This window comes from Dermacentor andersoni, chromosome 1 (genome assembly GCF_023375885.2).
Source record: "Dermacentor andersoni chromosome 1, qqDerAnde1_hic_scaffold, whole genome shotgun sequence".
Taxonomy (NCBI): domain Eukaryota; kingdom Metazoa; phylum Arthropoda; class Arachnida; order Ixodida; family Ixodidae; genus Dermacentor; species Dermacentor andersoni.
Window position 1 is genome coordinate 220,747,447 of NC_092814.1, and position 72,089 is coordinate 220,819,535.

The 72,089-nt window shown below is 43.5% G+C and overlaps 1 protein-coding gene across 1 annotated transcript; it reads left to right on the plus strand.

The window, feature by feature from the left end:
* The first annotated feature begins 388 nt into the window (after positions 1 to 388).
* On the plus strand, positions 389 to 43,547 carry LOC126547866 (ATP-binding cassette sub-family F member 1). The gene is made up of 18 exons (XM_050195892.2): positions 389 to 802; positions 4,670 to 4,725; positions 4,797 to 4,928; positions 6,327 to 6,427; positions 6,507 to 6,592; positions 9,535 to 9,674; positions 12,088 to 12,236; positions 14,999 to 15,082; positions 17,154 to 17,278; positions 23,301 to 23,413; positions 26,910 to 27,084; positions 27,472 to 27,546; positions 29,644 to 29,714; positions 29,824 to 29,856; positions 32,110 to 32,181; positions 40,596 to 40,757; positions 43,181 to 43,253; positions 43,339 to 43,547. Exons 1-18 carry the CDS (start codon positions 559 to 561, stop codon positions 43,521 to 43,523), a joined length of 2,076 nt encoding a protein of 691 aa, XP_050051849.1. The 5' UTR covers positions 389 to 558; the 3' UTR covers positions 43,524 to 43,547.
* Positions 43,548 to 72,089: the final 28,542 nt, after the last annotated feature.

Here is a 72,089-nt window from a genome sequence, read left to right on the forward strand (position 1 = left end):
CCCATACAACACACAGAACAGCATACGTTTCAATAAAGAACAAGCTTAAAACAAGCATCCGAACCATCAATGCTATAAAAAAGCATTGCATACCTCCCTCAGCAGCTGTGATAGTTTGCAGCAGCTTCGCTGGACGTCCACTTTAGCAGGGCCGGGATAGCGAGTAACTTTTTTTTTGCCTTTATAGCTTTATATCGCATCTTTACTCCAATACATTGGCATTAACCCGCAAGTATAAGAAGCCTTGGTGCGAATGCTAGCGTGAGCTCGACAAGCGGCAATTCTGAACGGCGAAAGCCATTTTCGATTGCAGCGCTGCGGCGGTATTTTCGCAGTTCACTGTAGCCGCGTTTGGCCGGTTTGTCTCACTTAGTCTGCATCGACACTGATAATGCGCGCAATGGTGCGCCGTTACGCGGCTTCGGCAACGTGCTGGCAGCAGGCGGCTTTACGGCTCGTTTAGGTTGGGTCGAAAAGAAAAAGTTTTCACGTAAAGTACTTCTGATATCACATTTTGTATAACTGGTTCTAGTACGTTTAACTTAATATTCTCCAAATATGCCGCCGAAGAAATCCAAAGCGAAGGCCGGCAAGAAGGAACAAGCTGGAAAAGGTACTGCTGAAGGCGACGTTGAAAAAAAGCTTGAGGACCTCGACATAAGCGATGGCTCTGACGGTGAAGACTGCGATTCTAGGCCTGTACGTCGCATTCAGAACAAATTTCAGGCTCTAGGTAGTGACGACGATGGTGAGAACAGTGAAGGCTCTGAGAAGGAAAGCCGAGGTGATGACGCCAGCAAAGGTATGCGATCGTTGTGACATCTTTTTGGTGTGTGTCGGTGTCACTTTCTGTGCGCTCTCGGTGCGGCTGATCAGCCTGTAGTAAAGTTACCATACCGGTCGGTTTGTCATTCTCAAACTGTAGTGAAACTTTACTAAACATGTGTATTGATCATTGCTGCTGTCATCGTCGCTTTGACCTAGTTATGCATATGTCATAATGTGGTAGTCTTGTAAAAAAAATGAGAACGAATCGTTTTTCTTTTTCTTCTTATTTTCTTCTGAGAGGTATTTTAGTGGAGATGTACTCAAACGACGAGAAAAACAGCCGATCCCCCAACAGCATATTCGGGGTAAGGAACCAAGGTCGTGTACGCTGTGAAGCCCGTACTACTTACAGTACAGCCTGTACACCTGTACAGCTCCGTAACTCTCGTTGACTCAGCATCGTGCTGACATATGGAGCAATTGACGAAATTTTTATTTTCGATCACGTTATATCACAGATTATGTGTTGAGTGACAGGCTGCTATGCAGTTGCACTGTTCAGATATCTCTAAACCTGTGTATATCCCTCATTACTGCGCAACTTTGTCACAGTACCGAATGAATTTTGTCTGTTTTAGACTAGCATAACTGCAGGAAATTGACAGTGTATTCGGCCTAGACCAAAGGATGAGCTGGCAGTACACTGAGGGCCTGCACAGAGGAACGCAGTTTCAATTAGACATGTCAAATAGCCCTGAAGTGGTCACACGGTTGCACTACGCCCCCTCGTTCTATCTCTTTTACCTCGCCACACTGTGATACCAGAGGATGGAGCAGAAAGGAAAGCATCAGATTCTGATCCCACCGGCTGCTAGGTATTGGCATGACTTCATGCTGTTCAGGTTGGAGCAAAAGGACGAAGTAGGTGATAATTAACAAGGGAGTCAAAGAAAGTGAGAGGAGAGAAATGGACAATGTTGCCTTTGTGAATGTCGTGGATATTTAGGCTGGTCATTTTCTTTTTTCTCTCTCTCTTTAAGGTTGATTAAGGCACCTTTAGGCAGCAAGGGCAAAGGAGCAGGGAATGTAAGGAATGAAGAACCGTAGAAAATAACATACCAGTGGCATTAGGAATATGCAGTTTTCTTTCTTTGTTTCGTGACAAAGTTTAGTCCAGTTAGGAGGGAGATGGTCTTGCTAGGTACATCAGAACATAGGAAGGGACACTACTGATGTCTGAGAGTACTTTCATCATACGAATTGAGGTGACTTGCTGGTCACGAGCATCTATGTTCTTCAGTGCCTCAAGTGCCTACCAGAAATTACTAAGCATGTACCTGTGCTTGATTAAGCATCTGTGACCCCTCCTGCATTTGTAAGTAATCTTCAAGATTCAAGCACTTACTCTGTGTTTTGAAAAGTTTGCAAGACATTGAATCACAGCATGGGCCCAGATCACTATTTGAAGGGAGTAATGATATACAAAGCTCCTAGATGCACAAACCTGTTGTACCAGCACCAGTGCGCTACTCTAACACTGTGTGAACTGTGCCAGTTTCTTTTTTTTGGCTTTCCTTCCTTACCACTTGCTGGCAGATTATTATTTCCATCACTGCTTTAGAGAACCAGCAGGCCACCTACACTCATTGACTGGCGTCACCTGACCAGTTCCTGTGGAAATAACTGTGTTTGCATCCTGTGCTTGTGCAGTGAGGAGTAACCCTAGTGCTGCTCGTCAGCCACTGTTAATAGTTTGTTTCTGAGGCTTTTGAACTTGCTGAACTACTAATGTTTAGAAGGCTATGAGAAGCATCCAGTGGCTCACAAAGAGGTAGCTATAAACTTTACTAAAGCCATGCTTGGAAGGCTATGTCACTTAATGATACGAAGAAATAAAGGCACCAGGACATTGCCATGTACTCCTTGTTCGAGCCTGTCATCACAGTTTGGCACATTATCTTATTCTTTGACACTGCTAGTGTAAGGTCTCTGAGCACTGTATTGTGCAACTGCAGCTGGGGAGATAAGTCGCTATGCTCTGTATAAAGCCTGCATCGCTGAGTAAATTGAACATGTATCCAGATTGGCAATGATGGCCGGTTGCTGTGAGCTGTAGCAGCTCATTGTATACATGATCACCATTTTGTGCCTGTTGGACTTTTCAGTGAAATCATAACCGAAGTTTGCTACTTATTAGACGGAAACCATAGCTGTAATAGACTAGTATGTTAATGTTCAGCTAGTTTTCGTGGATGCAGTTTTGGTGCCACAAGATTGACTTCCTTGTGCATTATAGGATGAGTGCCAAACCATTGCAGGTTGAACATATGCCTTGAAATTCACAAAGTGCTGAGTTATTGTTCAGCAAAATAGCAGAATTCTAGATGATGATCTAAAATGTGCTAATGGTATCTTTCAAGAAATATTCTTTGTTTTCACCAGAAATGAAGTGGTGTACTTCTGAAACTTTGCAATTGTTTTTCTCAATAGACATTTGTCCACTAAAGTCTTATATAAACCGCCATATTTGCACGAATTAACTCAAGCTTTTTTTTTTGTTGAAATTTCCGGCTTCTGAACGTGCCTCGCATTCTATTTGGGTTCGTGACACAAATATAACCTGTTATATAGGCACCATCTTTAATTTTTGGAGGGCACTTCAAACTGCTGTGAACTAAACCATTAGGCACAACCGCGATCGCTACCGTGTACAGAGCCATTTTCAAACACATGCACTTGAACACGGCAAAGCCCTGTTTGATCGTGCCACAGGCACTGGTGAAGTGCTGCCTGTTCAATAACTTTGTTGGCATGGAGGATGGCACCATTCTTGCTGATAGTGACAAAAACATCAGCAGTGATAAGTGAATTGTGCATGCACTCATCCTTTTACTGTATTTTGCGGCGAAAGTCTGCAGTAACAATAAATAAAGCGCTCTGCGGGCATCTGCTTTTATGTGTGGTTTCTTGTTTCTTTGCTGTATCACCTCCTGCCATAACCATATGTATATTTTTTTTCTAAGAGATCGAAAGTTACCCCTTACGTATATTCTTGGTTAAATTATTGACGTGCAAATACGGTACATAAGGTTTACTTAACTTTAAGACTGTTTTGTGGACCATTGCTTATTTAGGAATGAAACTGTGTGCAAACATTCTTTAATATGTATTTTCTGGATAATGAAGTAAATTTTTAAAGCCTGGGGAACGACCAAGGAAAGCAGTTTCATTTGACAAATTGTTTTCTTTATGAGAGGTAATTAATACTACAAAAATAACTCTACAGTTACGAACACTAAGCCATCTTTGGGAGTGGGAGACAGGAATGTTTCAAGCAGTCATTTAATTTTTAAATTATAGCTTTTCTAAGCAAGCCTATTGAGTTGACACTTTTACCAGCCATATCCTTTCTGAAAATTGGCCCAGAATAATAAACTTCGACCCATAGGATTACAGTACTGATTTAAGCACGCCCTACACATTGTGTTCAAATCTGATTAGTCTCTTTTTAGTGCTTCAAACTTTCACATGTGATGAAATGAAAGGTGTACTACTTATACAAACTAGACCGCCCTTTGAGAAAAGGCCTTCAGCTAAGTTGCTGGAATGCAAATAGCACTGTCCACCTTTTTGTATGGAAGGTGCTAACCTTGAACCATTCGAGTCTGCTAAAGACTTCTGTTGTAGTTTCAGCAATGGTTCTTGTCCCACGGACTGTGATAAATTCTAGCAAATATGCAATTTACCTGCAGTGCGTTGCAGCAAGGAGGCTTGCGTGTTGGGCACTTGGGGGACCATGGCAGAAAGGGGTTGTGGTGTGAAAGTGCTTTGATATTGCATTGGTTGGCATTTGGATTGTTAATGACAATTACTTTTTCTTCTTGGCCTTCATTTCTGTCAGAGGTGGCACGAGCTAAGAAGGTATCTCACAAAGAGAAGAAGCTGATGAAAAAGCAGGTAACACCAACTTGTCCAGCATTGAGGTTACTTGAATAGTACAAATGAGCTTCCCATTTTCTTTTCATTAGTCAGAGTACCAGAAACAGCTGGAGAGTCTCAACAAGGGAAAGACATCATCTGAAGGAGACCAGTTTACAGTATCCCAAGCTGACAAGTCAGTTGCACAGCAGATTCAGCAGGAGAATGCTGTAGACATTAAGGTGAGGAGTGTGCCATCCAGAACAGCACAGAGTCACATTTGAGCAGCGTTTCGAGTTGGGCTTGTTGGTTTATCGTTATAGGGAAACAGCATTACAGGGGAGCAGCATTACAGGGCAACACAGTGCTGTGTGTGACTTCTTTGTGCCTCTCTGCCTCTTTGTGATTTCTGCCCTGTTCCCTTGTAAGAGAGTCGCAACTGAGGCCATGTTCATAAAAAAATTAAATTATGGGGTTTTACGTGCCAAAACCAGTTTCTGATCATGAGGCACGCCGTAGTGGAGGACTCCGGAAATTTTGACCACCTGGGGTTCTTTAACGTGCACCTAAACCTAAGTACATGGGTGTTTTCGCATTTCGCCTCCATCGAAATCAGCCGCCGTGCCCGGGATTCGATCCCGCGATCTCGTGCTCAGCAGCCCAACACCATAGTTACTGAGCAACCACGGCGGGTGCCATGTTCTTGAGCAGTAACTTGAGTGGGTATCAGCTTCATGCGTGCTGACTAGTGGAAGCAGACAAGATGAAATAAAATTGTATGCCCATATATTTCCCCATAAGAGCTCTTCACACTGTGCACTTTTCATGTGCATTGACCTTATGGGTAGCCATAACACTGTGGCATTATGGAATGCCTGTTGCTACTGTGAGTCACCAAAAGGGATTGACATGGTAAAGTGGTACTAAAGGTGGTAGAGAATGCAGCCCCATTTTCGCTACATTCAACATGTTACCATAGTATAATCCGAGGGTCTTAAACGTGTATGGAGTATCGAGCTGAATACTTAGCACATAGTTCCCCCTGGGCTGCACTTGTAATCTTTGGCAGCAGGGCAAATAGATTTTTGGGTGAATTAGTGGGGGAGAAAATTAGTGCTCTTTAGAGCCTCGTGGACCATGCTTGAGCTTTCGCGGTCTAAGTGTGGCCCATGCACTACTTGTTTGAGACTTCTGGTTAAATGGAAAGTGAAGCCTTGTGTTTGCATTCACATGGCTTATCTGCTGAACCCATTGTTCTGGTTAGATGGAGAAATTGATGACAATTCATTTATGTGTTGACTTACACTTACGTGTGTACTCATTGCCAAATTAACTACACGTAGAGGTAAATGCATTAGCCATTCTCTTAGTCAAATATATACCAAAAGCGTATCACAGGTGGAATGATGTTATTACTGTACAATTCCTCTTGTGGTTCTTCCCTCCAATATATGTTTAAGTGGTGCTAATCTTTGTAGAAATTCTTGCAATTTTCCACCAACTTATCTTTCATTTCATTGTTTGCACAAGTTATATATGCCCATTGGATACTTGGGTGGGGACTGCTTAGTAGCAACTGTTTTGAATCGTATGCCTGTGTTGACAGTTGCTAGGACTGATGACTGTTAATATTTTGGCAGGTTGACAATTTCTCCATCTCTGCAAGAGGCAAGGATCTATTTGTAAATGCTAGTCTCACAATTACAGCTGGCAGGCGCTATGGCCTTGTTGGGCCTAACGGGTGAGTGTTTTTATTCCTACTGGTTTTTTTGTAAGGACTTGGTCTTCTGAAATGAGTGTCATCAATGTATTTTTTTCAGCCATGGCAAAACAACACTATTGAAGCACATTGCAAATCGTTCCTTAAACATTCCACCCAACATTGATGTCCTGCTTTGTGAGCAAGGTAAGCAATGTATTGAAAGAACTTTTTATATTTCATACTTTTGTGTAACTGGGCTTGCTGAGCACATGGTTTAATGCAACAGCACATGATAGACTGGGGTGATTTCAGTCCACTATTAAGTCAGATAGTGCCTATCTAAATATTGTATAGGGTAGCAGTCTATTTAAAGTTATTAAACGTCTATTAATATTCAAACCATTAGTATACATAACAAATTCAATATTGCCCTCACCGATTTGACCTTTGAATCGAAAAGTCGCTAGTATTTGTAAATACAAATAGTTTTCAAATGTTTCAATTCACCAGCTGTGCACAATCAAGCACAAGTTTGGAGCAACAGTGCAACAGAGTTAATGCCAGTGGCCATTGCAGACATAAAACACGAGAAGATATGTAGTGGAGTGCGCTACGTTACTCAGGGAGTTGAACTTTGCTGGCTAAACCGCCATCATGCGCACTCACCAATGAGTCCTGAGTATGCAAATGAACTGCTTATTTGCTCCTAATGCCTATCTGTACTTTTGGTAACACTTCAATAACTCTCAATCCAATGACAGATACAGGGTCCTGAATATATTGTTATGCGTGTTCGAAAAAAAGGTTTTGCACTCACTGCTGCGCTGTTCTTGCTCAAATTTTGCAGAACAATCGCATTTTGGCGTCGACTTCGTTTAGTATACCATTTGGCACAGTTAATTGCCTGGTTTTTAAGAAAAAAGTGCAAATTTGCCTGTGCTTATAGGGATGCGAGCTGCTGCCGTGACGGCGCAAGCATAAACTTGTGTCGGCATCTGCTGTTGGCTGCAGAAAACAGCGTTTCAGGGAGGGCTGCCGCGTGTTGCCCGCTCCTGGAACAGGTGACTTCCATCCCTGAAACGCTGCTTTCCACAGATGATGGCAGGTGGCGAGACAAGTTTATGCTTGCGCCGTCGTGGCAGCAGCTCGCCTCCTCATAAGGTCAGGCAAATTCACACTTTTTTCTTAAAAACCAGGCCATTAACTGTGCCAAGTGTTATACTAAACGAAGTCAACGCCAAAATGCGATCGTTCTGCAAAATTTGAGCAAGTACAGCGCAGCGGTGAGTGCAAAACGTTTTTTCGAACATGCGCAGCGAAATATTCAGGACCCTGTACTTGCTAACATTGTGTGTAACATTGTGTGTATAAGATGCAAAGATCATTTTGTATTAATCGTGAAAACAGCTGCTGATTCTTAGAAAGCTGTTTGAGAGTATTAGATATTCGATTTGATTAGATTTTATTCTGGCTCTTTTCGATTCGTTCTTGGAAATTACTAATTGCACACCCCTAAAGCTACGCCTGAAGACAGGTATTGCCAGGAAGACAAACACTGAAGCATAGTGCCTAGTCATTTATCTGGGTCATCTACTTTGAAGGGCCTCCCACTTTGAAAGGTCTGGCCATATTGAGCTGACAAGCGCAGAGCATACATTGCGCAATAACAATAGTGTCTGCAAAGCATTACATTGCTACGTGCTGCGGAAAGATCTGAAATTACGAATCGAACGCCATTTTCCCTTCTCCTCGCGGCTGCTGCGCTCCAAGCTGGAGGCAGATGTAGACATGCTAGGGCATCTACGTACATGTGTTCGCACTGTGAAGTTGCTCATGGTGACACGTGACTTTGAGAATTATTGAAGGCAACATCTGTTATTTGTGTAATATGTAGATTGAATAGACAACTTATAGCTTAGAGAAATAATAAAACACACAAACTGAATGTCTGCATGTTTTTGTTTTACTTTGCACCGCAGCTAGAGAGATGTGCTTCCGTTTCGTCTGCTTGTTCTCACGCCATGCAGTCACGCGTGCGGACACCGAACCTATGTCATTTTCTGCTGTGATCTGCTTGCCCCTACCTCAGTATTCATGTAACACTGAATTATACCGCTGGTCAGGTGTCCACAGTGCACAAAATTGTGTGCTGTGCACAACAGCTCATGCGCAATGCCGTCAGTGGAAGTATGCTGTGCCACGAAAAAGCGAGGATAAAAAAAAAAAAAAATGAAGGCGGGACTCGTGATGTATGCATCACGTGATCCTCGAGATTTGGTATGCGAGAACGCAGGGATGGAATTTCACTTGCGGAGGCTAGACGAGGCAAGTGGGGAGAGTGTCTCGCTATGCTGTGGAGCTTGCCTTCTGAAATCATGGGTTCGCGGCACTGAAATATTTTTGCCTTGGCTATTAATGGGCTGATCTGAAAAATTTTTGCGGCAGGACGCTCCCTAGAGGACACATAACAACTTCCAGCGTATAACCAAAATTTGCTATGGGGCCTGGTGAGGGGTCCTTTAAGGTTACGGAGTGTAGCATTCAGCTGCTGTTTTCAAGTTCCTGCGTGTGTGATCTGTTGGGGTAGTCAAGTTTGAACCCAAAGTGCATTTTTGTCATGCACACATGTCATTAAAGCAGGCAGAGGTTCATGATAGAGAAGCTTAGTTTGTACTCTCACCCTCCTGGGTAACTTTTTCTTTGTGGCTTTATTCATTGTCAGATGCCATCTTCAACAAATTTGTGGCTTTTAAAGAAATTTGACCTTTTTTTCATTGTGTTGCATGAACATTTATGCCATTTAATTTTCAACACTACTTAAAAAATCCTTTGTCCATGTTTTGCATTCACCTTCAAAAATTTCTAGCCAAAGCAAGCCTCTAGTTCTTGCTGCTTGGCTGATAAGGTGCAAATCATGGATGAGTGCATTTTGTGTAATATGTTGAATTGGAAATTCTGAAGAAATGCCCTGTCTGCCAGTTAAATGTTTGTTATTCATCTCAGATCATTCCTGAAAACCAAACCTCTTTCAGCACAAAATTGATACTCGTTTGCCATTGCCTACATTGCATTGTACTTTTCTTACTCTGATGACATTGCAATACCTGCATTATGACTGCTCACTGTTCTCCTTCATCGTATTGCAGAGGTGGTTGCTGATGATACCCCTGCTGTTGAAGTTGTCCTCAAGGCTGATTTTAAACGCACTGAACTGCTGGAAGAGCAGAAAAAGTTGGAAGATGATGCAGCTCGTGGCAATCTAAAGAATCAGGACAGGCTTACAGAAGTAAGAGTGCAGTTTCATTATGTTTCATCATGCTAACTAGGGAACATCTGTCAAATGTTTTAGCTGTCTTGTTATGGTAATTCTAGTGAGACCACTATTGCTGACTGTTCCTATCAGAGGCTTTCAGAAAATTTTGCCTCAAGGTCTCTGACCAACTCCAGATTACACGTACAAGTGTGTGAAGCATGTCTAATACTTCTGCAGTGATTGCACATATTCAAATGAAGCATGCTCAATTTAAAGGAAAGTTTGATTGCAACAGTTAATCAGGGTGTCTACCAACCGGGAGAATCCGGAATTCTCAGGGATTTTGAGTAGTCTGGAAAAACTCAGGGAAAACTCAGGGAATTTGTGCCTATATCAGGGAAAATTAGCTGTAATTTTATTGAAAGTGTCGAAAGTCGCGGTAATGCTGGCTCGAGTAACAGACAGGAATCGTAATTAATCGTCTTTGACGCCCTGCTGTCGGCTGGAGGAGTGGCCAGTGTACAGTCAACGACCGACTTTCCGGATGCCCGATAATTTGGACGGCTTCGCGGCACCAACACGTACCCCATAGAGTCAGTGTATCAAAACGTCTTAAACATTGGATGCAAGAACCCTTCGCCATCTGATTTTCCAGACTTCTTGCCGTGACTGCAGGTCCAAAACGGCAATAATCAAAGCCGCCACCGCTAACATTTTGATTACCTCGCCGCCTCGAACCGTCGCTCTCGCACGCAGATCCGCTAGCAGCCGTAGCCACCACTGCGACACGCTAGACCTAGCTGCTTTGACATTCGCTATTGAGCTTCTTGTCGTTGGGTGCCATGTTTTTCTTTGAAAGGATTCGCTGCTGTCAGCAATGGCACCGACTCCACCTTTGTGGTCCTCGTAATTGGCTTAGAAGCTTGGAAAGCACGGTGCGTTGCATAATGCCGGTTCCCGAAAGTCAGCTTTGCCTCTGTACAGTAATGTTGCTTGGTGAGGCATACGCAAAAGTATTGCAGTGAAGCATAACAAGTGTGGGAAGGGGCTATTGCCATGGGACACAGTATGTATTCCTTAATTATACATGCGTGCACCCGGTATCTCCTGTCACAATACGAGAACCGACATGCCTAATACATGTACTGACAGGCCTTCAGAGCGTTTTCGAATGTGCCTGAGGCGGTTTGAGCCCTTAAGGACAGTAAATGACATGCATTTTTTTTTGTTCAGCTGGCCGATTTTTTGGACGTTTTCGCGCCCCCTAGGGAGTTCGAAAAATCGGACGTGGACTGTGCAACTGACCAAGAAGATGCTTCAAGTGGGCTGTGGGGTGAACGATTGGCGGAAGGAGGACAAGAACAGAAAGGTTGTACGCATTGAGGAATGAACAGGAAAGGAAGCGTGCTGCTGCCGTTTTTAAGGAGCTTGAGCTCAGAAAGCGAAGTGTTGGCTGAAGCCGAGATGCAGGTGTTCCCCCTCATCCAAACCAAAATAAACTCTTTAAAGCAGTGAAACACAACACTGAGGTGTTGTGTGTGGCCTGAGAGTATGTCAGGACAGTTGAGATTGACTTACGAGCTGTTGAGAGAGAATTGCAATTGCAACAAAGTATGGGCCTCATACCACTGAGCTTGATATCAGTTGATAGAAATAGCTCATATTCGAAAATATTTGCTTCTGTATGCATCTCCTTTTTATTCGTATTTGAGAATGTCCGACTCGATTTGCATTTTTTAAAACATTTTATTTCCTGTGCATTTTACTAACCCCTCCCTTCTATTCTCTTTTTGAATAACATAAACACTACTCCTTAGTATTAAAATTGGATTAAGTCGTTCTTAAAAAAAAAATTTCATATGCTTACTAGAGAGGGACAGCATCGGGCGATATGGTTTCAGCCCGTCTTGACGTAAAACATAGTTCTGCATCACTCAGGGAATTTTGCAAAGGCGCTCAGGGAATACCCGGAAAACTTGGGGAATTTGGAGATGTCAGCTTGGTAGACACCCTGGTTAATGAAAACAGTGTTAAATCCTCACATAGATATTTTGTGAAGAAAAAAAAAACATTTAATTCCGTATTGTAAATTGTCAGCTGTGCAACATGCACTGGTGGATCCAGAGGTGGGTCCCTGTGGGCCATCCTCCCGCCCCCTCTTGAGACAGGCCGGCACTTATGCACTGATGGAAGTGAGCATGCAGTGAGACCACCTCCCCTGTGCTCTGTTTTTATGACACTCCAAGGCTGTAATTTCCAGCAATTACTGCTAGTTTTCATGCTGAGCAAATTGCTGAAAAGTTAGAGGTACTTAGCTGTCTTCATTGAATCCTTAATTGGTTTGATGTACGTAAGCTAATTCTTAGTTTGTATGCCCATGTTTAGTGACATGGGCCCAGCTGATTACATGGAGACACATTAAGGCTTTTTATTATATACTTTGCAGGTCTATGAAGAATTGCAGCTGATTGGTGCTGACTCAGCTGAAGCACGGGCTCGGCGGATTTTGGCTGGTTTGGGTTTCACACGCGAGATGCAGGATAGGCCTACTAAGCAGTTTTCTGGTGGTTGGAGGATGAGAGTGTCTCTTGCCAGGTGAGAGGTTCATTACATTTACCGTGGTTGATGTTATGAGTCCTCTTGGCTCTCAGTGGATTTGTCTATACAATGTGCCAAAAGACTGTCGTAACGTCATGCCATCAATAAAAAAAAAAAAACCAGTAAAACCTCAATATAGCCATGTAGAAGGGGGTGTCGAAAATGCTTTGTTCTAACTATTATGCCATAAACATTGTCTGCCCTCACAGTCGACAATGCCGGGGGGGGATAACCATAGTTGCCATCAGGTAAGCTGATAAGCAACAGCCTGCTGCAGGCCGTCAGAGAAATAGTGTGCACATGACAATTTACTTTCCATAAACTGATTGCTTGGCTTATCAAAGCGCTTCATGAGCATGCCTGGAAGCACTGAAGTCCTCTTATATTGAACAGTGCTAGTTTCTTTATACGAGCAGATGCTTCTATGCAACCATAAAATCAATTTCTTTATGCCGGAGTCCAGCAATGAGTGTTGTATAAAATGAGAGGCTTGCATTGCTCTGCTGGCATATTCAGGGAAACGTTGATAAGCTGAATGTATCATCATCAGCCTATTTTATGTCCACTGCAGGGCGAAGGCTGAATGGAAGAAGGGAGAGCTGAATGTAGATGTACTGTAAGCCATGAGCTCTGCTGTATGCATTTGATTTCTGCGTGATATAGTACACAACACGTAACCAAAGTGCAGAGTGTTATGTGCAACAAAATGCAGAAGGCAGCAGCAGTAAAGTGCAGAAGTAGTGTGCTGCCCAATCTTGGAGGCTTTGGCTGCTGACTCGGCAGTTCTGATGATAAAAAATTTCCCGTGTTGCCCGGTGGCTGAAAGTTTGTAGGAGCACTGTTGCATGAAATTAGTTACCTGTAGTGCCGTGCACTATTGGATTTTGGCCTAGTCAGCATGAACTGATTCGTACAATTAAACCTCGATATAACGAAGTCTGTAAAATATACTTGAGATTACGCAACGTCCAATACTAAATGTGTGGTAAGACAGCTTACATGGTGCCATGCCATCTCGGCATGCTCAGTCTTTGCATGCGTGGCAGATGACCTCTAAAGCAGGATGCGTGCCTGCATATGCGCTCAGCCACACTTGCAGCCATGGGCAGCCACGGCCGAGACGTGTACCAACTTACCCCCCCCCCCCCCCCCCTTGTGCACGCTTAATTGCTTTACCGTGAGTTCGCTCGGCTCCCCCTTTTTGCTCACACGGGAAGGCGGCACTTGTGAAGCCACCATCTTTCTTCTCTCACCCTCACACACTTTCACTCGCATCGAAAGCGCAAGGCGAGGCGCGATAGGATCTTATCGCACTTGGACTTTATATGGAACGTGATGCAGCTCCACTTGGGTGGTCGCCCTTGTTACACAATTTGAGAGATGCCTTTGCAAGCAGCCACTTGTAATTCAACCATTTGACCATCTGCATCTGCAAAAGTTTTCATTTATTGTCTCGGCATTCCTTTGCGTGGCAGGGAAATTTCGTTATATTGAAATGGCATACAAACACTTCGTTATATTGAGGTTCTAAATACATGGTGTTCTATGGGCAAGAAGTTATAAAAAGTTAAATACTTTGTTATATCGAAAATATCATTGTATCGAAGTTCATTATATTGAGGAATAACTGTATATCATCGTTCTCTACTAGAAATACTGTAGTTCATTATTTTCATTGCTAGAAAAGTTTTGCTTCATTAAAGCAACAGTCTGGGTTGGTGGCATACTTTTTCAAAGACTTAAAAGCTCTTGGTTATCTGCATCTCCTGCTCAGGGTATTTGAAATTGGCCAGTTTTCGTGAAAGTCCACTGATTTGTACATAAGAATGTTACAAAATGGTTTGAACAAAACATGAGGGCGTAAAGCAATTCTTCCAAACCATGCAGAGTGCAAGAATTGCTTTTTTTGTACGTACTGTATAAACTTGTCTAAGGGCTTCATTATTTTTTTTCCTCACGATTTTACTGTAAATTTTTACTCGCATTGAAAAAATAAAACTAATTGCAACTGTCTGCAAACTTAGTGTCCTGAACCTCAGCATGTTGGTCAGCAGAGTACAGCCGTTGTTCCGCACCTCCGAGATGTAGCTCGGAAGTTCGATTTCAATATGCAGGAATTTGCAGAACTTACCCTGGAAGGTGTGCAGGGTGGGTGTGGCTCTTACACTAACAAATTTTTAAATATATTTTCTCAGTTATCTAGCCCTAAATAAGGGGGTAGGGGGCGGGGGGCTATGGCCCTTACACGAGAGTATATGGTATGCCTTTTTGGTTAGTACTGTTTTATTTCTTGTCTTTCTATAATGCATAGTTGGGTGCAACTGGAATGATGGGAGCAGGCCAGATCAAGGTATAAATAATTCTGACCTCCCTGCTTTTCTGTAAATATAAACCTCTTTCTCACTCTATCATTTGTGTGTCACCACCATTAAGATGAAATTCTCATATGGCAGATTTTCATGGCCCCTTTGAGTTTGTATTAAAGGCAGTTTTATTGTACTATGTACTATAATTGCACAAAATGTACCTCATTTGGCTATGAAGTGCTCCCCTTGTTTCTTACAGCCACGTCAGGGTGACTCTTACACTACAGTTATGTACTTACTGCACTCTCCTTAACATTAGCTGAGCAATCTTATTTTGAGCAGATACCTTGGTGAATGACTGGCTTTCATCCATCACATGCATCTTCTAAACAATTTTACACACCTTAGTAGAATCCCCTGACTAGCCTAACTGGAAGGTTTCATTCTTTCCAGGGCCCTTTTTATTGAGCCTACGTTACTCTTGTTGGATGAACCGACGAATCATTTGGACCTGAACGCTGTCATTTGGCTTGATAAGTAAGTAGCTTTTGCTAGTGACCTAATTCCTACATCTTCTTAGTGTGGCCTGTGCATGGTTTGTTTATTATGGCTTAATGTGATGTGTGTAAAAATTGCAGTGTGATTTACGGACTCTCCTGCCTTGTGTAAACCAGCCTTCACTACAGTACCACATGCAGCTATGATTGATGGGTACAAGAAAATGTATATATGTAGTCGACTTTTCAAATAAAGAAAGTACTGTAAAAACCCGCGTATAATACGAGGTTTCTTTCCTATTATTACCGTCCCAAATTTTCGCCTCGTACTATATGCGGATTCGAACAATAATTTGTCAGAAATTTGGGCTAGAAGATTTGGTTTAGTTATTGCTGCGTGACTATGGCTTGACTTCGTTATTGCTGCGTGGCTACGGCTTCGTTTCGTTATTGCTGTGCGACTACAGCATCGTTTCTTTATTGTTGAGTGCACACTTTGGCAGCACACATACAAACCATGCTTCGCGAAGTGCATCTGTTTTTATTCTGCATTGAAGGACCAAGATGTCCAGACCACGAAAACAGTACTCGGCTGCTTTCAAGAGAAAGGTTATTTTAGCCGCACAGGACATCGGCAACAGTGCAGCCGGGAGGCAGTTTGGCGTCAACGAGGGAAGCATTCGCGGAAGCAAGGAAGCTAGCTTGCAAGCGAAAAAGGGCTACCGAGCTTCGCCTTCAAAGTGAGCAAGCACTGGATTTATTGCTACATGTGCCGTGCTGGGTTTTCATTACTCCGCCGAACTTCGATTTCGTAAAAGCTGCGAAATGTGACTTTCCAGCGCCACATTATTTCGCTGCACAAGTCCAAGAACTTCCAGCTAGGGCAAATCGGCAATGCTGACCAAACACCGGTTTATCTGGACATGCCATCGCCCCTGACAGTGCATGAAAAGGCTCTAAACAAGGTTATGTCCGGTCTACTGCCAATGAGAACACGCGAGTTACCGTCATGTTGTCGTGCACGGCAGACGGACGCAAGCTCCCACCCTATGTTGTCTTCAAGCGCAAGGCAGTGCCTAAAGATGAGGAGCTGCCAAAAAATGTGGTTGTGAGATGCCATGAGAAAGGCTGGATGAACGAGAATCTTGTGCTCGACTGGATAAAGTCCGTCTGGTGTAGGCAGCCCGGCGGACTGTTGTCATTCCTGTCTATCCTCGTGCTGGAAGCATTTCGTTGCCATTTAGCCGACTCAGTGAAGAGGCTGTTACGCGAATCGGGCACTGAACTCGTCGTAATCCCGGGTGGAATGACGTCTCAGCTGCAGCCTTTAGATGTTTGCGTGAACAAGCCGTTCAAGGACCCGGTCAAGCGGTGTTACGCAGATTTGATGCACTCAGGTGAGCCTGCAGTGACGCCGACCAGGCGGCTGAAGCAGGCTTCGCCAGCCATGCTATGCAAGTGGATTGTGGACGCATGGGCCAGCATACCAGAGGTCCTTGTGCGTCGCGCATTCAAGAAGTGCGGCATCTCGAACTCGTTCGATGGCACAGAGGATGAGTACCTCTGGGAAGATATCTCCGACAAGGAACTATCCGAAGAGAGCGCAGCTGAGGAAGACAGCGATTGAAGTGCGGAGTGCAATTTCAGTAAATGTTTTCCTAACTCGTATTATATGCGGATAAAACTTTTTTTTCCATTTTGCGTCCCAAAAATTTCACCTTGTACTATATGCGGGTTCGTTTTATATGCGGGTTTTTACGGTACTTCCAGTGAAAAATTTCATCAAGTCGTAAATTTTGTTATGCCCGGGTTTCTATATGCCAGCTGTAAAAATAAGTTCTTGGATTCCTAAAGCAGTTCTGGTGGAGAGCATTTTTTCAAGAAGCATTTTGTGGCAAAATGACTGTGACTTGGAAACTGCGTTATTTTGCTCAAATTTATGAACTTTTTCTGTTGCACCTTATTGCATAAGGTCAGTCGTTACAGCCTTGTTGCAGTTATGTTAGTAGACAACTATGCAAGCTGCCATAGCTGTTCTTTGGTACTAGTGTAAGCAAATTTTTCTGTTTAAAATTTTAGTGCTAATGGGTTAGTTTCCAATTTGCTTGCAGCTATCTTCAAGTCTGGAAGAAAACCCTTCTGGTGGTTTCCCACGACCAGAGCTTTTTGGACAATGTTTGCACAGATGTCATACATCTAGACAACCAAAAGCTTTTCTACTACAGAGGAAATTTCAGTGAGTGATTAATCTGACTGCTTTCTTTTTGCCTTTTTTTGTTGTCCTTACTTTTTGTAGGTTGTAGGTATAAATGCAAGGTTTTTGCTCCGTAAGGCGTAATTACTCCCGGGGCATGTTTATCAAAGAGACTCTTAAGAGCAACACTAAATCAACTTAAACTAGTTGAGTACACTTTTGAAACTATTTTTGTTCATTTCGCAGGAAAAGGTCCATTGTTGCAAGGGGAAATTTTTTAAATATTGTGTCGAAACTTCAGCTCAGATTTGTCAGTGTTATGTTGTGGATTTCAAGATATCTTCTCCTGTCTGAACCATTTTGGCACAGGAAATGTTCTTGAAACTTGCTAGGTTTATTCTTTTGTTCCTTTGGAATGTAATGTAGTCCTAATGTTTACTTATAAGGAATCAACTGGATGCTACTAGATGATGTCAAAATTAGAAACCCATCAAGTTGGTGCGTGATCTTCAGGGCTGGATCGCCACCCATCTTTCATTTTTGAATTTTTTCTGGCTTGCATGCTCTAGAAAATTTTGTAATCTAGTCCAATCCACCTGTCACTGCAGCTGTGGGAGCCTAGTACCTTTGTGACCATTTCATAAGTTTGTCAGGCTGGCATAGTCTGCAAGCCATTTAAAAGTGTGGTATCTCTGATGCCATAGGCAGCACCAAAGATGAGTGGCCCTGAGCTGTTGATAGTGATAAGGAGGCCTCTGACAGTGACAATGAGGGATGCCCAGCCTACTGTAGATCGGACACAATAAATTATCTTTGTCCAAGTGAAAAATTGCTACTACTGTATTATACTTGCACTATTATCGTAATAAACTGGTGACGGAACAATCCAGGGCATTGCATATATAATTTACTGAAATATGAAAATTGGGGTGCATGTTACAATTGAGGGCGTGTTAGAATCAAGTACCATATTTCTTCAAATATAAGGCAACATTTATTTCCACAAATCCTTAGTGTCAGTCACACTCCCGCTTCATGTGTGAAGCTGATAAATTTTGTGGGCTCTGGGGTGTGGCTTCACGGCAGTGCGCGCCTTGCTACCGTGAAGCCACACCATAAGGCAAAATTCGTGCTGCTGTAAAGTTGCATGTTAAGGAGAAATTTGCACATAACCCGCTCCGATTATACTGATTATTCAGGAGGCCTCCGCTCATTCGGTATTTTGGGCATTCTCCGCCGAGTCTGAATAATCCGTTGGCTGCTTTATATCGCCTTATATTAGTGTGCATGGTTACGCTCTTTTTCTTGGGTCCCCCAACTTCACCTCATAATCGTGACCGCCTTATAATCGAATAGATATGATAAATGTGGTACATGCATGGAGCCTTACGTACATGCAGTGAAATCCCAATACAGGGTGTTTCATTTAACTTTGGCCAAACTTTAAATTATTCAAATTCTACTTAGCTGGACAGTACCAAGGTAATGCTGGTTGCCGTCGCTTGGAAATACTCAGATTATTTTTTGCATTCCTCCTGCTGTGCGCCTAGTTTGGCAGTGCTTCCATGCTTCAGAACTTCTTGTGCGCCCTCCTTTTACAGCGACTGGGTTTGAGATGTTCGTACACAAATTTGTTTGTTGTAAAGGTAAATGGCTTTTCAAAATGTTCATTATATCTGGATGCAGTTTCCATAGGCAGGGTCGGAAAATCGTAAATTCCATAAAATGTGGTATTATAACCGATAGATCGTTATAACTGGGATGGTAATAAGCGGGTTCGACTATAGTGCAGTTTCTATTTCTGTGAGCGACCATTACTACTGGCGATAGCGATAGGGCTGGCACAGATTTGGAATCACAGCTGCTCAGGAATATAGGCCGTGACTTCGAAAGTTGGAAATGTGCTCAATATTGTCGGTTACAAACTCATTATATTAAGGTGCTACTAATGCAGAGAAAACAAAGTTTCGCTCATTATTTTAAATAGTGTTTAACCTTCGTTAATATAAACTTCATAGTAGTGAGATTTCATGTGTAGCTATAAATCTTTTTACAAAACTTGCAAATTAATGTGCTGGTGACATCTCTTTGTCTATGCATACTATATTCTTCCATGTCGCAAACTCGTTTATCTCTATGCGTACATTGAGCTAAACTGTGTGCATCTGCGTCATGTTCCTGCTGAATTCACTTTCTTTTTCTCAGTAAGCTGGGCCTTCTCACTCGTTCCTTTTTGTCTCCCTTCTTGTTCGCAATAAAGAGGTTCTTTCCGCCTCATCTCGTGGTCTCTGTTTCTTGCACTGATTTGGCTGGGCATTGTCTCCTGTGACAGTTTGGGGCAGTGTTCTGGACCTTTGTCACTGGTCTTTCCTCTTCTCTCTTTCTTACACATGTTGACACTTTCCATTGGCATGACTGAGCTCAGCTTATCCTGTGCACTGATTACTATAAGTGAGTGGCCATATATGAAATGCATATATGCCTACTGATGATATATGGGCTGATCTTTCAAACAGTGGAGATAAAGGGCTTCAGACCCATCACACTTTTCAAGTGGTCCATAGATTGTAAGAACAGGTAGCTGGGCACTTGTGTAAGCAATTGTACCATGAACATGATAAGGTACATGGTCCACATGCACATTCGAGTCCAGGGTGCCATAGTTATGATTGGTGTAAGGTATACATTTTCTCTCCATTTCACTGGCAAAAACAAAACAGGGCATTGTTCTTAAGTGCCATCATAGGTTGTCAATGTTGAAGAGTTCAGGATTGAGAAGACATTGTTGCTTTCTCAAAAAGTGTTCTCGGTAGCTTGTTTCTGAAACACAGCTGTAGGTAATTGGTAATTGTATAGTTGCCAACTCTCCCAAATTTTTCATACTGTTCCTGGATTAGAGCTTGTTTTATAAACCCTTCAGGCGCCAATAAATTTGGTCTATAGAAAATTTACATTGGCTAAATTTCTTGCTTCTTTAAAATAAAAAAAAAAAGCCTACAGGTGCAGAATGGATTAAGAGTTCTCAATTCTTCAGTAAGTTTTTTCAAGTTTACAGAATGTGGACTCTGTGAGAGAGCTATCTATACAGGAACATCAGACATGAGAACATCAACTATTTCATGTCTAGCGTACTTGAAAAGCACCCATCCAGTCATTCAAAATATCTGCTGGATGTAAATTATTGTGAAAAACAATGAAAGAAATGAACCCGCTGCTTAACGACTGACGTAAAGAGCAAGCACCCAGCCATCTCATTTTACTAAAGCACTGGACACACATCATTGAAACTTGCTGCACAGGTACAGGTACAATCACATATATTTCAAGATTATGCAACAGATTTTAAATATCACTATTTTTATCAGTGATCTTGCTTTTGCTGCACTATTTTAGCTTGCACAATTGTGCCCACAGCACCTGAAGGGGATAATTTTATGATTGTTGCATTTGTGTATTACAAAAAAATTCTTTTCGTGAAAAAGTGCAGCTCACTAGTCTCTGACTATACCCTTGGAAGTCTTGAGATGGTGAAAGGATACCTGAGAGGTACTTGCTTTGAAGAAGTTTATTCAGGCAAATTACCATAGCAGGCAAAATCAGCAATGGCAAAGTCACTAAAAATGTAACTGCAATTTAAAAACAATTTGTTGCTCATCAGTCACTGCTTTTCCAATTTTGCTGCTGCTTGTGTAGTGCTTCTAAAGGTAAATCAGCATTTGTAAAGTCCGACAGTATTCCTCTTCCCCCCCCCCTAAAGATATACGTGCTCTGGGAAAAAAAATACTTGCTATCCCATGCCCCCCTCCCTTTTGCTGGTGTTTGCAGAATTTTTAATAATATTAAGGTGTGCAGGTTGGCAGCAATAGTAATTGATACTGTGATAATCATTGCTGAAGCATACACATCTAACATATTTTTACACCCATGAAAGCCGTTTATTGAGATGCCAGATAATGTTAGTCGCGACGGCATTGATCAGCCGAGTGTCTGCCGGGATTCAGCTAGCCAGCCAAGCGTAGTCTTCCTTTTCTCCACCTTTCTTGCATGCCCCACATTCTGTTGAGGTGTAAACCCAAAACACGCGTCAGACTGTCATATTTCCCTCCATGCACTTCTTTCCCTTCCGGGCAAGTCAAACAGGCTGTCGAGAGATAAAGGGCTTTAAATGGGCCACATGTGTAACTTCAGTCTTTGCTGACCGTTGGCCATTCAATGTGAGGCATGCTATGCGGCAGGTCAATTTGCTTATGCAATTGATAATAACATAGGGTCCATTAGTGCGCCAGCAGTTTTTTGCATCATCCAAGGTTTCTTGTTGGTGTCCGCAGCTATACTAAGTAACCAGGCTCATATATCACGTGTTGGCATTAGTGGTAGTAGCGTGCCTTTGAGTGGTCTTCAGGAACAAGAGTGCACAAAGAAGCAAGTCATCAGGCCTCTGCAGCAAGAGAGGATGGTCTTGGATATGCAAAGATTATTGTGATTGGAAAACTGGAGGATAGTGTCTTGTGTATAACAGGTGGGAGAACATAAAAAGGGAAAAAAGGGAGTGTAGGCCCATAGTTTGGTGCTGTAAGGTGCTATTAAATGCATAAGTAATGGAAGGTAGCATGTTGTTGCAGTTCTTATGATCTTATGTGACATACATGGGCAGCATGTTTGTAATAGTTATGTTGGTGCATTCCATAAGGCCATTTGTTTAGGATGCTATGGGGTGGAATGTCGAGAACTTGAAGCACATAGATGAAAGATCTGTTCGACGATGTCTCCAGTGAACTGCCGCCCATGATTGCTGATGATGACTGGGAGTTCCGTATCGGAGAATGAGGAAACGCAGCTGAAAAAGACGTACTTCTGTTGCAGTAGCCGATGGTATAGCAGCTGTCTCGCAGTAGCGCGTCAAATGATCGTCACACATTAAAATCTAATTCCTTTCAGACGACTGTGGGGAAGGACCGAGGAGGTCAATGCTGACTTGCTCAAAAGGAGTGTTTGGAGGTGGCACTGGATGTAGTCAACTAGGAGAAGCGCTCATTGGGTGCTTGTGACGTTGACACTCGTTGCAGCTGGACATGTATCGTTCGGTGGTCTGATGCATTTTAGGCCAGTAGAACCTTTCTTGAATGCGGTAGAGTGCTCATGCAGATTCCAAGTGACCAGATGGTGGATCATCATGCATAGCACTCACGATGGAAACATGTAGGTAGAATAGAATATTCTACTACATGGAGGCCTGTGGTAGAGTAGTTCTTTTTGTAAAGTTCTTTTTGAAGACATGTCGCATTGCGCCAATATTTGGATGACTGGCAAATGTGACAACTGTTGCCAGCATCAATGTTAGCCCATCTACCAACCTTTTGTCTAGCATACGGCAGATTGTGCGTGAAGAGCTGCTGCAGCACGAGGTACTGGTGGTCAACATCACAGAACAACCTGCTGCTTATTCCCCGCAACACATGGTGCCTGCAGCACCTTGTGCTCCTTGGCAACCATCGGTATGTGTTGTAGACAAACCGCAGAGGAGCCCCATGACCACGTCGGGGCACGCTTACGCCTGAGCAGTTAAATGGAGAACACCCTTGCCCCGGCCGGTTTGCGCACGCAGGTTGACAACTTATCCTGTTCAGCAGGCTGAACCACTTTACTCTGTTCCATGCCCTCACATAGCTGAGCGCTTCAAGCAGCAGTTTGTTGATCGTCATTTACCTATGTGCTACAGCTGCGGACGCGTGGGCCACATTGCCAGGTACTGCAATCGCAGCCAACCACTGAACGATTGACGATGTCTAGCTAGTACCGCATTCCACTTTTAGAAACTTACCTTCGCACATCAGACTGTCGCAATATATCATTTGTTTCAAGGCATGTTTATCCATGATATTGTAAAATATACAAAATGGTAGCATGCTTAATGTGGGCTTTTCGCATGGTTCCCGTAGAGGACCATGCTGATAACAGAAATGTATTGAAAGTTCTGTAGTGTGACCTCATTGGGCCACTTACTCACACGTACAGATGTACATGCAGAGAGATCCCTCCTAAAAAGCTTCTTTCTGTGATACAGGCCAATTTAAGAAAATGTATGTTCAACGAAGAAAAGAACTTGTCAAGGAGTATGAGAAGCAGGAGAAAAAGATCAAGCTGATGAAGGCATCTGGCATGTCCAGCAAAACTGCTGTAAGTGCCCTGTGTTGCTTTTATTTAAAACTGAAGTTCCTTGTGATTGCTATACTTACTGTACTACTGTGAGCAATGAAGTTGGTACCATACTGTGATAAATTTGCAGCGAAAGGAGTTTATTTATTTATTTATTTATTTATTATATCTCAAATGTGCCCCGTTGAGGGGTATTACATGAGGGGTGGACTGTTACATCAGTAGATAAGGTGATCGATGAATTCCTTGAATTTGCTGGGGTTGGAGTGGTGCATGGCATCGGTGGGCAGGTCATTCCAGTCTCTGGCTGTTTGTAAATAAAATGAATGCAGATGGGCCAAAGAAAGTGGTGCTGGTGGATAAACTGCCTTTCCATGGCTTGTGCAGCATGAAGTCCAGGGGCAGGAGCGTTAGCAGATAGGGAAGGCGATACGTGATAGAATTTATAAAAAAGACAAAGGCGAGAAATTTTTCGTCCCAAGGCTAAGGTTTTAATATTGGCGTGGGATTTAAGGGCAGATACGCTGGTGTAATATGAGTAATCTGAATAAACAAATCTTATCGTGTGGTTTTGGACAGATTTGAGTGCGTGATTCGATTGTAGATTGAAAGGGGTCCCACACTGCACATGCGTATTCCAACTTAGGCCGAACTAGTTAGTGTTAAGTATGCTTGGATCAGATTGAAAGGGGTCCCACACTGCACATGCGTATTCCAACTTAGGTTGAACTAGTGTTAAGTATGCTTGGATCTTTAATGAAGGAGGAGCAAGTTTTAAATTTCGTCGCAAGTAGCCAAGTGCACGGTTAGCGTTGTCAGAAACATGTGATATGTGCAATGACCAAGAAAGATCGGAAGTTAATTTTATGCCTAGGTATTTATAAGTACTCACGGGGAGAATTTCTGATCCCAAAATGGCATACTTAAAAGTTTGGTGCGACTGTCTGTGATGAAATTAAATTAGCACGTTTTTTTTAATGTTCAAGCTCATTAACCATTTTTCGCACCATGTTTGAATGCGGTTAAGATCTAACTGAAGAATGGGAGAATCGGGGGGGGGGGATTAAGTACAGGGTGGTAAAGAACGCAATCATCGTCGAATAGCCGGGTGTTAGACTGAATGTTACTAGGAAGGTCATTAATGTAGATCAAGAAAAGTAAAGGACCAAAGGTGCCCTGTGGTTCGCCAGAAAGAACGGGGGACATAAGGAAGAAGTGTTGTTAGCGTAAACAAACTGCTGATGGTTAGTCAAGAAGTCACGTATCCAATCAAAAATCGGGAGGCTTAAATTTAGGCGCGATATTTTTAAAAACAAGCATTTGTGCAGAATTTTATCGAATGCTTTTTCGAAGTGTAAAGAGAGGGCATCTACTGGTGTGTTAGTATCTATGCTAGAGCTAATGTCATTCACGTATAGTGCAAGCTGTGTTGCACAAGATAGTCCCTTCTGTTGAGCTCTTGGCTTATGGCAGGCAGGTAATACTCTATCATTTATTTTGATAATGATTTAGCAAGTTTTCTTGCCATGCAAGTTTTCTAGTGGCGTAGGTATTGTTATACGCACATCACTTGTATATTCTCGCCTTATATTCTCTAGTACTATAAGGTATTCTTTTGTGCCTTTTGTTCCAACATTTTAAATGTTGAATTCTCATGTCTTGAGATAATTTTGACACATTGGGACAAAGAGTAAGTGAACTGTCACGCATGTCATTATTTCCCTTACAATAGCAATTATTTTGACAATGGAAATGGACTAGAAAGCCACTACATTAAAAGCTTGTTAATTTGTCTCATAGTAAAATATGGAAAATTGAATAATCCTCACTGGCTGTCTGACCCTGCTAATGTGCATTATTCTGTGGCGTCAAACATTATTCAACTACGAGAAAATTGGTCACATATGGGTTAGCACATGATGTGCTAGTCACCATGAGGAGCCTTGGAACATAGCAAACACTGAAAAGGCGATGACAAATGAGAGAGGCAGAAGTGGTGCCAATGTCCAACTGGCACTAAATGGCAGATTGTGCATCGCTATGACCATCGCTCAGAGAGGAACTGTGAGATCACTTACCTCATTTTTAACAGCCCATCCTATTCACTTAGTTTGATATGTTTGTATTATCCATGCAAGAAATTTTACTTTTAATGGACTCAGCTCTTAACAGTCTATCAGCTACAATGGACAAAATTTTGTTGGGATGAAGCATATACAACGCAATTTGCTGTGGCAATGTGTGCATGCTGTGCTATACCACACGCAACTTCTTCCAGCCACGTATAGAAAGGGCAAAAATACTTTCTCAAGAAACAAATGCACTAGCAGCAAGCCTCCTGCCATGATGTGCCACACGGTGCCTCACTGAGTGATGGTTTTGGGATGACCATTTAAGTAGCTTGCCACCGTCCACTGCCGTCAGATCGGTGCCGAGGGTGCTGTTTTGCTTTGAAGCCGCAGTGGATGGCCTTTTAAAAAAAGCCACCGCTGATTGCAAAATGCATAGTTTAGAGAACACATTACCTTCTAATCATGAGCAATTAACACAAAAAAGGAGTTGGGCTACTGTTTGCGTCGCCCAGACTGTAAAGTGTGTGTTGCGGCTAAGCAATCTCTTCTGCATAACAGCGGCAGCCAGATGTGAGCTCTAAGATGAATTTGCCTCTCATCGCTGCTCTCATTCGTATTAGAGGTCTGACAGTGGTACTCGGTTTTCACAAAAGATAAAGAATTATGACATCAATTGATTCTATCGTTCATTATTTTGTGTAATAAACAAATTGTCGCAGATATTTGCATCATTGGTGGTGGCAACACACTCGGGCTGGCTGGCACAGTAGGGAGCTTGCTGCAACGTCGGTAATATCACATGATCACATTTTATTTTGCTGACAAGAAAATCTTTCCATCATGCAGGGAAATGGTCATTTGACGGCAGCAGATCTTTGGAAAATAGTGGGCAGCAATGCGGCGTGCTGCTAGTGTGTTTGTACGGTTGCCTTGTTGCAAATGGCAACAGGCCGACATGTTCGTTGCAAACATTCACTTTATTATCCCACTCCGCGACTCTTTCCCCATGCTGTCCACATGCTTTCCCTCTGCACACACCATCCGCGTCTTCCTTCCCGTCTTGCCGCTGCACTTGGGCCGCCTGGTCCTCTCTCTGGCAACCACGGTCAATCCTATGTTAAGCCTCCAAGAACTGCGCCTTGCCTTGCCTCACTTGGAGCTCCCACTCTGCTTTCGCCGCCACTCTCTCCTCACAGCCTCCTAGATGTGTTCCTTTATTTACGTATTCAACCTTAGATTTTGCGATTGCCTCCAGGTTACAATAATCAAAAACCACTGTTTCACAACATACAGTGGCCCTAATATTTGATTGAACAGACTTAAAATACGGCAGACCGTTCTCGCTGGATTATTACACTCTGTTGTTCTAACGAGTGCTGCCTGTGTATGCCCCACATAACACCTTTGTACTGAATTTGAAATCTTGGGCACACTTCCTGTTTTAGACAAAAACCACAGTGCAAGCTTTGACACGGAAGCAGCAGAAGAACAAGCAGAAGCTGCAGGGTACCGAGGAAGAAAATGGCCCGGCAGAGTTGATCCAGAGGCCCAAGGACTACATTGTTAAGTTTAAGTTTCCAAACCCGCCACCACTGAACCCGCCTATCCTTGGCCTTTATAGTAAGTTCATAAGTAACACAAATTTGTCAGTTGCATTCAGCTGGCAGTAAATGGCATTGTTCATTAATGTGCAATGATATATCCGAATGCTTAGCAGGAATTGACACTACTGTATAAAGTGTTGGTTCTATTCAGAGCCTTTTCAGATGCACTCATTTAGCATTTAAGAATCAACTACATAGTCTGTTTTCAGATTCGTTTAGATTAGTGAGACTGAGCTGTACAGCATGCATGCAATAGTGTGTGCACTTGTTACTTTTGGCTGTGTTCATCAGAATAGGACTATTTGCTTTGCCACTGTCTGCATTTGAGAGTTTCCTAGGTTAGATTATACCTTTGCACATTATTTACTTTACTTTTATTTATAATGCTTATGCTTTATTTCAGATGTCACATTTGGGTACAAAGGACAGCCATTACTCTTTAAGAACCTAGATTTTGGTATTGACATGTCTTCAAGAGGTAGGTTTTGCAAGGAGGTGACTGGAATGTGTGTGCATGTGCATGCATGTCAGTTCAGATAATATGAAGAGCTGAAATGTGTAGCGAATATTTAGAGGAGTTGCTGCTGTCTGGTTAGAGCTCTCTGCTATGTTACAGCAGCTGTAAAGGGCACTTGTTGCCGTGATCAAACCATTACGCTGTGCTCCTTGCCTTATCTGTCCTGGAAACCTGCCTGTTGCCATCCATTAGGAGGAGATGCTGATCAAAAGGAGTACCTTTCTCAACATTATTTTGAGATTTTGCTTTTATTACACTAGAGCTTTCTATGTGGACATGTTAAACGAATTGTTGGGGAAAAACCTGAGCTGGATGTCAGTGAAAAATGTACCTAAATGGTAGTTGCAGGTTATTGAGCAATCACAAATTTTGTTGGTCATGCTTGACACCTGCTGTATGACACATGCATACCTGCCAACTCTTCAAAATTATTCTTAAATTTCATAGGTTTGGGCTTGTTCTACAATTTTACAAATATTACGTCAAGATTTATGAAAAATGTTTCCAAAAATGTTTTAGAGATTTTCAAAAATGCCCGAGGCAGTGCAGGATCGCAAAACATGTATACAAAAAAGAAATGGTGGCGGCACCTGTGCCACCCTCTTAACCAGAAGGGTACTTGCCTTGAGAAGGTTTAGACATGCTCCCAAAGCATGTGAAATTGGCAACAACAAAGTCACTGAAGATATCAATGGGATCAAAAAAGAATGTGTCGCTTGTCAGTATCAGGGGTTTTCAAGTTTGCTGCTGCTTTATATGCTGTGCCTAAAGGTAAATTATTGTTAATAAATGCGTATGTATTTTACAAAAGATGTGTGCCTAGGGGAGGTGTTAAGATTTCCGCATTCCTTCCACTTTATTTTGTCATGTTCACAGAATATTTATGAGTTCGAAAGTTTACAGATTGGCAGGTATGCACATGAGTACCACCCATTGTGACAACTCAGTCAGAGGTACAAAAAGCCACCCACGTTTATAAGTGACTTGGATGAGTTTGTGAGATAACAGACAATTATAGAGGGCACTGGACTGACCTCCCTGCCTTACCCCCTTGCGTGTGCGAGATCAAGCCACCATCCTTGACTCACTCTCGCACCAACAGCATATTGTGTGCGGCCACAATGTTATTGCACTTGCACTTTATACAGAACATCATGGCAACAACAATGACGGCGGCAGAAATGAGCCTGGAGTGTGCATATAATTGCTATCACAATAAAATGAATGTATGCCTTTTCCTTTCTCCAAGGGCTCAAATTGCTATAGACGCGTCCAAAAAGCTCTAAAGGTTGCACAAAGTTGCATAAGTTGCAGCAGTGATGACCATGCAAAATACTCCCAAGTTGCACCCATTCACGGGATGTTGTTTACTGCAACACGTAGAGGAGCGACAATCTACAGGAAGCACATACTCAAAACAGCTGGTGTTTTATTTGTTAGTTGCGTAAAGCACTCTGCATTATTGAGGGATTGACACCAAGTTGTATCATGCTGTGTGACCGATCCATCGCTTGTCACCAGTGTGTATTCATGTTGCATATGAAATTTCTCAAATGGGGTACAGCTTTTACACGTACATTTGTTTAGCTTTACTCAGAGCATCTGAGATTCATATTTTGGTTGTCCACACAATACTTGGGTGAGACACAAGTATTGCATTTGATCTTTCACGCTGCTTCTGAGAACCGGCTTGGCAGGTTCAAGCCGACACACTTTTTGGAATGTAGAGAGAACCAATTGGAGTTTCTTTGTGAATGGCAGGTCATTAGAGATGACTGAAAGGTTGTTGTAACAAATCTGAACTCTAATAACAGTGCTGAAATTAGACATAGCCGGAAACATAGTGTAGGATTTTGATGTTGCCAGGCAGCACCTGGCACACTTTTACGCGGTGCAGGTATTTAGCCTAGTCATTTAAGCTATGCTACAGCATCAGTAACTACGTACAGTAATTGGCTCTTTCTGACGTGATAGGCTTTCTGCTAAAGACAAATGTTGTTAGTATTTCCCCTCTATTGTTGATCGACCACTAACTTGTGTGTGAATGACCTTTTTCAGTGGCTGTTGTTGGACCGAATGGTGTTGGAAAAAGTACATTTCTCAAGCTTCTTTGTGGAGACCTAACTCCGGTGAGCAGCCAAATTCAGTACAAGTGTTGAATTGTGCAAGTTAAACTTACATGTGTGCATTATTTTGTTTTTCAATACAAACTGTTGTCAATGATTTCTTTTTTTTCAGCTTCAAGGTGAAGCTCGAAGAAACCATAGGCTGGTAAGGATGCAGTCTAGCCTATTATCATTAGCTGTCACTTTATGTGCATTGCAGTTTACGTTAAAGTGCCCGAAAACGCAATTGAGCAAACAATTTTTATATTTAACAATGGTGGAGAAAAGTACATATGGGCTGTATGACAGGAGGCTATTCTGTTAGCCAGTGAAAGCAAAAAAACGCATATCTTAGCTTAAAGGCATGCTAAAAGGCCTTGTGTTGTGGGGCTGAGCTAAGGTAGAATACAATCATAGGCTGGTTGAGTAGGTTGTTCAGGGTCTGTGTGCTCAGCTCTGCCTCAACTGATTATAATTGATGGTGAGATAATAGTATATTTAGACCTATTTCTGTAGTAATTTTGAGTGTAGGCATATATAATTAAAAGTGTAAAAGGTTAGGTGTGAGCAGTACTTCGAAGTGTAGAGGAGATTTGTGTACTAGGGCCCCATGGAAGCATTTAAAAAATTGAGCAAATCACATGGGTGTGAAAAGAGAGCATTTCGCAGGTATTCTGCAAAAATTTGATGCAAACAGTAGTTACGGGCTAGAAAATGGGCCAGTTATGTTTGTTAGTGCTTTTGTTCATTCATCAGACTTTCGTTGAGGTACAGCGAAAGGTAACATTGAAAAAAGAAAGAAAAAAACCCTGCTCAACACTGGCATTCACATTGCACTGTATACTCTCCGTGTGATTCACACGTTGGTGAAGCAACTGCACAACAGAAACAAAAAAATCATCAGGAAGTAAATTCAGATTTGACAACCATCTTGCAGAGGGTTCACTAACTGGATGCCTCTGGCATGTCTGGCTTGCACTTGCATGGTGCTAGGGACAGGTTGCATCCACTGCTGCATGCAAAAGTACACTTCCTTAGTTGCACAAGAGGTTCTTAGTATTGTAGAGGCAGGAGTGTGAATCCTCTATGAATTGTGTCAGTTAGATACTCAAGCAAATTTCTGTGCCAAATTGCACTGAAAGCAGAAAAATGACTGACGCTGCACTGTGCCACACTATGCCAGAACAGCTTTGGCAGTGGCAGCCATCAGCGGAAGATCGCCAGCGTGGTGCAGGGTGTTGTATTGATCTCACAGTGCCTGTGAAACTAACTTTCTTAGTCTGCGGTGAACACAACGCCCCAACACCCCCCCATAAGAAAAGAATGATGCTAGTTTAAAGTGAGATTGCAGGCTAAATGTTTATCATAACCATCATGGCCACGTGGCCCATTAATTATGTTTGTTTACTGTGATAAAGAAGAACATTTCAGGGCCCCATTAAATGTCTCTCTTGTATTTGAGGTTATATTCAGCAGCCTAACTATTTACTAAAGTTAGCTTTAACAGTTATTCTTTGCATTAGAGTTGATTCATGTTAGTCTTGTGCAACAAATGTGCAAAGGCTTACTTTGCTGGAAATTGGTGCTGGAAATTTGATAGAAGGGAAAAGGAAGGTGAACAAATAAAATAGAGACTTTGTGAAGTACAACATCTAGGCCTTACTGCAGTCAGAAGTGCCTAATGAATGGCTGTGCTATAGCCATGTAGAACATCACTGCACTTTCTCTTTGCTGAATCAGGAACCAAATAAGGCATTTTTTTTATACGTTTAAAACACAAATGGGTCAAGAGGAAAGTTGTGTGCAATACAAGCATTGGGTTTCCTTAATATTAATTTTAAACGTTGTTATGCATTGTTACATGTACTAGCAAGCTCCTCAGCTCCATTGTTTGTGGAGACCGTTTAGACCACTGCTGACAGCTCACGTCATTATTCAATGTTTACCTTAGAGTTCCGAAGAAAAGTGGCTCCTTTCTGTTGTCTGCCACATCTGCATTGCAAAAAACCTGTTGCGTGAGCCACTACAGACTAGATGATGGAGAAGTGACACATGGTGTAACCTCCAAGACTGGCACCCACCAATGAAATGGTCCATTTCCATTGCTTTCTGCAAGGTGATTCTGCAATCCAATCACACATAAAAGGCTTTAATTGTGCAATTGGGGTTTGGCCATTATGTAGTGGAGTGCACATGCAAGCACGGAGGCCATGTTGTGCAGGAACTCTCCTCATTGTATGCTGCGTGACGGTGTGTGTTTGATTCTCCTGGGTGGGTGTGACACTGAGTGTGGCAGTTAAGCATCTGGCACCTATTTAAAAGCACTGCAGAAATGTTACATGATTGAGAATGATGTGAATTAATGTGCCTCCCCCCCCCCCCCCCTATTTTCGTCTGTTTCTTGTCCCATGCCTTTTAGAGAATAGGTCGTTTTGATCAGCATTCCGGGGAGCAGCTGAGTTCTGATGAAAGCCCCGTCGAGTACCTTCAGGTGATTAGACTTTCCTTTTGTTTTGCACTTCTTTATTGTGCATGCTTGCTTGCTGTGCGTTGTCTGTGATTATGTGACACTACAATAAATACTTAATTTCACCCTCTGGAAGCTTTGATCAGCAAAAATTAGGGACTTCTTGATCATTTAAATTTGTCAACCATTGAGCTGCGCCAGCTGTAGGTCTTTTTTTTTCTTTTTTTTTTGGGGGGGGGGGGGGGCACTTGCTTGAAAATTGGATCTGTGTAGATAATGTTTATTGTCCAGTGTGAAATGTTTCAGTCGTTCTAACATGAACTGCTTTTATTACATAGTCCGGCTACACAGGTTGTGGATACAATGCACATGTCAAGGCAACCGGTCAATAAACCCACACATGCTACCTGAAGGTATCAGTGTTGCCGGATTTGAGACCCTCGCTATGTAATAAACGAGAAGGAAAGGGGTTAACCGAGGGGCCCGATTTTTATTAGTCATATCATAAGAAGCCAACAAACACTTACACCAAGGACAACATAGGGGAAATTACTCGTGCTTAAGAAATGAAATAAAGAAACGATAAATTAATAGAAATGAAAGTGGATAAAAAAACAACTTGCCGCAGGTGGGGACCGAACCCAGAACCTTCGCCTTCAGGTAGCATGTATGGGTTTATTGACCGATTGCCTTCAACCAAAAGATCACGTTCTCGTGACGCCTGCAGCAGAAAGGATGTTCCACATCTGCCACCAAGGTCTGCGAGTGGGGGCGCTAGCTAACACTCCCAGGGTTCTGCTAGGAAACATGAATACCCAAGAAAGTGAATGGGGAAACGGCACCGCTGTAGCTCAATTGGTAGAGCATTGCACGCGAAATGCGAAGGTTGTAGGTTCGGTCCCCACCTGCGGCAAGTTGTTTTTTCATCCAGTTTCATTTCCATTAAATTTATCGTTTCTTTATTTCATTTCTTAAGCACAAGTAATTTCCCCTATGTTGTCGTTGGTGTCAGTGTTTGTTGGCTTCTTATTATCTGAATGCGTGATGTCATCCCTGCCATGCATTCAAGGCTGTTCGTTCTTTTGGAGTGATTATGCATTTTGAGACACTTATAATCAAGATATCAAACAGGAATTGAAATTGGGCTGACAATTGTACCCGAACTAGAATTTTGGTAGGAACCTAACGTGAACCAATATTCTTTGAAGGAAAATGTGCCCAAACTCGTGAAGCTGAATCGAAAAAAAGTAACATACTAGATTGTTTGATCTTTTCCACAAAGAGCCATGCAGCACGAGAACATTTACAATTTGCTCAGGTCAAACACAAACTCCTATGTTGTCAGCGTTGACGTCATAAAAAGTAGCTCTCTGGGCTGTCCGATCCTCTTTCTGTTAAATGTAATGGCATCAATTGCTGATTTAAAAATATCTGTGCTTTTTTCCATCACTTTAACTATCTTATGTGTGAAACGAGAGGCAGAAAATTTTTAAACAGGCACTTCATTGACATGGCATAAAAATTAGTTGGAGTAGACCTTTAACATTGCAGATGTCTCACCGGAAATCTGTCACTAAATATAAAAAAACAAAGAAAATGGTAACTGCTTGTGCAGCCAAGCAGTTAACAAGCAAGAGGCAAGCAAGCTGTGCACAGCACACACACAGAAACGGGGCATCTTTTGCACGCACACATACGTACACATACACGAAGATCAATTTTATTGTGAAAGTGTAGACGGGCAAAATGTAGTCGTTATTTGCGTAACATGGGATCTTTATGTATTTATTTTATGTCGACAGAGCAACAGAACATGCAACTACTGAGTGACATTACCATAAAAAATCCACATATAAGTCGCCTATATAAGTTGCCTGTTCCAGGAGCGGGCAACACGTGAGAGCCCTCCCTGAAACGCGGGTTTCTGCAGGTGACGGCAGGTGGTGACACAAGTTTATGCTTGCGCCGTCGCGGCAGCAGCTTGCATCCCCATAAGCACAGGCAAATTTGCACTTATTTCTTAAAAATCAGGCAATTAACTGTGCCAAGTGTTATACTAAATGATGTCAATGCCAAAATGCAACCATTCTGCAAAATTTGAGCAAAGACAGCTCAGCAGTGAGGCAGAACCTTTTTTTGAACACGCGCAGCGAGAAATTCAGGACACTGTATAAAGAGAACCTCCTGCTGGTCCTGCCAACCGTGAATCGTTGACGTCAAGCCACCGAGCCACGGCGGCGTTTCCTTCCTTCTCGGCCATCGAAATTGCTCGTCTCTCTTAGTGACCATAACATCACGAATAAGCAGAATCGAAGCTTGAAAGACAACAGGGTACTGCTGCACCATAGCCGTAACATAACACAAGTACGGCAAAAATGGTGTTAAATCCAACAAAAAAAAAAGTTACGACTTTGATCGACTTGTCTATAGATTGGATCGAGACGTAAAGGTACAGGTCGCCAACATAATGCTAAAAAACCGCTATATTTAGGATATTTGTTTTAAAATTGTGAATTTTGCCATCATTCGAATCTAATGCGAGGGTCGAGTTCAAGCAACGAAAATCATGAAAAACTCGCATTAGAATCGAGTATATATGGTACTGCACAGCCATCATCAGCCGACTGCAGTGTGCTCACGTGCCAGCCTGCATCTGCTTAGGGCTCTTTTTTTCTCAGACGGTACCAGAGAGGTGTCGTACGAGGCGGGATCGGCATAAAATTGCATCATAGTAATCAAGGTTTTTAAACATTTTTATGGGGGTTTTGCCAGGACCAAAGCAATTCGTCGTAATATCCAAGTCGTCGCATGACCAAGGGACCTATAATCGAGGCTACAATATATATATATATATATATATTATTATTATTATTAGCCTACTTTATGTCCACTGCAGGACGAAGGTTGCCTCTTCCTGCAATCTCCAATTACCCCTGTCCTGCACCACCCGATTCCAACTAGCGCCTGCGAATTTCTTAATTTCATCACCCTACCTAGTTTTCTGCCGTACTCGGCTGCACTTCCCTTCTCTTGGCACCCATTCTGCAACCCTAATGGTCCACCGGATATCTAACCTGCGCATTACATGGCCTGCTCAGCTCCATTTTTTCTCTTTATGTCAGTTAGAATATCGGCTATCTCCGTTTGCTCTCTGATCCATGCCACTCTCTTCCTGTCTCTTAACGTTACGCCTAACATTCTTCATTCCATCGCTCTTTGCGTGGTCCTTAACTTGTTCTTGAGCTTCTTTGTAAGTCTCCAAGTTTTCTGCCACATATGTTAGCACCCGCAGAATGCATTGATTGTACACCTTTCTTTTCAATGATAATGATAAGCTTCCAGTCAGCATCTGACAATGTCTGCTGTTTGTGCTCCAACCCATTTTTATTCTTCTGTAAGTTTCCTTTTCATGATCAGAGTTCCCTGTGATTAATTGACCTAGGTAAACGTGCTCCTTCACACACTCTAGAGGCTGGCTGGCTATCCTGAACTCTTGTTCCCTTGCCCCGCTATTAGCCCCAAGAACAAACTACACGGGCACTGTTAGTGTCGCTCGCGTGACGTCAGGGCACGGACTCACGCCTGTCATCTCCTGCAGTTGAAGCGGTGTCCGGGCGCCTTCTGCAGTGTTTTCGTTTTTTCGCTCTCGTTCCCTCTGCTGGCACACTTATAGTGGTCGTCTCAAATATATTTTTAAGATGTATTCGTTCTCAAAAATTTATTCAAGGAGCTTTTTAGACAACAATACATTTCTCAAGGGCAACACTACAGTGCCAGCCGAAGGAGTGCAGACCAGCCGATTGTGGGGTTTTCATTCGCGGATCGACAACCGCAATAACACAGCATACAGGGTGTATCCGGAAAGTAATGCAATTTTATCTGTAGGAAAACATTTATTCAAGATATTGTTACAAACGTTTAGCATTCTTTGAAGTAGTCTCCTCTGGCATCGGCATATTTTTGCCAGCGACTCTGCCATGCACTGTACGCATCCTGGAAGGCGTCGATAGGTGCCTCTTTCAGAGCCTTTGTCATGGCGGTTTCAACTGCTTTGATGGCCCCAAAATGGACTCTTTTCAGGGCGCTCTTGATTCTTGGGAAGAGAAAAAAGTCAGCTGGAGCCAGGTCAGGTCTATAGGGGGGCTGGGGCAGCGTCACCAAGTTGTTCTTGGCTAGGAACTCCCGTACGCGCAGAGAAGTGTGGCTGGGAGTGTTGTCATGGTGCAACTGCCAGGTATCGGCGATATCCTTTCGCGCTCGGAGGACCCTTTTTCTCAATCCCTCGAGCAAATCCATGTATGTAGTAGGCAGTGTTGACTGTCAGCCATTGGGGTACAAATTCTTTGGGAACCACACCCTTGGTGTTGAAAAAGACAATTAGCATTGTTCTCACTTTCAACTTGCTCATTCTTGCCTTCTTGGCACAAGGAGACTCCAAGGTGTGCCATTTGGAACTTTGGCGCTTCGTCTCAGGATCGTACTCAAATATACCCGTGTTTCGTCGCCGGTAATGACACTGTCCAAAAATTAAGGTTCAATTTGCATACGTTCCAAAAGTTCGCTCACGATCTCCACTTGGTTGTTATTCGGGTCATCAGTCAATAGTTTGGGGACCAGCTTTGCGCACACTTCCCGCATGTTCAAATTGGCACTTACGATGTCGTGCACGGTGGCTTTTGGAATATTTAGAGTCTGTGCTATCATCCGCACACTCAATCGACAGTCGGTGTTCAAAAGATCACAAACACAGACACATTTTCGTCACTTTTGCTCGTTGATTGCCATCCAAAGCGGGATTCATCATCCACGTCTTCTCGGCCCCCTTTAAACACCTTCAATCACCTTGAAACTTGAGAATATGACAAAGCAGGATTCCCGTAGGCTTGCTGAATCATTTGGTAAGTATCGGCAAGACTCTTATCGAATTTAGCACAGAACTTGATCGCGTACCATTGTTCACGTGTGGATGCCATTGCAAGTCATGACAGAGCACTATCAGGAGGTTCACGGAAACAATGATCCTGATGCTCCCAGAGTTTGGAGCAGACTTCGCTAGGCAATGATGGAAAGCTAAGAGTCCCCTCACCTAACCCAACCAATCCGATCGTGGTACGTCCAATAGCAGTGCTGGAAAAAAAATTATTTCATTACTTGCCGACACACCCTGCACACACACACACACACATATATATATATATATATATATATATATATATATATATGTAAATATGATGAGAGAGAGAGAAACTTTATTTGTCAGGAAGAGATTTTAAGGGGGGTAGTCAGAGCCCCCCAGTCCAGGGCCCCACTGGCCTCTGCTGCCTTGCCTGACCTGGCTAATTAAGGATTTTTGACCTGTCAAGTCAGAACGGACGAGTTGTGCCTCCCACTGCTTCATTGTGTCATTGCTATTTGACCTGTGAGGGTGCTGAGTGCATTCCCAGGTTACATGTATTAGGGCAGGTATGTCAACGCACCAAGGGCAGTTGGCTCTATAGTGAGTGGGATACATGGCGTTTAGCAATTTTAGATGGAGGAATACCCCAATCTGTATTTTGTGCCAATCGGAGGCCTCCTGTATAAGAATCCAGTTATGATACCATACCTGCTGCGTTATGTCACAAACGCTGGCTATATGTGACTTCTACAACAGTTACCTTGATTTTAATCTGCTAAAACAGGTTTGCTCACGACGAGTAGTTCATGGTGTAATATCTAATTTTTGCATTTCTTCACAGAAATGCTTGGCAGTAACACAAGGACTTAACAACCCTGAAGTTTAGATTCTACCAGCACCACTTGCTTCTTTAACTGCTTCTCAAAATTAGGCAGTTCTCATGTGTTATTTCTATTTCAAGTGGTGGTAATTTGAAGTAAACCTAATTGAGGCTTACAGCTATTTGCATAATACGAAAATGAATGTATCAATATATATTCCCTTTTCTGTGCTACACATTCAACTCACTTGAACAATCTACTGGTGTTTGTTGCTTGAGGAATATACATGACGAATCTGTTTGGCGAACTGACACAGGCTGCTCGGCCTAAATGTTTTAGTGAAATATGCCTTTTGCACCATATCGCTGTAGCCAGAAAGAAGCTGAAGCGTCATTCATTAGTAGTATGGGACATATTGAAGATATCATAATTCCCCAGTGGAGGGTCAAAAATCCAGTGAAATATGTAAAGCTTGTGGTGTCTTCCTTATGAAGGTTTGCGAGGTTCTCTTTTATGTACCGACGAAGCAAATAGTTCTCTGTTTGTATAAATAAACAACGCTGGATCAAGATGTGGGGAGGCAGAAGTTGCTTGGATTTTTTTTTAGGCACAGTAAGTAGTCAGTGGCGTAGCAAGGGGCGGGGGGGGGGGGGGGGGCCTGGGGTGCGAGGGGCCAGTGGGGGGGGGTCATATACGTCTGAAGACACCCCTCTTTCCACCGGCTACACTGGGGGGGTGGGGGGGGTGACAGAAAACCGATGGGCCCCGGATGCCAGACGACCTAGCTACGCCACTGGCTGTAGTACCTCGAGTATACTTTAGGCATAGCAATTGGTGCGGTAAAAAACTGCTTCATTGTTTCAGTTTGAAGTTGTAGTGAACTGATGGGTTTCACGAACAATGCGTGCCTCGCCATAACTACGGTCGGTTGCTTGCGTTGCGTGAGGGGTGTCCCATGTTGCCAATAAAAGCTACTGAGGGCCACCATGAAACATTTCATCGCTTGCAATTGATTGGTTCTCGAACTTAACTCCGAAACTTTCCTTTCAGGTGATTGCTACTACGGTATTTGTGAATTAACTATGTAAATACTCTACGTGACGCGCCGTCGTGTTAGCAGCCATGAGCAATTCGTTTTATGGGGGCCTGTTTCAGAGAGCAATGAAAGTAGCAGCAATCCTTTTCGTGCGAAATGCACGCCTAACGCTTTCTTTCATGCATTAATAAAGTGGCCATATTTGACTAGAACAACTCACCAGAGTAATAAGAATCATGATGACAGCTTCGCTGGGCAGTGTCTTTCTAGCACGGATAACATGTTGACACCAAATACCAAGATTTTTCTTCCATGTAAAATGCAATGTCTCTCATAGCTAAGTTCTAAGGCAATGTTAAGTGTTTAGCAAAGCATCGTACACAACTTCACGTGTTGAATTTGCAGACATTCTTTTTACGCAAAATTTATGGACAGACATGGCGCATATATGCATTGCAAAACTATTGGTCAAAATGGTGCCGGCTGCGCCCCGGATCTAGTGCATATCCTGGCTGTAGTCATCTAGTAGCGGCACGGGGAAGTATGCAGCGCGCAAGAATCCGCCAACGTGCATGCGCGGCATCGGAGCAGTGAATGCGATTTCTTTTCCGTTGGAAATTTTTTGTCCCAAATTTTGGTCTGCCATGTTGGAGGTGCAGCCCCCACATGTCTATATGGTATTTTAACTTTTTCTTTTAAATGCAACCAACCTCATCATCACTGGCGCAGGGGTTGCCATGAAAAACGATTTCTCTTTTTCCATGTACGAGGGCGAATTAGAAAGTTATTGCCCCATTTCTATTAGTCCAAATAAGGTACATACAGGTAATTAGAAATATGCGTACTATTCTAAGCACCTTGTACTATTTTTGCACACAGTCCCCACACCAGTTCAGACATTTTTCCCATCGCAGCACTAAATTTGAGATGCCCCTGTAGAATTCGTCCAGCTGAATGTGGAACCATCATTGGACTTCACAGCCTTTTTCGAACTCACGCCACAACCTCACACTTCTCAAAGCGATACACATTTTCCTATACGTGGGTTTTTATTTTTCTGTAGATTTTGATGGGCGTTTGTCCCTTGCTCCATGGAAAACGAATTGCTCATACGCCGTGGATGTGTGAAGCGCAACTGCCATCCTCAACAACTGACAGCAGCACCGTGCCACAGAGCTGCTGTCGAGAAAGGTCCACCGCAGAGCTGGCCAGTCCAAGAAGGGTCCACCGCTGTGAATGGCTATGTTGACTTCGCATTTACAGCTGTAATTTGGCTAAAAAAAAATAGGGGCAAAGACTGTCCGATTCACCCTCGTATTTAGATAGGAGTCCCTGAGTTAGAGCTTCCTCTTAAGAGAGACTGGTTGGGTTCTTTGGGCACTGTATAACTTATGCACTTGGTGGCCTCAGCAGCTCGTGATGTGGGTGCTGATGGACGTCCAGGAACGTGTCGGGATTAGCCATTCAACTCCAATTATGGTGGCACAGTCTTCAGTTGACGGGCATTGAAGGAACTGGCAGGTGTTCATGTCAAACTGAGTAGCAGGCCCTCTAGTTAAGTTCGACTCAATTACACTTTGGCAAAATTAGACAGTCATGATTTTGGGGTGGTTTCTGTGGGCACTTCACTTACATGTCTTTCCAAGCTTGCATCACATCGTTCATGGTGGGTGGGCTTTTGCAGAGGCTGTTCAACCTCAACTACCAGGATGCACGCAAGCAGCTGGGTAGCTTTGGACTGGTGAGCCATGCACACACAATCAAAAATAGCGATCTCTCGGGTGGCCAGAAAGCACGAGTCGCCTTGGCTGAGCTGTGCCTCAGGGCTCCTGATGTGCTGATTTTGGTGAGCAAGAGGACTTTTGTTGCATTTCTTTCTTGCAGTACATTATACTGTATATTGATATATGTCATTTGTACTGAGTAACACACTGCTTTCTATCACTGATTGTACATTTTTCCTTACACATTTTCACTTATACATTTGTACAGTGCACACACTAAAGTGTACAAATTTTATTTTATTATGTCCTCGTTGTCATGAACACGGGCAAGAACCTTGTCAAGCTGCAAAAAAGCAGCTTTTAGTTCTTGTCCCAGCGTTCATTTTTTGTAAATGAATGCGAAATAAAGATCGATCGATAGGTCATTTCTTTTGATGAACAGTCCAGGTTGCAGCCTCCTGTCTTGTTTCGTTAACTTCTCTCCACCTTATGTATCATGTTTTCGTGGTGTTTATTTCAAGATGATTATTCATTGTAGCATTTGACCTAAAAGGGAGCCTGAACCACTTTTTATAGAAGTCAAGAAATGCATTTGAATTTAAAATGGACTATTTCACAAATGCCCTGCTGCAAAAAAAGTACTTCTATGCGTTCAGGAGAAGCGGAGTTATGGCAATCGACTATGCCCTAAGCCACGGTATCTATGCTACGTAGCAGACCGTAGCCACTTGCAACTGTAGTGCGTATGCGCAGCTTTAGCTTTGTGCACAACAGAGCTTGAGTTACGGGCTTGCACTCATGTTCTCCAGTCTGGCTGTGCTACGTGGTGCAGACCGGCTTTGTTTTGCACCACCTTGAATGATGGATAGTAGCCACATCCAACTTGCACATATTGAAGCGCTATCAGTAGCTCAGTACAAAGTGAAGTCTGCCAAGGCGTCTAACCAGGAGTGGCCAGGAGTGAGCACCTTAAGTTTCGTGTTGTTTGAGGCTAGTTGAGCGTTCTAAACTAGTTGAAATGAATGAGACCCAATGGCTACGACACTGATAAGCAGGGTGGCCAAAGTTTAATTCCTATGTGATTACCCGCGGCCAAGTGTGAACAGATGATAGTCAGCTTCTTCCTGAAATACGTAATTATAATCAAAATTCGAAAGCAGATTTTCACTTCAGCCTGTTTAGTAAATTGCATCAATAAATATACACAATAACAGTAGGAAGAAGTGCACTGATCCAAACAATCTTCTTGACTGAAATGCGAAAACACCCATGTAGTTAGATTTAGGTGCACATTAAAGAACCCTAGGTGGTCTAAATTTACGGAGTCCCCCACTGGGGCGTGCCTCATAATCAGATCATTGTTTTGGCACGTAGAACCCCATAATTTGATTTGATCTAAGCTATTGGCCAATTGCAGCCACATATCAGAATCTGCATATTACAAAATGAAGCGTCCAGAAAAGAGTGAGGAGCAAGCTTCTGTTGAAAAGAGAGCGTTTGAGAAAAAGGTGAATTCATGCTCCACTTGCGAGCTCCAAGGGCTGCACACAACTGCAAAATTTGGCTGAGATGTTCACAGCAGCGTATGCTATCCACGGACTGTGTATTTTTTTCACGAAACCTGAGGGGTGGTTCAGGCGAGGGGATAGCGTGGCTGCAAAGTGCCCTTAAAAGCTTGTGTGGGAGTGTAGTGAGGGAGAGGAGTGCTGAGAGAAAGCGCTCTGTGCAAGGGTGTGGTGCTGGGCATTGTTTGGTATTTGAAATTCACCAGCAGGCAGTATGTGAGTGCTTGGATGGACCTTAATACAACGTTAAATTAATGAATTAATTCAACGTAATAAGCAGGTTTGACAGTTTGATGACAACAGTGTTGGGGCTCTCTCTCCATGCAGCTATAAAGAGAAATACTTTTTTTGGTATGTCATATTAAATGCTGATCTTTTGAATTGATGGCACATATTAGAGATGCACTGCTTTGCCAAAGTTGCTTCTGCATCTCGAAGAAATTATGCTGCCATAATAAAAAAAGTTCACTCAGAAGATCAAATTGTCCAAAAAGTGCGTAAGTCGGTAGCTATTTTTGCTGGTGCTTGAGTTCCATGAGCAGGGTTTGTTTTTTGTATTCTGTGGATCTAATAACATTACTTGAATTGCTCCCCAAGTGCTCCATAACACGGCTTGGGCTCAGTGCTCCCATTTAATTTTACTATCTCCCCAAACTGCTTCAAAACATATTTTTCTATTTTGCCTTCAAACAAATGAAAAAAAGAAATGTAAAAACACTGTAGGATGACACTATAAGTAAATGAGCACAATTAAAAAAAATATGAGATCGTTGGGCTCAGCCTCTTACACATTTGGCATGGAATTACCTATGTGCTTGCGTAGACTGTTATGTACACATTTTTTCATTTATCCAAAACTTATATACAATACTGCCCTTCCACTGTGAATTTGCATGATCACTGTGCTTAATTACTGCAGTACATCTTATTATGACAAACATATTGTGTGCTTATTGTGAGTCACAAATTTGCATTGTCAGGATGAGCCTACAAACAACCTGGACATTGAGTCAATCGATGCCTTGGCAGAGGCCATTGGAGAATATGAAGGAGGTAAGAAAGCTCTTTTTTGCTCTTTGAATTCCTGCAAAAGCATGTAGTTGCAAGACTAAATGTTGCTTATCTTTGCTTGTTTTAGGTGTCATCATTGTGAGCCACGATGAGCGCCTCATACGTGAAACAAATTGCCAGCTATGGGTGATTGAGCATAAAGGAATAGAAGAAATTGACGGAGACTTTGAAGACTACCGCAAAGAACTTCTAGAGTCTTTAGGGGAGACTGTTAATAACCCAAGTATAGCTGCACGCCAAGCAATGGAGTAATAAAACTTTTGCTTTTCAACTACAGCATGCTAGAGCAATACATAGTGTATTTATGGTGCCTGACAGCTCACTTTATGATACACTGCCCACAGATGCATTGGTTTGATGCTTCTCACTGAATTCCGCCACTTTTCTACTCTATGCTTCTGTAAACATAGTATGGTAGTCATGACAGTTAAACCTGTCAGGTAGTGCTCTTGAAATTTTTTAAAGGAAGATGCACCTTAGAAATCTATTTTCATTAAAGTTAAAGTAAGTGGATCAAATTTATGTATTCTATAGAGTGTAATCTCCCATTTTTAAGTATGCTTTAGTTTATTGAAATCTTATTTAGTTATTTTTCTGTGAACCCTGAAAGCACAAAAAGTGTAGTTTCTTGGGCAAGCTTGGGGCTTTGTATCATGACTATACAGTGGTATAAAAACAACCTACATGGTTCTCAGTGGCTATGGTGTTGGGCTGCTGAGCACGAGGTCGCGGGATCGAATCCCGGCCACGGCGGCCGCATTTCGATGGGGGCGAAATGCGAAAACACCCGTGTGCTTAGACTTAGGTGCACGTTAAAGAACCCCAGGTGGTCGAAATTTCTGGAGTCCTCCACTACGGCGTGCCTCATAATCAGAAAATGGTTTTGGCACGTAAAACCCCATAATTATTAACCTACATGGTTCGAAATAGAGCACAGATTGCAAGGAGGCTGACATTTTTTTTTTCCAGATTTATTATTTAAGGGCAATTTTGAAAAACCTCAATGGCCATTTTCGCGAGGATTGTTGAGTGGTTTCCCAAATAAACCTAACCAAAATTGCCGAAAATTATATTTTGCATGTATATGCAAAAGGATGTGTAGAGTACAGGTATCTAGATGTTACTGTTTAGCTTTCGGCAATTTTGTCTAGGTGGAACGCTCGCATGACCATGGGTAGTGTTACACAACTTTCAGTGCTGTATGTGTCCTTTCTGCCGCCTGACGTTCATTCTACTGCAGCAGCAGAAAATGACATGCACACTCATCACTGCAGCTTTTCATGTGCGCCCGGTACACATTCCTTCTCTCCACAGCCCTATTTCTTCACAGAATGAAAGCCCATCCGACTCCACAACCAGCTTCACATTAAGAGTACTATGCTGGTCGAGTTGGTGCAGTTAATCTGACTTACTGTGGTGTAAAATATAAAACCCATGCAAAAAAGGAGATGGAGAGAATCCTGTAATTTCTTTTTGTCCCCATTTTTTCTACGTTTTTTTATTCTTTGTGCCATAGCACGTCGGATTCACATTAAGGGGAATGCTGCTTTCGAATCTCGAGAAAAAAAATTGATTTTTTGAAAATCACATTTTCAGTTTTGAAACCCCGTCTCTATCTGATTGTGAAATATCATCGCTGAAAACCACGTAGAATTGCGCTAAAGATTAGTTGTACCAGCCAAAGCGGCGAAAAAATCGGCAGAAATCGGGAAAGAACAGCGTTTTTCAAGCCAGAATATCGCTGGAACGGCGCAACCATGCTTCCTCCATGGGCGCAACCTAGCGCCGCCATCTTGGTCTAGTCGGAAAGCGCATTTCTCAAGATCTGCCACTTCAGCTCTCTCCTTTATCAGAAACAAGACACAAAAAGCAAACGATTGTCGTGCCGGAGTCTGCGATTGGCCGTGTCTGCCACGGGACTCCAGCGCGGTTCGCCATTGGTCCGGCGCTTGTGTCGTCTGCTCGGCTCTTTACACCTCGCTAGCTCTGGACAGTCTCCACTGTCCGTAATCTCGAGTGTCGGGACGACCGCTACACGGACATCGCAGTAGCGTTGGTAGCGCGGCCGATCCTTGTGCGGACGTCTCAGACCTGCGGCTAAGCGTTTCAAGCATCGGCGACGCGGACTTGGCGACCAAGCTTCGCGCGCGGAATCCTCGTGCACGCGGCTAAGCCTCTCAGTACTCGGTGTTTCGGAATTCGCGGCTAAGCACAGCGCGCGCGTAATCCTCGGACCCGCGGCTAAGCATTTCGGGCATCGGCGCCTCCGACTGCGCCTGCTATGCACATCGAGTGTCGACTCTTGGAGCCAGCGGCTAGGCATTTCGCGTGTCGCCACCTCGGACTGCGCGACCAAGCACATCGAGCATCGACTCCTCGTACCCGCGGCTAGGCATTACGCACATCGGCACCTCGGACCCGCGACCAAGCACATCGCGCGCCAGCTCTATTATCATATTGTCACGATATCTAGTAACAATATCCGTCATACCACCCCTTCATAAGGAGAACCTCATCATGAGCTCTGTTCACTGGGCCCCTTGGGCTGGCACAGACACAGGCACAGGCTGCAGAAGTGAGGCATCATACAAAGTACAAGCTGGAAAACGCCTAGCAGCTGTATATCTATCAGTGGCTCTCTGTTCCTAAGTTAGAGTCATTATCAAGGGAAGATGATTCGGAAGGCTGCTAGAGCCTTCATTAACATGGTTGATTCTACCAAAAGAAAATAAAAAAAATATGCCTGACTGGTTGCACTGGAGACTGTTATCAATGTGGCAGCCTGCAAGTACAACACGAACTATAATTATGCCCAGACAGAGTTATGCACCTCACTTGGTTTGAAACCCAGACACCATGCTCTTTGTAGAGTAGTAGCAAAGAATGCCATAAAAAAATGGGGGTTGGGAACGAAGGCACACCAGACCAGCAGCTACATGTCCAAGAACCCCCACGTCACAAGACTCGCCAAAGACTGCAAATTCTGTATCTTTTATCGAGCTGGAGAGAAGGCGAAACTTTGCGTGGCACGCGTACTCCTGACAATTTCGATCGCTTCCATGCGCAGCCCTGTTGAGAGCCGTTTTCTCAAAACTTTCTTTTTTGCCTTTCTGCTCGGTTTCTGGAGCACGCTAGTGAGGTAGCTAGGCTCAGTGGAGCCCTGGAATAGGGGCCCACCCTTGCCGGAAGAGGCTCCAAGTTGCTGGCGCCGAAGACGACCGAGACCTCGAGACGCTAAATCCTTGAAGGAACCAAATAAAGTTTCTCTCTCTCTCTCACTGGAACGTATTTCTTTGTTACCGTTTAGCCTATTTTGACTTTTATTGTTGTCACGTTCCTTGGGCCGTAGTGCAGGTCGTGACAGTCTTAAGACGCTCTTTTATCTCGACGTTTTATAAATTTATGATGTGGCTATTTGTTCAACCCGAAAGTGCGCTTGAGACGAAGCTAACAAAAAAATGACTCTCCAAAAAATTTGTGTTGCGAAAAAAAAATAAAAGCAAGACTGTCGCCACCTTCAGCACGCAGTTAATACTCGACATGCCTTTCGTCACATTTTTTAAGCTCTCCATGGCCCTCGAGAAAGTTCAAGGGAGAAAAATTCTGCTCAATAAAATGTTCGCAAGGTGTCATTCTGAAACATTTATGGAAGCATCAGGAAGACATTCTAAACATTTGCGCCAATCTTTATCAAAATCCATGAAGAAATAAGGAAGTTGATTTTCAAAGCCACATTCTCCCTTAAATGCATATGTGGTACAGTCGAGCCTCATAATAACGAAGTCGCATCGGCCACAGCGATAGAAAAAAAGAACATTGCGATCATGTTTGTGCAATAGAAATACTAGCAGGATGCCTCCGAACGGCCAGCAAAAGGTCTCCTGCAGCTTTTGATAGCCCGTCAGCATCATGCCTCCGCATCACTGCGAATACTCAACCGTGCGATCGGTTTTATCACGCGCGATCGGCACGTTGGCTTGCCGACTGCAGTCCAACCAGCCGAGCCGCTGGCCAGAACCCGCACGCGCGTCCAGTGGATTCTATTGTGGTCGAATTCTGACATATTGTCAAATTCTGTTATGGAGGAATTTTGAGCCAATCACAAGAGTCCGTAGCAGCCTTGGCCAATCAGAGCTTACAAGATTGGGAATTCGACAATATTCACAGTAGCACCCCATTATATGTCATGTAATGTTGCTATTGCTGAGCAGTTTGCCATCTTAGCGATTTTATCGCTAGATTTAGCGACTTGGTTTGCTTAGCGACAAAGTAGTCAATCCGAGAAAGCTAAGCGACCTAAACACATATAGAGTTTCATACAATAATTGCTAGAGAGAACTCTGGCGCTAGTGTCTACGGGAGCTGCAATGAGAGCGGTTGTACCAGCATGGGAAATTATGGGAAGTACGTGGATTTGCCTAAACCTTGTCCTTCTGGCTTCAAACGGCTTTGTAAGCTCGTCATTTTCAAGAATGTGCTGCGTAATAAATAATTAAATAGACGTTATTAAAATTGTCCGACGGCAGGACTCGAACACAGGGCCTCTAGCACAGAAGCCTGATATTGACACCATTAAGACATGGATGCATGTATCGACAAGCGATGTGAAAAGCCCTTATGAATTTATCGCAGGCACGAGTGCCTTGAGACGCTTGGCGCGTTTCGATTTGGCCACCTCGATAAGCTCAGTCGTTGCAAGTAGTAGTGATTGCGCGTGTTCGCGGTGTCTTCTGCACTTCGGAGAGTATAGATTGCTCTGAAATTTACAATATTTATATAGGATAAAATACAAAGCCACAAGAACGTCGGAATCCACAAGCACGAAGATCAGACAAATCCATGTACTTCTCATCATTCCCATGGTGTCTCAACGATTGCAGCGCTAGAGTTCCCTCTAGTATATTGTAGGAAACTCTATGCCTATACTCCGTTTCATACATCAGGTGCAACGCTGCGGAAGCTACGCAAGAAGTCCGGTCACGAAAATTTATTACTCCGCGCGTTTCCGTCTATTCTTCGCAGCGTGCCAGCGGCGTTTGCTCGCGCGAGCATGCACGTGAAGCTGCCGCGACGGGCTGCAATTAGGAAATAACGAAAAGCAAATTGATTTAGAACAACGTGTTAGCAGCCGTATAAGTACATGGATTGTTTCTATGTGTAAATTTCTTTTTTTTTTTCATTCAGAACTGAACTCATATAAAGAAAATTTTCGCAAACATCGGGTCAAGAAACACCGAACTCTTTCTAAATGTGAACTCGGCCACTGCAAAAAGTATCTCTAGCCTCCACAGCATTGCACCTGATGTACGAAACGGGGTATAAAAACATAACTGCCTCAGAGTCGTATCATCTCAAATCTTGGTTGCCGGAACGGCATTGTCCTTAAAGGGCAACTCCGGCGTTTTTTTAACCATATTAGGATATTGTCATTTTCAAATGGCATTGGCAGTCGTTTCACCGGTAAGGTGGTTCAATTTGCTTAGAAATTCATCAATAATTTTAAATAACCAATAAACGGGATACTGAAACGGGTATAGCTACTTCGTGTTACGTTACGATGAGTCGATGACGTCAGACCTTACTCTACCATAAAGCAAATGCGCAGAAAGCGTGCCAAACACGCAGTACACGTGGCGCTAACACAAAAGAAGCGAAACTGATGGTGTCTCCTGACGCCACAGGGAGCTTTTACAAATTTTCCCGAACAAGACAGCGGCGATTTCAGTGATGATTTCAGCGACAGTGGCGGTGCAGTCTCTCACGTCACAAAAACAAGGTGGCTAGTAAAAAGTCATGAGTCGGGAACGCACCCAATTTCTAAAATTCATTTTCAGGAAAAACTAAATGACTTGCAGCCATATCGTTTGGCATAGATAATCAGAATGCAAACGATAATGTATATTCAAATTTTTATTAAGATTGGTGGACATCGAAAAATTGCCGCAGTAAGCGTGGAATACCTGCCGCGGTAGCTTAGCGGCTATGGTGTTGCGCTGCTAAGCACGAGATCGCGAGATCAAATCCCGACCGCAGCGGCCGCATTTCCATGAAGGTGAAATGCAAAAACGTCCGTGTCCCGTGCATAGGGGGCACGTTAAAGATCCCCTGGTGGTCAAAATTAACCCGGAGTCCCTCACTACGGCGTGCCTCATAATCAAATCGTGGTTTTGGCACGTAAAACACCAGAATTCTGTTGAAGGGCGGAAGCATGGTGGAAGTATAGTCATTTGACTAGTAGATAAGCATGAGGCTCACAGACAGCTAAACAACTCTGAACTTTACCGTAAGCTAGACAACGATCCAACATTACCATATACGTTGACAATTATCAACAGGCTGAAATAACTTTTTGCTGATGAATTGGTAACACAGTCAGAATTCAACTTTCTTAAACCAAGCAACAAAACTGCAGGACGCTTCTACCTCCTTCTAAATATTCATAAAATTCCACCAACTGAACTGTGTTCCTTCGACTTCGTCTTCGTCTTTAGCGCTTTTTTATGAAAACATAGGAAAACTGCCGGGGATACTATAAAACTTCGTTATTCTCAAATATTCATTAAACCGACATGCGTACAACTGAGAGTTTACTGTATATTGACAACGGGTTACAAAAAACAACGCTGTATAGGAAACCTTTTGACAAACAAGAGTACCTAAAATATACAAGCAACCATACCAGACATTGCAAGCAATGCATCTTCAAAGGTCAAGCCGGTGGCTGCTGCTTATGGCGCAGCCCCATAGACCCTATTTGAAAGCGATCTGCGATGAGTACACAGTCTAGCTGCGCCGCGGGCTCACAGCTTATTGGGCGCTATGTTCTGGCGGCTTAGTTCGCGGGGAAGCGAGAGGCAGCACGAAGGTCAGTTGGCTCGATACTGCTGCCGCGCTTTTTCACTCCAGGGTTTTCACGGCGAGTTTCCGGAGTCATCGAGTGAGATGGGTTCATGTTTGCTTGTACGCGCGTGCATGCTTGTTAATTTAGTTCGTAAGCGAATTTATACGGCATAAACGTGCAAGTTTATGCGGCCGACAAAACTAATATTCTTACTTCGTATAGCTGTCTACTTATTTGCTATCGCAATCGATGCTTCGCCTTTCGGGCGAAACTGCGACTCTTTTTCTTTCCCTTCTTTTTATCTTTTTTACTGCCGCCTTCCCACTCTCCCGCTCTTGTCCCCTCGTTTTAGAAACCACGCCTAGAGACGTCAAGCGACAGCGCTCATTTTCCTTTCTGTCTCCCCGTTTACATGCAGCCGCCAGCGACAACGACCGCACTTGACATGACTCTACTAACATGTTAAAGCTAACCTGTCGAGGATGACAAGGCCGCCTTTGACGAAGATAGGTGCTCCTGTCGAAACGTTGGCCAGCCTTTCTGAGAACAAGTTAAGGACCGCGCAAAGAGCGATGGAACTAAGAATGCTAGGCATCACGTTAAGAGACAGAAAGAGAGCGGTTTGGATCAGAGTGCAAACGGGTATAGCCGATATTCTAATTGGCATTCAGAGAAAAAAAATGGAGCTGGGCAGGTCATGTAATGCGTAGGTTAGATAACCGGCGAGCCATTAGGGTTACAGAATGGGCGCCTAGAGAAGGGAAATGCAGTCGAGGACGGCAAAAGATAGGTGGGGCAACGAAATTGGGAAATTTACGGGCGCTTGTTGGGAATCAGTTGGCTCAGGACAGGGGTAATTGGGGATCTCAGGGAGAGGGCTTCGTCCTGCAGTGGACATAAAATAGGCTGCTGCTGATGATGATCCCTGTTCATAACCTTTATACCACAGCCTTTGAAATGAGGAAACCCGTTGAAGCACTCTGGCAGCTGTTCAAAGCAAAAGTTCTTGAACCTGTGCGCCCCTTTAAGAACCGTATACAGCGACTCTAATGCAGCCCCGGTACTATGGGTACCTGAATATATTATCTAAGAAAAAAGTAAGGCCCTTTCGCGCTGCGAAAGCATCGCGAAGCGCCGAGCGTTGGCCCGCCTACAAAATAGCTGCTACATCGTATGCAAACGCTCTCAACACTGCTAAATTCATTTTTTAGGCTACACATTCAACTTTGTTAAGAACTAATCAAAACAGCTTTGGAGTGCAGTAAAATAGCAAAATTATGTGCATCGTTGATAAGTCTCGCAATCCAGTTCCAAAGCATCTTGGTGCCTCATTACTTAACGAAACGTTTGCTCACTCTTTCTCTGAATAACATTATTCATCATTCGTACACGTAGGATTTTAGCTATGTCCATATGGATCACATTGCTTTTGAAGCTACTGGTATAGTGGTCGTCTTCGTGTGCTATTTACACAATTAACTCCAAATTCCTTCATAATACAAAACCACCGCCCAAGCACTCCGTACAGATGGTTAACCAAGGAAATTGAAACGTGCGGCCCCGGTTTTGATCACTGGGTTAATCCCGACGGTTCATTAAACGACGGCTTGGTAGGCTGCCGGATCCTGGGTATGCAGCTGCTGCTTGCGCTCGGCTGCACGAGCCTGTTCTTGTGCCTGGGCTGCAGCATCGACACGGTGTAGACGAGCTGGCTCTCGGTTCTGCTCGCGGCGTTGCTGATCGAAAACTGCCTGCTCCTCAGGAGTACGTATGACGCGTGGCCTACCCATTTCGGAGCCGAAGAGAAACTGCTGCGCGAGCGCTCGGCTGCGAAGGAGAGCAACGACATCATACTGGCGCAGCCTATCGCGCGCCTCTCCTCTTCTTTTGCGCATGCGCATGGGGTCGCGCCAGAGGAGTTTTAGGCGTACAGGCGACAGACGGACGGACGGACGGACGGACGGACGGATCGGCTAGCCATATACAGCTTCGCTGTAAAAGGAAATGGTACTATCATATTAGGTTGTATGTTTACTAAATCACTTCAGGATATCTATCTGCCAAAAGACTGGAAATCAGCCAAGGTGATTTCGCTTCCTGAGTCCGGCTACATGCATAATTTCCTTAACTATCGCCTTGTTTTCATTACGTTTGTTCCTTGTAAACTAACGAAGTATATTATTTACGCCAATCTTGCTAATTTGTTGAAGTCAAATAACTTCTTCCACAGCTCCCAACATGGCTTTCGTAATTATTTTCATGCGAAACGCAACTTCTCATATTTACTAATGATTTGCACGTGGCCCTTGCCACAAGTGTGGCGATTGACTGCATCTTCCTAGACTCTGCAAGAGCATTCGATAAGGCTATCCATCAGATGCTCCTAAATCTACACCGCCTCCGTATTGACCTGTTGTTGCTCCAGTGGATAGAAGAATTTCTTTCTGACCGCACACAGTATGTTTCCACTAAGGATACTGATCCTCCCGAGGTTCTGCATAGGTAGCGGACGAGCAAAAGCAAGCGAAACACGTATTGTGACGTCATCCGTGACTACGCCCATATGACTATTTCATGTGCTGAACGAGAAGAAAGGGGGTTAACCGAGAGGTCCGATTTTTATTAATCATATCATAATAAGCCAACACGCCAAAACACCAAGGACAACACAGGGGAAATTACTTGTACTTGCTAATTGAATGAAAGAAATGTTAAATTAACGGCAATGAAAATGGATGGAAAAACAATTTGCCGTAGGTGGGGAATGATCCCACGTCTTCGCATCACGGGTGTGATGCTCTACCAATCGAGCTACCACGACGCCGTTTGCCCGTCCACTTTCTGGGGTATTTATGTGTTACTACTAAAGGTAACCCTGGGAGTGGTAGCCAGCGCCGCCACCCGCAAACCTCGGTGGCGGATGTGGAACATCCTTTCTGCCGCAGGCCTCACGAATACGTGACCTTTTTGGGTGAAGCTAACTGGTCAATAAACCCATAAATGCTACATGAAGGCATCAATGTTGCCGGATTCGAGAGGCTCGTTAAGTAATGAACGCGAAGAAAGGGGGTTAACCGAGGGGCCCGATTTCTTTTAATCATGTCATAAGAAGCCAATGAACAACGACACCAAGGACAACACATGGTAAGCAGTAATTAATAATAATAAGTGATTAGTAAGTACACTCTAAAACAAGATTACACCGTATGGGTTGTATCTTGCTACACAACAATAAACGTCATCTGTCTTGTCCGCATTTCCTTTCTTTAACGCTGCGAGCCCGGTACTTCGTAGTAACGAACGGCATGCGCGTAATCAGCATGACAAGCATTCCCGACAGGAAAGTAGCGGGCGCGGCGTTTGCAAGAAAGGAAACGCAAGCAAGGCAGATGACGATTATCGTTGTGTGGCAGATATACACCCCAGAGGGTGTAGCTTTGTCTGTGAGTGTACAAGTAATTTCCCCTGTGTTGTCCTTGGTGTCTTCGTTTGTTGGCTTATTATATTTCATGTGCTGCATGTTAAAACAACGATTCCGGGGCTCGTGAATCCGGCGTGATAGCCCGGAGAATGTAATCTCGGGCAGAGGCGTGAGCCGCTAGATTACCCTCCAGAGACTCGTGTCCCGGGGCCCAGACAATCTATATTACTTGAAAATTGTCTTGTTTCTTGAGGATGGTCAGGGCCTGTTTGGAAATGTGGCCCTTTTGGTAATTTCTGCATGCGGTTTGGGAGTGCGTGATTACTGTGACGTGCTCTTCCTCTCGCTTGCCCGTGGTGGCCGCCAGGGCTCTCGCCGTTTCTTCCGCGGAGTCGATGTCTCGAGTGTTCACCGAGGCCGATGCTATCTCTTCTCGCTGGCAGTTTATGACGCTGACAGCATGGACCGCTCTGTTCTTGTATTTTGCAGCGTCGGTGTGTCCGACTTCTCCACTTGGTCCTTCGTAGGCCTTGCGTAGAGCTTGTGCTCTCGCTTGGCTCATTTCCTTGTGGTAGTCCGGGTGCATGTTTATCCCCAGGAAGCACAAGTTGGCTAATAGCTAGCTTGATACAGCTTTAGCAGGCTAGAAGCAGCTAGAGCTATGTCAAGGTATAGTTTAGAAATCTTCAAGATGACTAGCACTTGATGTCTCTAAGTACTCATTAGTCATTTTAAATACGTTTAATTAGAAAGAACATGTAAAAAAAATTTCAGCACCATTGCTAGCACTCGATGTCTTGAAGCCGTACGCTTCTAGCCATTTTGAAGACAATTACTCAGAAAAAGTGTCAAAATTTCGAAAGCATTGCCAGGGAGGATCCAAGGCAGCCTCAACGAATTTGAGGGGGGAGGGGGGCGACATGGTAAATTTTGTAAGCGCGGAAGTTGCCGGAAGGCTTCGCAAATTGTCGCACAACTGGCCGCTCGAGGTACTTTGCGTGTATTCGCGGGCTTCTTTCACGCTCGGAAAAACACTTTTATGTAGCACGTATTGAGCAACAGAAAGCTGTATCGGGAGTTTTTCATGTCACTGTACAATTTTCTCATTGATACTTTTCACCTAATTATAACACTTGAGAAGTTGATTAATTAAGGAAGACTAATTATCTAATTCGGCGGAATGAAAAAAATAATTTGAGTGTCTCCAAGTGACGGCAAACAACATTACCTTGGTTCCGTCTAGCTACGTGGCATTCGCATTTTGTTATACTCTGGCTAAAGTTAGCTGGGACACCCTGTATAGAGCACAAATACATTCCTTTGCGAACGTTGGAATAACTATTTCGGTACAGGTGCTATGTACCGAGAAAAATATTTTGTTGCACTGTATTTATTATTTCTTTAAATGATTATCAGTTTAGTATTTATGCAATATTACAGGAGCATGAAATCAAGGGCTTGACAACAGTTCATCTGCTTGGGAATTCACTTGGCACAAGAAATACACTAACCACAGTATAAGTGAAAATTTTACGGTGGTTGTTGCCTTGTTTGTGCTCTTGTAGTGACATGTAAAATAAGAATTCAACCTTCCAGGATCGTAAACAGGGTGAGTAGAGCTAACTATAGCACCTGTGAAGCTGAAACAAGACTGAACGTTGAATATATACACCGCAGCTACAGCAGTGCTTCCCAAGGTGGTTATCAGCTGCAAGTGGAGGGAGCATTAACTGAGCTACCAGCTGGCTTGTAGAAGTCTAGGTCTAGAGTACAGCTTACAAAAGAAGGCTACTAGCTGAGGCCTTAGTTAGATCAAGCTGAAAGCTAGACGTCATTAGCTATCTGCACGCTTCCCGGGTTGGGATGCTCGCCAACGTGATCTTCTCCCTCAGGGGTAGAGGACCTGCTGTTGGATGGATTCATATTCGAGTGGGTAGCTCAGTCTTCTTAACGTGTTCCTGCCGTGTCGGTAAGCTTTGGTCGCTTTATCTGACTCGCCTTGTGGGCCTCTGCTAGTTCCTCCCAAGTATAGGGGATGCCCAGGCTGAGTAGATTATCCGTCGACGTCGCCGGCGGAAGCCCCACCGCCATCTTGTAGGTCTTTCCTATGAGAGTGTTCAGCTTGTCCCTCTCGCTGTTTTTGAGATCCAGGTACGGGGTGCCGTGACTCTGCTGATTATCAGGGCCTCATTAATTTTATCATGTCATGCTCCTTGAGGCAGTACTTTCTGCTAGACACTCTTCCCGAAAGGAGCAGCGAATTGGGTAACTGGCTCTCGCAGCTTTTTAACGGCAACGAGACCGACACTGTCCTTTTGGAAAGTGAGGCCCAGGATACGGAGTACGTCCACCTTGAGTATGTTGACTCCGTGCAGGGTCAATGTTGGGTGAAATATCTCATGGAGAGGGCTCCCTCTCGTCATCTTTTTGACGATTACGAGCTCCAACTTTTCTGGGGTGCACGAAAGACCGCAGCGGTGTAGATAACACTTGGTTCTGTCGATGGCTTCCTGCAGGCCGCCTTTTTCTTCGCCCGCCGATCCCGTGCACATCCACACGGTGAGGTCATCTGCGTATATTTTGTGACGGATATCCTTGATGTTCTCAAAGAGGTTCGGCAGTCCCCTCATTGCTATATTGAACAGCAACGAAGAGATCACCGACCCTTGGGGGGTTTATTTCCACGGTGATTGGATCTTTTCGGTCCTGAGGTTTCCCAGGCCAAAATTACGAACCTTCAGGAAGTACTTACCCGTCACCGTCGACCCGTCGATTCGACCCGTCAGGAAGTACCGGACATAGTCGTACGTCCGTCATCCGCAGTTGGTACGTTGTAAGCTGTTCAACAGTGTTTAGTAGGAGACGTTGTCGAATGCCTCCTTGAGGTCGAGTACCAGGATGGCAGTCTTACTTGTGGCTTGTGCTGAGGCCGTCGATGACTTCTTTCAGCTCAAGTAGAATGTCCTGGGTGGAAAGGTTAGGCCGGAAACCGAACATAGCGTTCAGCAGGTGGCTCCCTTCTTCCAAGTCAGGAGAGAGTCGATTGTGGACCATGTGCTCGAAGAGCTTTCCCTCGGATGACCTGAGAGAGATCGAGCGCAGGTTGTGTAGCTTCATGGAATTTCCTGGTTTTGGGATCATGGTTACGTCGGCGAGCTACCCGGAAGCCGGTATACTGCCATTCTCCCAGCTTTCTTTGATGTACTACTTTAGTAAACTTTGCGTTGCCCCATCGTTTAGGTTACGGAGGGTCTTGTTAATTTTGTGTCGTTCGGGCGTCGTGTTTCTTGTGAGATTTCTTAAGGCTGCCATGATCTTTGATTGTGGTCGACGGGCTGCGCCTGCCATTGTTGCTCGTCTTCGAGGTATTTCTCGGTGACAGCTTCGGGCACTTCTTCCTTGATACCATGAAAGTTGTGTATAGGCCTGCATGTGTTGCCCGGTGACGCTTTGATGTTATCCTTGCCAGGAGCGTCTTTAGAATGGCCCTGGTCTTTCGGTTGCTTAGGTTTTCCTGCAATTGGTCGCACACTTGATATCAGTTCTGGCGTCCGAGTTTTTCGGCATTGTCCTCTGCCTGCCGCGAGACTGCGGCAATGCGGATCTTCAGTTTTCAGTTTTTAAAGTGCGTCTTCCATCTCTTCAAAAGTTCTCGTCTAGCCTCACAGAGGTGAAGTAAGTGTGGGTCGACTTCGGAATTGTCCGCAGTGAGTTGTAAGGTCTTTATTTACTTGATAACCTAGGCGATCACGTTGTTGGTCCACTCCTCGATGTCCTCGAGGCTTCTGAAAAGCGGGCCAGTTCGTAATTTTGGCCTGACACACTCACGCGGTTTTGGTGATGCGTGATCTCGGTCTGGATGATGTGATGGTCGCTCCCCAGAGACTCATCCAGTCTCGACCACTCGACTTGCCTTAGGCCAGTGGAGAAAGTCAGGTCTGGGCTGGTGTCTTTGGAGACGCTGTTGCCGATTCTAGTTTGTATTTGAGGATCGGTCTGGAACGTCAGCTGGTGGTGCTGTGCCGTGTTGTGCACGTCCATACCTTTCTTGCTGGTCACTCGGTGAAACCAAGCCACGTGTGGAGCGGTAAAGTCACCCACCACGAGGAGCTTTTGACCCTTGGTAACTTTCTTCACTTCTCTCAGGATTTTGCCGTTTCAGATTTAGTGCTCTTCAATTCCACTGCCAAATTTGAGGGTTTGGGTCCCTTCTTTCTTCTTTGCTATCTTACTCACCATCTTGGCTTCCCAGAGTCGCGTTCATCTGAGCTGATCTGAAGGAGTATTTTGGTGTTTTTCTGGCCTGCTCTCTGCCATTTTTTAGGAGGGAGATGCGTTGGCTGAGCGCTTTGACCATTTGGGTGACCTACTGGCGGAGCGTTTGTACGGCTGCTTGAACGCTTGCCGCCACAGATTTGCTTATGGTGTCGACGGCCTGAGCCAGTTCAGCTCGGAACTCATTTCTGGTAATTCATTCATTCATTGGTAGATCAGTTGGTTGAGCCGAGGTAAATGCGTTATCAACCCTTCATGAACTAAACGTAACAGCGCAAACATCTAAGACGAGCCACAAAAAGAAAGACAGGACACACACTGGCGCTGTGTGTGTCCTGTGTGTGGCTCGTCTTAGATGTTTGCGCTGTTACGTTTAGTTCAGAAGTATGTACCAACTAGGCCCAAATGAAGTGTTACTGCAACCCTTCATGAGCCCTAATTAAGTCGATCCTCTCCCTCATTCGTTCCTCCTTATTACTTGTGAGGTCACATACTTCCCTCCTCGTCTCCAATCTTTCCTGTTCTTCCACGCCACGAGGTACTCGACGGACGCCGCCAGGCTTTCGTTCGCATGAGTGTTCTAATGCTGAATGCTCAGATACTTACGTTGTAGTTCGTAAGGGCGCCAGCAGCCTTGAAATCGGGCGCGGCGCTCGTGAGTAGCCCGAGACCCATGTTAAATGGCTGTGGTAAGAAAATGTCTGCAGATCCCAAGCACTGTGGGAATCGACGTTATGCGAAGCGTTTTTCAGGTATCTGGCTATCTAGCATTGTGTGGGGTACCGCAAAGGCGATACCAGGTGGACCAACGTGTTTAAGTAAATTGAATAGTTGTGTGTGTGTGTGTGGGTGTTGAGCGTACGTGAATGTGACGACAGCAGCACGACGATGACCACTTCGAAGACAATCGTATGGCGGAAATAGCAGGGTTTCCACGCTGGCCGTTCGATGCGAACTTATATGGCAATTACACTACATATATATATAGTAGACGAGCGTAAACGAAGAGAAACACAGATTTCATTTCATTTCATTTATTTACTCTCAAGGCCGTACAGGCATTACAGAGAGGAGTGGCAATGGAAAAAAATGGCTAATGAGGCAGCACATGCTCACAGATAGCCGACTTGAACGCATCATGATCTGTGATAGTGACGATGGATGCGGGAAGGCGATTCCAGTCTTGGCTTGTTTTCGGAATGAAGGCTTCGAGGTATACATTGCTTTTACACTGAGGCACCCCAACCTTCATTCGATGATCAATACGGAATGACAAATGGCTCAGTGGCGAAAAAAGTGCCATTTTTAGGTCATCATTAGTGTAGTATATTTTATGAAACAGGCATAAGCGGGAAATTCGACGTCTAGTAGAAAGAAGAGGTAGGTCAAGCTTTTGCTTCATGCGAGAAACGCTGGCTAAGCGATAGTAGTTAGAGAGGATAAACCGAACTGAGTGGTTCTGAACCGATTCTATGGACTGTGTTAACGAGCTAGTGTACGGGTCCCATATCGATGAAGCGTACTCGAGTTTAGAACGCACGAGTGTTTTATTTAGTAGTAGTTTCAACGGAACGGGAGCGAGGCGGAAATTGCGCCGAAGAAAACCAAGGGAACTGTTAGCTTTGTTAATAACATGGTGAATATGCTTCTGCCATGACAGAGTATTAGTGATATGGGCGCCTTGATACTTACAGCTGTCGACGAACTGACGAGGGCAACCGTTAAGATCATAGCCCTGAGAAATGAACTGGTTAATCTTTCGAGACACCCTCATTGCTTCACATTTGTTAATGTTTAGTTTCATAAGCCATGTATCACACAAAGAAGAAATTTTATTTAGGTTGTGACGTCAACAGCGACTGTATTGTGCAATCGCATGTATCTATGGCTATGTTATGTGGTGTATGTAAAACGACGATAACATGTGTGCTACCCATAGGCGTATCTACCCGGGAGGGGCAAGGGAGGCATTTGCCCCCCCCCCCACTGTCGAAAGTGGGGGGGGGCACAAAATATGTCATTTGCCCCCCCCCCCCACTTATGAAAGCGGCCACTTTCGGCTGCATCCTGGAAAGTCCAACAAAAATACAGCTGATGCTAAATTTTCTTTCTTAATAGAGAGAGGGAGAGAGACGCCATAAGGGGAAAGGTAGAGCCACCGCATAAGTAATGCTTTCCTTTGCTACGCATCCTCAGCTTGGACAGCGAAGATTGCCTTTTATTTATTTTATTTTATTTTTTTACATTACCCCTAAGGGCACTCATTCGAGGGTATTACATGTTGGGGGGGGGGGGGGGAGCACAAACATGAAATATACACAAGAAATAAACACGACATACAAGGAACATAAAATAAATAGATATGAACAGGGGGTATATGCACTAATTCATGATATCACAAGAGCTTTTTTACACAATATGTTATGTACATATAACAATAAGTAATAACTAATGTGCTACCACTAACCGTTTTCTTTCAACAAGGTTTGGAAAGATGGTAAGTTAACTTCTGTAGCTATGCATGATGGTAGGTTATTCCATTCTATTATTGTGCGAGGAATAAATGATCTTGCGTAGAGCGATGAGCGGCACGTTATGCGTTTTACTTTGTTAGCGTGGTCACGGAGCGGGAAGACTGCAGGGGGTGGTGAAAGGAAGTCATCGGGAAGCGTGGATTGGTGATAAAGTTTATGAAATAAGGTTAGGCGAGCAAACTGGTGTCGACGTGATAGTGGTTTCAGCTCGGCACATTGTTTTAATGATGTGACGCTGGTGAAGCGTGAATAATCGGAAAAGATGAAGTCAACAGCACGGTTTTGCAGAGATTCAATGTTGATAATGTATGCTTGATCGGGATCCCATATGGCAGAAGCATATTCAATTTTTGGGCGGATCAGCGTGATATAAACAAGTTTTTTTAAGTGTGAAGGTGCGTGCTTGAGGTTGCGCTTAAGAAGACGAATGGTCGGTTAGCTAATGCTAAGACGGTGTTAATATGGTAATTCCAAGTGAAATCAGACTGAAGATGAAGGCCAAGATACTTGTAAGTTGCCGCAAGTTCTACGCTAGCATTATTGAGAAAGTAGGCCGTAGGAAGTCGAGTGGAATGATTGGTAAATGACATTGGCTTGGCTTTAGATGTGTTTAAAGACAGCCACGAGGAGCACCAAGCAGTCACTGTATCAAGATCAGTTTGTAGGTAAAGGCAGTCAGCGTCATTATTAATATTACGATATATAACACAATCATCTGCGAATAATCTAATTCGAGATGAGACACATTTAGGTAGATCATTAATAAAAATTAAGAAAAGTAGGGGACCAAGTACGCTGCCCTGTGGGACTCCAGATGTTAAAGGAACAGAAGAAGAGTTACAGCTATTAGCACAGGTGAATTGTGTGTTGGAGAGGAAATCTTTAATCCATGCAAGAACGTTTGGGTGAATATTTAAGTGTGTTAATTTGATTAGAAGCCTGTGATGAGGAACGCGATCAAAAGCTTTAGAGAAGTCAAGAAACACTGCGTCAACTTGGTATCCTTCGTTTAATGCGTAAAATATATCGTTAGCAAATCTGGCGAGTTGAGTGTCGCACGAATAACTCCTGCGAAAACCGTGCTGTTACTTGAAAATGATGTCATGGTCTTCTAGGTAGTTGATGACTTGTGTATGTATGACGTGCTCGAGAAGTTTACATATGCTGCTAGTTAATGAGATAGGACGATAGTTAAGTGGAACCCGCCGTGGTTGCTTAGTGGCTATGGTGTTGGGCTGCTGAGCACGAGGTCGCGGGATCGAATCCCGGCCACGGCGGCCGCATTTCGATGGGGGCGAAATGGGAAAACACCCGTGTACTTAGATTTAGGTGCACGTTAAAGAGAACCCCAGGTGGTCGAAATTTCCGGAGTCCTCCACTACGGCGTGCCTCATAATCAGAAAGTGGTTTTGGCACGTAAAACCCCATAATTTAATTTTAATTTTTTAGTTAAGTGGAACCAGAGCGATCACCAGATTTAAAAATTGGTATTACTTTGGCTATTCGCCAGTCATGAGGAATAATTTCAGATGATAATGATTGTGAAAACAGGGCTGATAACACTCAAAAAATGTTTAGAGAAGCGTTTTTAAGTATCTTATTATTGAAACCGAGGTGATCAGAGCTAGTAGTAATTTTGCGGTTATTCAACAGGGTAAGAATACCAGATTCACTGATGACAATTTCTGGCATGGAAATGTTAGGCAATGGCTGTAATATTGGCGAGGATGTTATATCTTCATTGGTGAACACTGATGAAAATGCATCGTTCAGAAGCTGCGAACACTCAGTTTCAGTGACTGGTTGTCCGTCAGCATTAATTAGTACTATATCAAGATAGGAACTCGGATTGATGATGCGCCAGAGTCTATGAGAATAATTGTTTAACATAGTAGACAGGTCGTGACTGAAGAAATTACGACGGGTTGTTCTAAGCAGGGACTGATACTTTTTATCGCAATTCTTGTACTTCTTCCATTATAAGAGGATACCTGTGGTCATTGCTTGGCGGTGAAAACGTTTTTTTCTTCTTATTATTAAGACGATGAAGACGACGTGCGAACCAAGGTGAATTTTTATGATGTCGGATGTTGAAGATTGGCACATACTTAAGAAGGTGAGACAAAGTGGTTTTGAAAGACAGCCAGTTTAGTTCAATTGTGCGTGATGAATACTGAGCCAGGAAGTTCTCAGAGAAGGTGTGTAGTTCCGAGTTAATCATCTCAAAATTAGCACGATTGTAACAATGAATTCGCTTTATGGTAGTTTTCTTTTCAGTAAATGGATGCGTGATGCACCCGGTGATAATGTCGTGATCGGACAAACCATTTAAATGCAGTATATCAGAAAGAACGTCAGGGTTATTTGTTAGGACAAGAACAAGGATATTTGCTGTGGTAGCGGAGCGACGGGTAGGACTAATAATAAGTTGAGCAAACGAAAAATCTAAGCAGGAATGAAGAAAGGTGTGGGCTTTTTTATCACTGGAGGTTACACAGAGAGTGGGTCATTCAATTTTTGGGAAATTGAAGTCGCCAAATACGAGGAAAATAGAGCTAGGAAAACGCACATGTATGTCGCTGAGTATCCTATGGAATTCACCAGAAAATCCATCAGGCATATCGGACGGCCGGTAGAAAGCACCAATAATAACATCAGTAACTCCGAATTTACACCATATCAAACACAAGCAAGGAAAGTAGCAAAAGTGAGGGGAACAGCAGATAATTGTTTGTTTGTGGCTATAAGGACACCACCCCCTTTTCTATTTTTCCTGTCACACCGAAAAAAGCAAAATTCATATTCACTCGGAATAATGTTATCATCCGGAATGGTATCGTCCAGCCAAGTTTCAGTCAATACTAGAAGTGAAGCGCACCTAGAATCTACGAGCGAAGAAAGGGCAACAGTTTTGTAAAGAACACTTCTAATGTGTGTGAACAGGAAATTGGTATTACTTTTTAAATTAGGACACACATTAGGCGAAAGTAGACGCAGTCTCTGAAGAAGATGACTTATCAGTCGGCACATGTTATACTGCGGTGGGAGGACGAGCTGGCCCAGCACGGCTACCCGCGACATCCCGCACATAAATATCTTTATTGATATGCAGTTTGTCGAACGTTAGGCGCACGCGGTCACCTTGCTTTTTAATCGATCGAGAGAACTGCAGAAATTTCCGGCGTTTATCACGAACGGCTTGGGAATAGCCGCGTCCTATGCTGAAACCTGTGTCCCTCAGCTTGCTGCCTTTATTTAAAATAGCCTCAAGTTCTTTATCGTTGAAGAACTTAGCTATAATGGAGCGTTTTTTCACAGTCGAAAAACGGCCCACACGGTGTGCCCTAGCAATGGAAGTCACAAGTGACACCAAGTTTATCACGGCAGAATTCATGCACAAGTCGCTCTGAACTTTCCCAGCTTTCGGATTCGTTAGTATCGGTAACACCATAAAACAAAACATTTGATCTACGCGACTGGTTTTCTAGGTTATCAAGGTTAAGACTGCGAGTCGGCCTAGTTGGAACAAATTCATCTTGAAACTTATTGTGCGCAACAAACAGGGACGAAGAATAGAAGAAACCTTGAAGAAACCGTCCTTGTGTTTCTTCTATTCTTCGTCCCTGTTTGTTGCGCACAATAAGTTTTAAGATGAATTATCAAGGTTGTTAATGATGCTAGGAAAGCCACTTTCGAGAGCTGTTGGGGCATGAACAGATGAAGCAGATTCTAACTTGTTTTCCAGTTTCTGTACACGTTTGGTTAGGCTTTCGAGGTCTGTTTTGAGTTCTGCGTGCATATTTAGAACTTTCATTATTGATTCTAGAAGACTTGCGTTGCTTGCTTCAAGACGCTTTACAGCGTCGGCCACTCCATCTAACTACTTATTTGCCAGAAAACAATATGTTAAAGTCGGAAGCTTAACGTCAGCAGAAATTGAACTTAAGCAAGGCGTCCCACAAGGTTCGATCTTAGGACCCTTATTATTCATAGTTTATATTAATGATATATGTAATATCCCTTACACAGAAAAACTAGTTATGTATGCTGATGATACGAATGTCTTTTTTAGTGCTGATTCAATGAAAAGTCTCCAAGTTACTGTAACAAATTATTTAAGGCATTTGGAAGTGTGGCTAAATGAAAACAAACTTGCATTAAACGCACGTAAAACAAAATACGTTATTTTTAGGCCTACGAACAAACCATGTATTCATTTGAAACTCTCATTTCAAGGCACAACATTAGAGTGCGTTCGCAAGCAAAAATTTCTTGGTGTTTGGTTCGAGGAAAACATGTCGTGGAATACCCATGTGTCCAGGCTTGCTTCTGAATTGGGCAAAACTGTAGGCTCTCTGTACAGGTTATCAAACCTAGTGCCATTATGGCTAAAGAAAGCTATATATTACGGCTACTTCTACTCTCGCTTGTCTTACTGCGCGCTAGTATGGGCAAAAACGACTGCTCAAAACCTAAACAGACTCGAAGTGTTGCAGAAGAAGGTTCTCAGAATATTTGAAAATTTTTATGGGCACCCTCGCGAACTGCGTACTCATCAGCTGTTCATAAAGCACGATATTACTAGAGCAAGTGATCTTTATACATACAAACTACTACTTTATACAAAAAGAAGAAGCTTTATGAGCATTCATTTGATAGCTCCCCCCGATACTCTCTCCGTAATCAACCCTTACCAGTTCCTTTTTCCCGTACAAGCTACGGAGAATGTCTTCTTCAATACCAGATACCAGCAATACTGAACAAATTCTTAACTTGTACCAAATTCGAACTACCAGAATATAAATTCAAGAAACATGTGCGAAATATGCTTTTAAACATGTAAGAACCATTCGAACAACATCTTTATTTTTGCTATTTCATATTGATGTATAAAATTTATTTTTTGCCTTTGCACAAGTGCTTATAAGGATTTTGTGACATCTGTATTATATGCAATTATGTTGTGCACTAGAAGTGTTGCGTTGCGTGTATTATATTTCATGCCTATATTTTTGTACAGCGTTTCAGATGATTATTTTTGCAATCTGTCTGCTGCTGTTTAATGGGTCCTTGGGCACTCTCAAGATGTCTGCGACATCTTTTCACCCAAGAACCTCCGACTCGGTGTTGGAAATAAACTTCACTTCACTTCACTTCACTTCTTTTGAGCCTTTGTCATAGGTCCGGGGTTTTCCCCAACATGCCCACTAAAAAGCAACAGACGCAAAACATAAACAAGAGCAGTGCAAGACTGTTTGAAATGGTTGGGTGGCCACGACACCGCCAGAAGGCAAACATTATTGCTACGGTAACAGTGAGTTTGATAGTAACAGACCTGTAGAAAAGCAGTTGGTGAGCGCCGAAGAATTGTGGCAGTGTCGTGGCCCGAAGCTTCGTCCAAATGCGCGCGCCTTTGAGGAGGCGGTGTAGATATTGTCGTCCCGTGTAGTCCGACGAGCAGCATGAAGTTGTCCAGAATCGGCGGCAGGTGATGCAGCAGACTCGATAAGTCGCGGCAGATTGGCGGGGTCTCCATACAAGTACTCATGCGCTGTTCGTCGGCACGGGTATCAGTCAGCTGTACTGCAGGCAGCGACAGCAACTGTCCAAGGACCGGCAGCAGCAGCATCTTTAGAAAAGCAGTTGGTGAGCGCCAAAGAATTGTGGCAATGCCGTGGCCCGAAGCTTCGTCCAAATGCGCTTTTGTGTCTTTTCGGGACGCCCTGTAGCGGACGACGCGCGAGATTGACCATACACGTTCGCGTTGCGGAGAACGCCTGGCGCTGGGCAGTTCTCGCCGTAACAAATGTCAGCTTACGCAACTTGCATCATGCCCACTCTTTTTTTTGGACCGCTACATCCGTATTCGAATCAGCTTGCTACATTTAACCTACAGGTGAGGGGGAGGTTCGGATAAAGCCCTATAATTGTGTGCCTTACGGCATGAAATCATAGGATTATCAAATGCCGGAACTATTTACCTCTGTCCAGAGATAGCCTACGGAACGTTGGAGTCTCAGTAGGTTATCATCATGAAAAGTCTAATCAATCTCTTACAGGTATAACTGTCGAATTTAATTGTGTTATCACGACTTATCGTAAATAGGCTCGTGAAAATGAGGTTGGTCTAACGTGCGAAGCCGTTTCAGTACCAATTTTTTCTAAAGGCAAGTGTCACTTCTTACTTTGACAATTTCACTTTCAAACTGTTTCTATATAAGAGCTACACTAGTACATGTTTCCCGGCAGGAGGAAAAGAAGCAGATATTTAGTATTTTGAAAAAATGAAGGCCACCTTTTGGTGACGTGTACTGAAAAGTTGCACTGTGTAGGTTGCTTATGTGCTCTGAAAACTGTTAGCAAATAATCGCTTTCTACCAATTTTTATGCGTTATACATGTCATTTAGTTTTCTCCCCCTGCATCCTCAGTAAAATATGTGGGGCACAGTGTATTCGAAGAACGAAGCAATGTTCGGATAGACCAGCGAGTTATGTTTGTTCCGTGTAGGTTCATTACAGCCTTTGTAGAAAGTTGCTCATTGAAGCGTTCCAGGGTGTCGTACAGCCGCTGATAAAAATGTTTCCCAGACTCCTAAAACAACAGCATGAAAGGCGGTTGAATTCCCGTGAAAATAGAGATAATTTTAAGCGCAATGCGTTGCGATACTTTCACTTTCCTGCTTTAAATGCAAGTGTTGCAGATAATTACTAAGCCCTCGTTTTTTTGTGTATTTTACGGCATCTTGTTTATATCTCGGGAAAATGAAGGGCATGGTATGGTCAATATGTAGGCAATGTCCCAAATGGGTGGGTGGGTTAAATGCGCATTTTCTGGCAGAATATGTATGCAAATGGTCCATAGCGTTAATTATTAGTCTGTTTTACGAAAGCTGTAAAGGTTAGACGGCTGCGATGCATAATTACAATTACAACTGAGGGAACATTTTGCGAACATAAGGGGAACAATACGTCAACTACATGGTTAAAAAAATTGTAAGCAAGTGTCCGAAAGTATCACGCTGCTGATATTAGCTAGGTTTCCCAGTGTCTCAAGAGAACTCTGCGTCTCAGGTATTTATACTTTGAAGAAATATCCAGCATTTCAGGTGCAATGTGTCGCGTAGTTTTAACGTTTCTCCTCATTTAGAGGCGATACGAATAACTATTGAACCTTCATCTTTTTACTTTTCCTGAGTGATACATTAGTTTCGTCTGGTGTCTTCACTAAACAAAAGGAGGCCGCTTCGTTATGTTTGGTGACTAAGAACAAGTTAATGGGTGATGTGCAGGTGAGGCTCAAAAGAGATAAGAAATTGGGGCTTTCGCAATAAATTACGTATGCAAGCACTCTAGGGTGTTATGAGCGCGTTTAACGAGCCGGGAAGAGTTGAGCCCGCTGCCCTGGCAGAACTATAATAACCACAAAGATAAAATTTAGCAAAAATTGGTGGTATGCTATGGAAACTATCTGTGCGAAGATAAATGCGGTTGGATCAAACACAGCCTCAGTAAAAAATTCTTATTCAAGTGTTATAGCGTGTGGTATGGCCGCTACCAGCTATGCTACCTAATGTCCCGGCATAGCTGTTGGGTACAACATATGTATATATTGTGGAAGAGGGATAGGGGGCATGGTAACTGCAATATGTGACAAAATTTTTACGTTACTCTTAGAATCGTTGCAAATAATTACTATGCCATCGTTTTTCTTTCTCTATTTTCAGGTGTCATAACACGTTCCGTTTTGGTTTGAGTGATGTCCTCGTTGAACTAAAGAAGGAATTTCGCTTATATTTGGCGAAAATAAAGGGCGCATTATGAGCAATATGTAGGTAAACTGAAAAGACAGGGGACTAATTATGAGATTTGCAGTTGCGCATGCAAGCGATCTGGAACTTTATGAATGTGTTTGGCGAACAAAGAATTTATGCAGTGGCCTTGAGGAGTACTCAACCGATATCAAATCTAGCGGAAATTGAGCCGGGTGGGGGCAGTAAGGGAGGAAGGACACCATGGTAAATAATCAAGCCAGCAACAAACTAGCCCTTCTAAGTCTCTTAACCATGCTAAATGTCATGGCGATGTAACATATGTGTTACATCGCCATGACTGGCTTTTTAAAAATTCCCAACAAGAAGTGCTCCAAAGTATTACATGCTAGTAAGTTTTCTAGCGGGACAGTGACATATATATATATATACGGGCAACTTTTATAGTATGCGATATAATTACAAGAAACAAACTTTTATTGCGGCTGTTCGAAAGAAACAGCTTCGCTGGAAATCGGGTTGTAATTCGTCAAGGTCGCACACATCTAATGTATTTTTTTTGTGAATATTGCGAGTAATTTATGTTGATAGTACTCCGTTGGTTATAATTTCAACAATACTATGTATTTATGCTGTATACTTAAGCATCAAGTACAATTTGTTGTTTAATTATTAAATTTGTTTGTCGCAAATGTCCATTTGTTTATCTATGCTGTACTGCTGCTACTGGGCGGGATCCGGGGCTTCTCTGAGGCATTAGTTGCCTTTTGTTCCTGCATCTTCTTTAGATTTTATATACTTGCAAGAAATAAATGCAAATTCAAATAATTTTTTGGGCCCCCATGATTCACCACGTGTGATTGATAAATAGGTCTACGTCTGGTAAATATAAACATAACCTACAGAAGCATTTCCAGGCTCTTTCACTTACTATTCTGATATCACTTATATGTACACTCTAGGCGCATTCTTGTTGTCGTCGTCGCCATCGACGTTGTGTTCCGTATGAAGTCCAAGGGCGATAACACCGTCACCGCGCGCCGTGTGCTGTATGTGGCAGTGAAAGTGCGCGAGGCTGAGCCGACGATCGCGGCTCAATCTCGCTTGCGCAATGGCGGAAAGCGGGAAGGAAGCGCGCCATCTTCTGTCGCATGCAAAGAACGAGTGGGACGGGAGGTAGGGGATGCGTTGCACTTCGGCAGGAACTGCGTATGGGGCGGCCGCGCGCGTTCGTGCGGGCTTTGTCTTTAAAGCGATCGCCTTTGGGGGCGCAGTCTAGGTGGACCGACGGCTCGCAGCTTTGCTGTGTTCTCGTCGCTGAGTTTGCGTCGAAGAGATAGACAGCATGAAGTCACTTCGCTCGCTGCTGCTGCCGCATTTCCTCAGCTAGTTTTTTAACAGCGAGTGTCCGCGGTCATTGAGAGCGATGTGTACATGTTTGCCTGTGCGCGCTGACACCATGCTTGGTAATTTAGTTACTAAGCGTGTGTTTACAAGTTTATACGGCCGATAAAACTGTCCTTACTTATTATGGCTGTCTACTAACTTGCAATTTGCTATAGCAGTCGATGCTTCGCCGCTTGGGCGAAACTGCCGAATTTTGCAATTGGAATTTGCCATATATATATATATATATATATATATATATATATATATAATTCATTTATATATATAATTTAATTTATTTACCCTAAGAACCCAGAATCGGGCATTACATAGGGAGGGATAGCAACACGAAACTTCTCAATGGGGGGTATAAGCACGAGGATTAAAGCACAAAATAAAGAATAGAACTGTTTTCAGCATTAAGGAGATACAGTGCATCTAGTGATAGCATGACGTAATGATTGTATAATGCAATAACACAAGATTCAACTACAACACTATTAAAATAATGCAACGAATACATGACAGTGATCAAATGCAGTAAGGCGCTCAAGGAGGATAACATTGTTATTTAGAAAAATCAGCTGGTATGGCAGGTTTGCTCATTAAGGTAATTTAGTAAAGCTGATTGGAAAGAACATAATTCCTTAATGTCGACAATGAATTGCGGAAGGGCGTTCCACTCATTTATTTATAACACTAAAGGCGAGTGTAAATATTTTTTTGTCCGTGCGAAAGGTGGGTATACCTTGAGTTCGTGGTCGATACGGGCGGAGATGTGGGCTGCTGGATGAATGAATTTGCGTGAAAAGGCACTGTCACGATAATAAACACTGTGAAAAAAGGATAATTGTGAATATTTTCTGAGTATTACGAGAGGTAAAATGCCAAGTGTTCTTATTATGGATGACATACTGTGATAACGAGAATATGAGGACGAGATGAATCTAGCGGCTTTGCTTTGAATTGATTCCAGCATGTCAGTAAGGTAAGCTTGATGTGGATGCCATATATTAGAAGCGTACTCTAATGACAGTTTGATTAGCGAATTAAACGCCTAAAGTTTGGTATCGGAATTAGCAATGCGTAGGCGACATTTTAGAACGCCAAGCTTTCTAAAAGCTTTGCTAGTGATTAGTTCTACACGATGTTTCCATTTTAGATTGTAAGTGAACAGGACTCCTAAATATTTAATCGACGAAACTGTTTCAGCTGTAGAATTGTTAATTAGGTACTCATTAGGCAATAAATTGAGACTGGGACCAAATTTAACGTGTTTCGTTTTCTCGATGTTAATTTTCATTTAACATTTGCTGCGCCATTCTGACAGAGTCATCAAGTCGGATTGCAGGGTTAAAGTGTCATTCTGGTTTGCTATTTATTTATATATTACGCAGTAATCTGCAAAAAGATGTATGAAAGACTGCATTTTAGCCGATATATCGTTTATGTAGATTAAAATTAACAGCGGTCCCTAAACTGATCCTTGTGGGACTCCCGACTTGACTTGGGTGTGGTGAGATACGTAGTGATCGATTTTAACACTCTGAAGTCTGTTGGTTAGAAAACCCTTAATCCAGATAAATGTTTTGTCACCTAGCTGTAGGCTACGTAGTTTTGTTAGTAGACGTTGGTTAGGGACGCGAGCGAATGCTTTAGAGAAGTCAATAAAACTTGCACTGATGAAAAATGATACATTAATATATATATATATATATATATATATATATATATATATATATATATATATATATATTGTTGTGTATATATATATATATATGAGCGAGAGAGAGGTCAGATAGTTTGCGGTTTGCCGCCTGCACCCACTCGAGAAATAGTTGGTACGCCACTGGTACTAGCTCCGACGAAGAAATATTAAAGCATGATTAAATTGGGTGATCATGAAGCCTGTACAACGTCGCATAGTTTTTAAGTAGCGTAAGATGCTACGAGGAAAGGGTCGGTTGCGGAGGCATTTCTACAATTGCTAGTAAGTAGAGCGGGGCGTGGCATTTTCCGAGGCGCCCGACGTTTCTGCGCCGGCGCGAGAGCGGGTACAAGAGAGAAAATCTGGGGGCTTTTGCTCCTTGAATGTGCGACTTTGCCTAGGCACTACGGAGGAGAAGTTTCTTTGCTCGTGTTGTATGCGTTTGTCCCGTAGGCGTGCTGGTATTGCGTAGGGGGGTCGAGTATCTGACGCTGGCTGTCGGCGTGGTGAAGCAGTGGGCACGGACGCCCCATTGGGTGATCGCTGTTTCTGAAGGTACGTCGGACACACTTTCTCGCGTCTGCGGCACTGGTGTTGAGTCAGTCATGCCGGATTGAAACATTGTCGCACCTTACAGCGCTCTAACTTAAAAAAAATATCACTGATTTTCCCGGGAGAGCAATAAGGGTCGTTGTAGAGGCCGGGCTTGCTCTCCTGATGTAGTATCTTCGCTGTTGGTAGGCTTTTCGTATGCTGCTGTCTGCGAATTTTCAGGAGCAATTTTTAGGGGTCCCCTTTGAGTGAAATAAACGCACAGCGGCTTAGCAACCGTGGTTGAACGCCATTACCGGATGTTACGCCGTGAGGATTATTGGCTTTGTGT

What these genes read in the sequence shown, in the direction of transcription:
- LOC126547866 (XM_050195892.2), top strand. Translation starts at nt 559, where the DNA reads ATGCCGCCGAAGAAATCCAAAGCGAAGGCCGGCAAGAAGGAACAAGCT. An exon ending in ATGAGAGTGTCTCTTGCCAG is followed by an intron (nt 12,237 to 14,998) that starts GTGAGAGGTTCA and finishes CATTCTTTCCAG; the next exon opens with GGCCCTTTTTATTGAGCCTA. An exon ending in CTCCTGATGTGCTGATTTTG is followed by an intron (nt 40,758 to 43,180) that starts GTGAGCAAGAGG and finishes TTGCATTGTCAG; the next exon opens with GATGAGCCTACAAACAACCT.